Raw genomic sequence first — 60948 nt, forward strand, 5'->3', positions numbered from 1 at the left:
TTCATCAAGGACTTTTCAAAGATATCTAAGCCATTGTGCAATTTGCTTGAGAAAGATGTGCCTTTCAAATTTGATGATGAATGTTTGGCAGCATTCGAGACTCTCAAGAAGAGTTTGATCACTGCACCAGTTATTACAGCACCAGATTGGACAGAATCGTTTGAGATGATGTGTGATGCGAGTGATTATGCGGTAGGTGCAGTTCTGGGACAGCGCAAGAAAAATCTCTTCCATGTGGTCTACTATGCGAGTAAGACTTTAAATGGTGCCCAATTGAACTATACCACTACTGAGAAGGAGCTTTTGGCTATAGTCTTTGGCTTTGAGAAATTTCGATCTTATCTGCTTGGTACGAAAGTAACAGTATTCACTGATCATGCAGCTATTCGCTATCTGGTTTCTAAGAAGGATTCGAAGCCGAGACTCATTCGTTGGGTGCTTTTACTTCAGGAATTTGAGTTAGAGATCAAAGATAGAAAAGGTACCGAGAATCAAGTAGCTGACCATTTCTCTAGGTTGGAGAATCCCGATTCTACTTCACAAGATAGGACGTTAATCAATGAATCTTTTCCGGATGAGCAGTTGTTTGCAATTCAGGAGGAAGAACCATGGTTTGCAGATATTGTAAACTATCTTGTCAGCAATATAATGCCTCTTAATTTGACATCCGCGCAAAAGAAGAAGTTTCTGCATGAGGTGAAGTGGTATATGTGGGATGAACCATATTTGTTTAGACAGGGAGCTGACCAGATCATCAGGAGATGTATCCCGTTCTGTGAGACGGAGGGGATATTACGAGACTGCCATTCCACGGTTTATGGTGGACACTATGGAGGTGAGAAGACGGCAGCTCGTATTCTGCAAGCAGGTTTTTTCTGGCCTACTTTGTTCAAGGATGCTCATCAGTTTGTTTTAAGGTGTGATCGTTGCCAAAGAGTGGGAAATTTGTCAAGGAAGGATGAGATGCCATTAAATGTGATGCTTGAAGTCGAGGTCTTTGATGTGTGGGGAATCGATTTCATGGGGCCTTTTATCTCATCTTGCAATAATCAGTACATCTTGCTGGCAGTCGATTATGTCTCAAAATGGGTCGAAGTTAAAGCTTTACCGACAAATGATGCAAAGGCAGTACTAAATTTTCTTCATAAGCAAATTTTCACAAGGTTTGGAACGCCTCGGGTAATCATAAGTGATGAAGGATCGCATTTTTGTAACCGTAAGTTCACTTCTATGATGCAGCGTTATAATGTGAATCATCGAGTAGCTACTGCCTATCATCCGCAAACAAATGGTCAAGCGGAAGTGTCTAACAGAGAGATAAAGCGCATTCTAGAGAAGGTTATTTGTCCGTTAAGGAAGGATTGGTCTTTAAAGCTCGATGAAGCTGTTTGGGCTTACAGAACAGCATACAAAACTCCACTAGGGATGTCACTGTTTCAGTTGGTGTACGGTAAGGGATGTCATCTACCAGCGGAGCTTGAGCATAAGGCCTACTGGGCATTGAAGAAATTGAACCTGGATTTAGATGCAGCTGGTAAAAAAAGAATGCTTCAGCTTAATGAACTTGATGAATTTCGACTTCAAGCGTACGAGAATAACAAAATGTATAAGGAAAAGGTGAAGAGGTGGCACGATAGGAAGCTACATCCTAAGTTATTTGTGCCAGGGAAACAAGTTCTTTTATTCAACTCTCGGCTCCGACTTTTTCCTGGGAAGTTGAAATCAAGGTGGTCTGGACCTTTTATTGTCAAAACTGTGTTTCCACATGGAGCGGTGGAAATTTTTGAGAATGATTCGGACCAAGCATTCAAGGTTAACGGTCAGCGGTTGAAGCACTACTATGGGGACATGGCAAACCGAGAGGTGGTTAGTGCCATTTTGTTGACTACTTGAGAAAGGTACGGAACGTCAAGCTAATGACGAAAAAGAAGCGCTGCGTGGGAGGCAACCCATGAATTGTTGTTACAGGAACCCTTAGAAGTTAATAACCTATCCAAAAACACAAAAAAATCAGAAAACAGGGGCTGAAAAAAAAAATTCCAGAGACCCTCTGCGCGCCCGCGCAGCTATGCTGAGCGGCCGCGCAGCTTGCTGCGCGCCCGCGCAGAAATGCTGAACGGCCGCACAGGGGTCGAGTTCCAGAAAATTTTTTGCAATTCAGAAAAAAAAAAAAAAAAACATAAAAAACAGTTTTAGCCCATAAACCCACGAATTGTTCCCACTACCCCATCATTTTAACCCTTAATTCCCAAACCCTAATCTAATCCATACCCTATATATACATACACCTATCCTACATATCTCCCACAAAACTTCCTACACTTAAACCCTCTCACAAACATCAAAAATCAGTTCTTACACACTTCTACTCACGAATCAATGGCACCCAAGAGAGCACGCACTATTGACAGCAGCAGCACAGTTCCTACTGCTGATTCTTCGAGGGGCACTGCTGCAAGGCCTCGGTTAACTGACAGAGCTGCGGAGGAGGAGTACACTAGGCTGTTGGGGAAGCCGATTCTGAAGGAGAGGGGGTTTTTACCATCAGGGAGGGATGGTGAGTTGTTGCCCATGATTGCAGAGAAGGGGTGGATAGCTTTTTGTGAGTCACCCGAAGCAGTACCGATGAGCGTTGTTCGCGAGTTCTACGCGAACGCGAAGGCTGAAAAGAATGGGTTTTCTGTAGTCCGTGGGCTGACGGTTGATTATCATCCTGCGGCGATTCGCCGTGTGATTGGACAGCGAGAGAGGAAGCCCGAGGAGGAGAACTGGAATGAAAAGACTGCTGAGGATTTTGACTTGGATTTGATTTGTGCGACTCTCTGTCGACCGGGCACAGTTTGGAACCGTTGTCCAGCCAATAATGAGTATCGTCACTTTCCGGCGATCGCCATGAACAGGTATGCCCGTGAATGGAATGCATTTATATGTGCTAATATTTTGCCTTCTTCACATGCACATGAGGTCACAGTTGAGAGAGCACAGCTGTTGTGGGGAATTCTGAATGAGGAATACTATGTGGACCTTGGTGAGTTTATCTACCAAGGAATTCTGAAGTTTTTGAGGGGAGCAAAGCATATGAACATCCCTTATGCATCCACGGTTATGAAGCTATACCGAGCAGTGGGAGTGAACTGGCCGGCTCATGAGCAGTTGCAGTTGCCAGCAGCTCCGATAGATTCTGGTACTCTGAATGGGATGCAGGAGTGGACCGGTGGTGAGCCTGAGGAGCATGGGTTGGGTTATCGTCTTCCAGGAGGGCGTCCAGCACGAGGTGCTACTATGGCGAGGCCAGGGCATGGTGAGGCTGGTTCGTCGAGAGCTCAGGAGGGTGCTGGGATGGGTGATGCCCAATATAGGAGGCTTTCACGGCGGATGGATGCCATGTATGAGATGCAGAGTAGGTTTGCTCAGGAGCTCACCCTTGCGTTAGGGACTGCTTTTCGAGGCCTTGGAGCTGATATCCAGTGGCCAGTTTTTGGTGAGGACTCTGCATACCCGCCGCCTGATACTCCACCCGCTGAGGGTGAGGATGATGATGACTCCGAGTAGGTATACCCTGTGTTCCTTTCTACTACTTTCACTGAGGACAGTGAAGATTTTTAGTTTGGGGGTGGTAGTTAAAGGAATATTGTGTGTGTGTCATTTAGTTGCATATTCATGATAGTTAGTTCATATAGTTGCATAATTTATGCCATATAATTTTTTTTTTTTATGAATGTCATGTAGCTCATGCATTTACTATGATCCCTTTTGCAATGATTTATCGACTGAATTGTGATATTGATGCGAGTGTAGTGATAGCATTAAAGTGATATTAAGTTGTGTAGGTTGATATGCATGCTAGAAACAATTGTAAGTCCACTGAGTCTTAAAGAATGCGTAAGGGCTAGATTGTTGTTATGATTTGGTTGTTTTCAAGGTCAATCTATTTATTATGCTTAGAATTCGATTATAGGTTCTTAGTGATAAAAACATGAAAAAGAAAAAATTTTTGGAGAAAAACAAATATGGAAGTTGTTGCTAGTTGTGGCTAGGCGTCAAATGGCTAGTAGCCGGCTCGCTTATGTTGCGAGTAGTCTAGGGTTGAGTAAGATGGAGCGAAACGCACTTGCTCAGAAGTTTAAAAAAAAAAAATTGCATAATTGATCAAGAGTGGGCTCTTTGGTATTCGAGTTATTAAGTTCTTAGGGGACTTTGTGCCTAGTGACCTAAGGCTTTTAGAGTCTGGGATCCACTAACCTAACGCTCGTTACATGGATACCATTGTATAAGTCTTTTGTGGACCTCACTCATTGCACGGTCAAATAAGCATTTGAGTTGTAAATAAAAAGCACAATTCCGTAGTAAGCTCCAGAGTTCTTGTAGTGTTGTATATCACTTTGTGCCTAGAATTTTTATTCTTTGTATAATCGTAGGATTTCCTTGAGGATAGTATAGTCATAGTAATTGGTCTAGTTCCGAAGCATATCTGTTAAGCATTCGCACACACCACGTTTCTGGCTGTTTGTCCGGTTGCATGAGTTTATTGATCTTTAGATGTCTAACTGCATTCGTTGAGATGTGACAATTTGGTTGGTTAATTGTAGTAAGGGGGATCATTGCATTTTCATATAGATTGCATTCATGCATATTTTTATTTGTTTTGAGTCTGTGACGCTTGAGGACAAGCATCGATTTAAGTTTGGGGGTGTGATAAGTGGCATTTTATACCACTTAGAACGTCTTAAAATGGCTTAAATTGGTGTCTTGAAATCAGGTATTTTGTGTATTTAATGCATTTTTCTAGTGTTTATGCATTTCAGGGTATTAGTTGCATTTCGGGGGAGGAATCATCAAGAATAAGCCTTGGCATGTGTTCACCATTGCGAGAGGAAAGGAATGGGCAGATTACGGCGAAGAAACGGAGCAAGCTTGGAATTTTTCCAGTAGGGTCCTGCGCACTCGCGCAGCAATGCTGAGCGGCCGCGCAAGGTCGGGGAAAAAGCTGAATTATTTCAGACTTCTACTTCTGTTTGGCTTCCAACTTCTATGTAATCTGAGTTTTATGGGACTATTATATAGGTAGATTTGAGACGTTTTCATAGAGAGTATTAAGGAGATTATGTTTTAGATTGTGTTTTACGCAAGAAGCGAAGGAGATAAGGAAGAAGACCGATTTAGCACACCGCAACGAAGAGGAAGCATATATTCTCGTGATTCTTGTTTCGTTGTAACGTTGGATGCTAGTTTTCTTGCTTTGACTTATTTACTCTTGTGACGTACTCTGTTTTAATATAATTAGTTTAGTTATTATTTTCTTGTGTTTGTTTATCATGATTTCATATGAACCCATGAAGGCGATGAGTTCTATTATGGGCTAATCGTGATCATGGGGTTACAACGGATTTATTATGGAATTCTTTAGTTAATTGTTTAATACTTTAGTGTGTGATGATTGCATGATATCTAGTATTGGCTGCGCGTATTCGTCTTATGTGCGTCGCGAACATATAAGATAGGGTGTTAATCTCTTGTGAAGCGACGGCGGATCTTGAGATTTAGAACTTGCCATGCTAGCATAGGTTCATGTACGTTGTGCATGATTAGTGGGTAACTCTAACAGTTTTATTTGCCCTATATAATCAAACAGAATAACTTGTGCTTAAATCGTTGTGTTGTCAATTTCTGTAGACATATAGGAACTCAACATAATTGATGACTATTCAACTTCTATCTTAATTGTGGATGCTTGGTAGAATGGTATTAGTACAATGAAAGTTGGCTTTTATCAGTTTCGTGTTATTTGATTAATATCATCACTGTCACATGCTAAAGGTAATAACAATGGCTATAGAAGGAAGTAATAATGAAGTTGTGATCTCATGAGTGTTTTATTATTGATAATTTGAAGTGTTAGTTAAGTGGTTAATTAAGAAGTTAATTATAGTTAATATTTAATCAACAATTTTAAGTGTTATCTTAAGATTGAGAAGTAATCATACATTGGTGAGTGAGTTTAATTAGACAATAACTTAGTCTGAGTCTCTGAGGAAACCACCTAGAAAGTATTCTATATTACTTGTGAACGCGTATACTTGCGTGAATATTAGTGCGTATTTTCGCCCTAACAATTAACCTCTAAAGACTGAGGCAATAACTTATGGAAAAATGGTGATATTTTTTTTTTACTCATCAGATTTTAAGGAAAACATCTTCACAAAAGTAGTGATTGAAATAAGGTAGAAAATTTATTTGGAGGTGGTTAAAATGACATTGACTGTAAGGAAATTTTACTATCAGGAAAGGCCAAAGAGGTGGTCGACACTTTAAATGTAAGAGGATAATTATAGGCGCTCGTGTGAGAGGAATACAGTGATGATGGTTGAAGCCGGGAAGGTTGTATTACGGTTCGGAAGATTGACATTCCTTCTGATGACTGTGCAATACTCAACCGTAATAGTAGTTGGGTAAAGGTTAATTCGTGTAATCGCCATTAGCGGGCTATCTATCTTAGAAGGTCCTATCTAGAGAATAAGCCAGGACCATATTTTAAAAAGGACCAAACAAACCTTTGAGTTAAGTCTTCTATTGAAGGAATATGATTAAGAATGGTATTAACCTGCTATCGTTGCTTTGATTGAAACTCTTCTGCAATTTTATCTGCTTCATGTCATGAAAGTACGTCAGAATTTGGAGTGTTCTTCATGAATTATGAATGATGATTATGTTAACTCCTTAGAAGAATTCTATACGACATGTATGGCCTCCGTATGGTTAGATATTAAGATTTCATGGAAAGTGAATGAAGACAGTAGGTCAATGGTGGACCATAGTAATGCAGGAATGATTCTACGAGTAATGAGCCGATTACTTGCAACCGTGAGAGTTGTATTGTAATGGATGTTGAGATTGGGTACCACTAATCGGGTTGTGGTGATGTATAAGTTATTATTGGTAGACCTTTTTAAGTCGATTATCTACCTATTGAATATTTATTCCTTCTTATCAATAGAGAGTCGTATTACTATACGAGGAAGGTTGCAGTGCAAGCATAGTATTCTGGTAACGATGATGTCTAGAATGTGATCCCAGATTTGATTTCGATGTTGAGGGAGTTTCAAAGGTGATTGTGTATAAGCTCGAGGAAGAGCATGGGTCCATAGAATGATGGACGGAATAGCAAAAATATTTAGGCATGTGAAATACGATGCTATAATACTTGATGTTGATATAAATACGTATATGTTTTGCTCTCCTATGACAAACCTCTATAGTTCAGAGGTAGATTCCAAGCCAGATATTTTGTGGCAGTATATTTTATATATATACAATTCTCTTCAATACGTTCTTTTCTCTCCTTTTCATTTCATATAAGCTGAGAAGAACAACCCTTCCAGAAGGGGAGGTATTGCCGAATGACTATCTATCTGTGTGATAGAAGCCTAGTAGGATACCACATGTTGTTTAATTGCTTGTCAAGTACTAAAGGTTGGCCACCTTCTGTACTAACTATGCGATGTAACAAGTGTTCATGATCATAGTGATCTCTCAATAAATTCTTTTACTTCTATATGATTGATCAAACTTTGGAAAATAGAAACAGCTAAAAAAGGAGTAGTATGAATATGGTGGTATTCGGAATGAAAACACATTCGTGATACTAAGGTTAACGCGTGTATTAAAAGGTTATAGAATGCTAACGAGCAAAGGTGTAACCAGTATAATATTAGGAACGGAAGATAGTAGCGATTACGAACTGGAAAAGAATGGGTATTGAGAAGCAAAAGCTCTAATGCTAAAAGCTATAATGAGAGTCTGTGCAATAGACTTGAAAGAAATTGGAATGATCACTTAACACGGATTGAGTTTTCTTACGACAATAGATCATATGTCATTATCGAGATGTCGCCTTATGAGATCCTTGAGGGAAGAAAATGTCGATCTCCCGTATGTTAGGATGAAGTTGTAGAGCGCAAGATGCTCGGACCCGCAGTAGTCCAAAGGACCAGGGATATAATAGATCTAATCAGAGGACGGCTGGTAGTAACCCAAGATGGACATAAGAGGTATGCTGATTTGACTCGAAAGGACAAAGAGTATGAAATAGGGGACCTAGTAATGTTATAGGTATCCCTTGGAAAGGATTGATGAGGTTTGGAAAGAAAAGAAAGCTAAGTCTACGATTTGTTGGACCCTTGGAGATATTAAGACGTATTGGGAAGTTAGCATATGAGCTAGCCCTACCCCCGAACCTGTAGCAAGTTCATAACATGTTTCACATATCAATGTTAAGGAAGTATAATCCGGATGCCAGTCAAATAAGGGCATATGAGCGCATAGACATGCAACATGACATAACCTATATGGAGCAACCAGGAAGGGTTATAGATTGAAAAAGGAACAAGTGCTTAGGAGAAGGGTTATCAAACTATTCAGAGTTTGATGGAAGAACCACAATGTGGGAAAATTTACTTGAGAATTAGAATGTGCAATACTAAGAAAGTATCCCTATTCATTTTCTATCTGATTCCGGGACGGAATCCTTCTAAGGAGGGGAGACTGTAATAACCCCAATTTTTGGAATTTTTGAAACCCTTATGAATAGTGTTTTGCTGATTATGCTGAATAAGAAAACTTTTCATGCCACACTATGTAGGGGCTTTTTTATTGATCTTTTGGGATATTATTAGTACTCTATATGATAAATAAGTGTATGTAAAGATCGTCAGAATCCAATTCCGAACACTTTGATTTTTCCCGAAAATCCACCAGATACAGAAAAAAGTGAGTATAAGGTAACAGGATAAATAGGATTTAAATTCAAGGATTTTAAGAGGGGATCATAAAAAGGAATATAAAATATTGAGGAAGGTTTAGGGGAACCCAAGTGATAAGATCCCGGATATGATCCCTCAAACGATAAACGAGAACGAAAGTTAAGCGAACCGTATAACAGATAAGCGGTCATTAGCCAAGTAATTAGGGGTTAATCAAAGAGGTTAGTGGATGATGATGTCATCACACCAACAAGAAGAAGACAAGTGTAACAAGATGACCTAAGCTTGATGACCTAAGCATGACAAGTGGGAAGGATTGGTTGGTTGATTGTGAGCCACACATTTTTCACCATGGTAAAAATTTAATTTATTTTCAAGACAAAAGGAAGCAACCAACCAACAAATATCATAACACAAATACAAATTGAAAGTTGACTTTCCCATTTCAAGAAGAAAGCTCTCGGCTAAAACAAACCCAGCAACTTCAAACTGTCATATCTCCTTCAATACTCACTCAAATGTTGTGTTCTATAGCTCGTTGGAAAGGTACTGAGATGGTCTACAACTCTTGTTCACAAGTCTCGTCCAAATAGTCATGGTAAGACCCTAATTTTTACAGTTCTTTCAATCGGACTTTTAGAAACTTTAAAGCCTAACTTTGTGTTTTTGATTTCTTTGGAAAGATCAAGCCTGTAGGAGGCTCCATAAGTCTTCCTATTAACTTTCCACCCTCCAAGAAAGGTATAAATCTTCACACCCTTTAGTAATAAGTTTTAATGTTGAAGTTTGGAGATGGTTTGGATGGATGAGTAGTAATTTGAATGATAAGCATGATTCGAGCTTAATTGTTAAGTAGTTTAGTTGAATTTGGAGATGTTATAATATATGACTGGATTGAGATCCTTGAGATTATTATGACTGAAATCAGTAGCATTGATGTGTATCTTGAGTTGTTATTGATTGGTATTTGGATTGATATGATTTGGAATGGTAAACATTTGGGAAATCGCGTAAACATAGCCGTCGTAATGTCCGATTTACTTTAGACTGTTTTTGCTCTTAACATCAGGACCCGAGAACTCCCTGTTAGATTTTTACCATTGCCATGATTAGATATTTCATGTTACGAGCTTCGTTTTGATATGTGGTTCGTTTGAATCCGATGTACGGTTTAGGAGAAACGACCGTTTTAAGTAACGGCGTTTCGCGACCGAACCATTACCCCTCGCTTTACTTTAAAACCTTGGTTAAGGACTTTAAATGACTAATTGGGGTATGAAACATTTATGTCAAGTGGATTAGGAAGTTGGTAAGGTACTCACAAAAGAATCGCCTTAAAACCCTTAATGGTTAATTTATTAAAAATGGTGGAGCCGAGGGTACTCGAGCGACTTAAGTGAATCGTTAAGCGCGAAAGCGAGCGTTAGGACTCTAAATGGTTAAAGTCTAGTTTCTTAAGCGATCGGGGTTTAATTCCGACTTATGTTGTTGTTCATAGGTTATGGGACCCACTCTAAGCTTAAGTCTATCCGGGAGCACTCAGGCAAGTTTTCTACCCGTTATACTGTTGTTGTGATGCATAAATGTATATGCATTATCTTGTGATAGATGCATGTTGGTTGATTAGCAAATTTTGCGATATATTGAAGCATGCTGATATGGTATATATATGCATGTCTGTTTCATAATCTGGTTATCTATCTGTTGATTTCAATGCTTATAGTTGCATAATACCTATGCTAGAGATAAGCAGTAGTTGCGTATACCCTTAGTATAGGGGACCCAAAGGTGAACATTTTCTAAAACCGGGAGTCGATATGTTCCCGAGTATATTATATATATATATTTATATATATATATTGATATAGTTTTCAAAACTATTAATCGAATAAGGTTTATTCGATAACTTTATTTTTATTAATGAATATTATTTTGAATATTCATTCGAGGACTTATGACTCCGTTTATTCTATTTAATGAATATTATTTTGAATATTCATTCGAGGATTTATGACTCCGTTATTTTATTTAATGGATATAATTTTTGAATATTTATTTGAGAACTTATGGCTCCGCTTATTTACTAAAAATTATTCTTTATTTTATTAAAGAATAATGTTTCGATAATCAAACTTATTTTCGATTATTCAAATAAAGATAGTACTTTCGTATAAGTATATCTTTGGTTATTTAATATTCATTTCAAGTATGAGTTTTAAAACTTCTACTTCAAATTGTTTATATAGAGATTATCCTTTTGGGAATATTATTTAAATAATAATATTCAGATATTTTCTAATATATTGGGACTGATTTACTTTATTAAATCAGCATTACTCCAAACACTCTTTAAAGTGTTTTCGAGTCTTTAAAATGATTTTTAGAAGTTAGAGCGGATCCCAAAACTCATTTTTTATATATTTAAGATCTTCCTTTTAAAGGGGATTTAAATACTCGCTCAAAACCAGAGGGATCCGGCTCTGTGGTGTATTTTATATTCGCAACAAGGTTGTGGTTTTGGTAAATGAATTGATTACTTACCCAACGTTCGGGAAGTAAGTCCATCTATTTGAGTCGGCATAAGCAACATGGGCTCAGTGGGCGTCCATGAAAGTGTAAGTGGCTCAGTGGGAGTCCATCAAATGCGTAAGTGGCTGAGTGGCAGTCCAGCATAAGGTCCTATTGCGACCAGGGTGATGACCAGTGGGGAATTCGTCCATCTACTAGTAGAAAAGGTTACTTATTGGTATCTTTGCCTGATCAGCAAGATATCAGGTTTATGCCAAGGCTTTCTCCTTTCCAAAATTCATTGGATATTGCAACTCTGTTTATAATTTTCATAACAGAGGTTTTCAAGGAGTGTATGAAATGTATATATATATAGGTGTATATATATATATCGTGACTTAATGAAGTATCTCGTAACTTCATTATTTATAATGATATTTCAAGGATTGAATCTATTCAAGTCTTATCCTGTAGTCTCATCTGGGTGATGAACTTTTGAAACTGATTATAACTTAAACGGTGGTAGTTCAAGCAGTATTCGGATATAAGTATATTGGAGTATCTTGTAACTTCATCTTTTAAACTTATATCTAATAAATGATTATCTTGTGCATGTCAAAGATTTTCGGAAAAACGTTGAGACAAGGTTAGATATAGGAAATCACCTTGCAACGATATTTTATACAGTTATAAACTGGAACTCTGTGTATATTATATATGTCAGAGGATTTCAAAGATTGTGAAAAGTATATATGTATATATATACTGAATATTTTGCGACTTGGTCGCGTTAAGATATCAGCTTGGTTCATTTCTTCTTGACCAAGACTTTCATGAGTGCTATTAGAATGCTCATATATTGTTAATTATTATACATATTATTTCGGTGGGCTTGTTGCTCACCCTTGCTTTCTTCTTTCATCACACAACATCAGATAGACAAGATGAACAAGACCAAGCTCCCAATTCGCGAGCGGATAGGAAACGTTCCGCAGTTTCCTATAGGTGTTGATGTCGCTGTAGCTGAGGTAGGAACTACCAATAGGCTAGGCTTTCAACTTTTGATGTACCAGATTATGTATATTTATGAATTGTAATAATGGCAAAGAAATGTAAATTTATTCAGAAACCCTTTTTAGGTGTAATGGCTTATAATTGTGGAATAAAATGACTTGTGTTATTTTTTTTTGGTATTCATCTCTGAGACTATAACTTGCGGTGTGTGTGTTTATTGTGGGGTCACAGTACAGAGTAGTTGATTATTTATTAAGATTGAGTGTTATTAAGGGAAATGGAACTCGTGACAACCCGGATCCCCGACCCCGGATTTGGGGGTGTTACAGGCGGTGTCCGTGGTCAGAGACCTCTAGAGGTATGCCTGGATGGAAGGCCTCCTCCCGTAGTCAATGATTATCCTCATTGAGGATATGGGGTAAATTCTGGTGTGTGCTTTTGGAGCTCTGTCTCTGTAGTCAACGGGTGTCCTTGTTGGGAGACTTCGGAGTATCCTGCACTTTGCACCCAAAATTTTAGGATCACTTGTCCTGCAATCTGGTAGGGGCTCCTTATCCGGGAGATAAGGATGCGTCCAACATTTGGGGTGAACCATTGCTATACTTGCATCCATGGATTAGAGTTATCTTTAGCCAGGGAGATGCCTTATTCGTGAAGTCTCGAAGCCGCGGATGAGCCTTAAGCCTTTGTGGCGATTGTGCCTCATCGGTGGACATTCCTAAAGCTAGTAGAAAATGGTTTCCAGTAGGTTTCCTACTGGGCCTCTAGACAAGAGATCTAAGCCCATTAGGTTTCTTGTTCCCCAAGAACTATGTTGGCTTGATTCCCTATAAACAGGAATACGTAGGCAAATTGTAATGGGTCAGAAGCGAGAGCGCAAAGGAGCCACCACTAACTCTAAGCAATCTCAGCCACCAATAATCACAAACACCAAACACTATTCATAAAATATGACGATTACTATTCACGTTTTCCGACGAATAACCACCGTCACATATCTTGTTTCCGGCTACGAAACTCAAATTTTGTTGCTATCAAATTTCTCCGTCAACAAACAGGATGCATTGAGGGCTAAAGAAGAAGACCCAGTAAGCGACCCTAACATATAAAGTTTAAGAGGCCCAAAAGTTTAATGTTATATTAAGTAAATATAGAGGAAAGTTCTACGAAGACTTCGGAACCTTGTCAAATAAAATATATTGTATAACATGTTATTTTATAAAATGTGTTTTATAAATATCATTATTTCAATAAAATTATGCAAATCTCATACAATATATTTGTATGCAATTAAATATTTGTGTTCTGTAATATGAATATTTATATTTTGCAAACCAAACATGTTATGTACAATAATATATTTTGTAATATTTTACTTGTAAAATATATGCAATCAGTAAGATTTTCAATAAAATAGTGATTTTTATAAAATATCATTCAAAAAATAATATGTTTTGTGATAGTTTAAGCTATATTTTACGTGCAGAATATATATGGACTCCAGCGAAACGGTAGACTCCATAGAATTTAACTCAGTAAATGTAATAACCCCAATTTTTGGAAATTTTTGAAACCCTGATGAATAGTAACTTTTGCTGATATTACTGATTAATAAAAATTGTCAGACCACCCTATGAAGGGGTTCTTTAATGGATACTCTGAGATCATATTAGCACTCCATAATGTATATGAGGGTATGTAAAGATCGTCAGAATTTAAATTCGGACACTTTGATTTTTCCCGAAAATCCACCAGATACCGACAGAATTAAGTATAAGGTAACATGATGAAAAAAAAATCAATTCAAGAATTATAAAAGAGGATAATAAAAGGAATATAAAATATTGAGAAAGGTTAGGGGAACCCAAGTAATAAGATCTCAGATATGATCCCTCAAACAACGAACGAGAACGAGAGTTAAGCGAACCGTAAAACAAATAAATGACCAAGGGGCAAGCACATGCAAGTAGCATGAGAAGGAAGCTTCCAAGAGAAGCTAAAACATGTGATTGTAAGTAAAGACACCCTCACACCATGAGATTGTGACATGTGACAAAGGAATGATGCAAGCAATGACATAAGCAAGTGATGTCATCACTTTATCAAGATATTTTAGAAAAATTGAATAATAACAACCAAGGAAAATCATTCACAAACACCAAACCACTTCATCTTATTCTCTCCCCATTGTTTAGGCTCGAATTTTTGATGAAAATACAAGGATTTGATTTTCAAAGTCCAAGCTCCACACCTTCAAAAATTAAGAGGTTTGTTTTCATGGATTCTATATTTCTAAACTTAGTTATGGTATGATTTTGAGATCTAGATTCCAAGATTTACTAAGCTAATCAATTCATCAAAGTTCTTGATGAATAGTGTTTTCAAGAACTAACATTTTGTTTTCTTATGTTTTCATTAAGATCCAAGCTTGGTAGAGATAGTTAGAGGTTCCTGGAGGCTTGTTAGTAATTCTTCGCTCTCCATGGAAGGTATAAACTCTTGAAGCCTTAGTTTTAAACTTGTTTTATTTGGATGCTAATGGTGATTAGGATTTTGGGCTGTTTGTGGTTGATGTTTGGATTGTTAATAATGTGTTGATGATTTTTAATGGATGAGAGATTAAGCATGATTTTGAACCTTGATTGATTAAGTAGTTTAGCTAATTTTGAAGATAGTATCATATTGGATTGGATTGAGATACTTGGGCTCATTATGACTGAAATCAGTAGCATAGATGTGTATCTTGAGTTGTTGATTGTGAGTTGGATTGTGGTTATTTGGAATGGTTTAAAACTTTGGTAATCGCGTAAACATAGCCGTCGTAATGCCCGATTTATCTTAGACTGTTTTTGTTCTTAACTTCAGGACCCATGAACTCACTGTAATATTATGACCATTGCCATTTTTAGATAGTTCATGTTACGAGCTTCATTTTGATATGTGGTTCGCTTGAATCTGATGTACGGTTTAGGAGAAACGACCGTTTTAAGTAACGGCGTTTCGCGAACGAACCATTACCCCTTGCCTTACTTTGAAACCTTGGTTAAGGCCCTTAAATGACTAATTGGAGTATGAAACAATTATGTAAAGTGGATTAGGCAGTTGGTAGAGCACTCGCGAAAAAATCGCTTTAAAATTCTTAATGGTTAATTTATTAAAAATGGTGGAGTCGAGGGTACTCGAACAACTTATGTGATTCGTTAAGCATAGAAGTGACCATACGCGAACGTTAGGGTTCAATTGGTTGAAGTCTATTTTATTAAGCGACCGGGGTTTAATTCCGATTTATGTTGTTTTTCATAGGTTATCGGACACACTCTAAGCTTAAGTCTATCCGGGAACACTCAGGCAAGTTTTCTACCCGTTATACTGTTGTTGTGATGTATATATGTATATGCATTATCTTGTGATAAGTGCATGATTATTATTAGCAAAGTCTTGCGATATATTGGAGCATGTGATATGATATTTATATGCATGCTTGTTTCGTAATTTTGATATCTAATTGTTGATTCAAATGCTTATAAGTTGCATAATACCTATACTAGAGATAAGCAGTAGTTGCGTATACCCTTAATATAGGGGACCCAAAGGTGAACATTTTCTAAACCGGGAGTCGATGTTCCCGAGTATAATATATATATATATATATATATATATATATATATATATTTATATATATATATATAGATATAGTTTTCAAAACTATTAATCGAATAAGGTTTATTCGATGACTTTATTTTATTTAATGAATATTATTTTGAATATTCATTTGAGGACTTATGACTCCGCTTATTTTATTTAATGAATATTTTTGACTCTGCTTATTTTATTAAATAATATTCTTTAATTTTATTAAAGAATAATGTTTCGATAATCAAACTTATTTTCGATTATTCAAATAAAGATCGTACTTTCGTATAAGTATATCTTTGGTTATTTATTATTCATTTCAAGTATGAGTTGTAAAACTTCTACTTCAATTATTTTTATAAAGATTATCCTTATGGGAATATTATTTAAATAATAATATTCAGATATCCTCCAACATATCGGGACTGATTTACTTTATTAAATCAGCATTACTCCAAACATTCTCAAAAATGTTTTTGAGTCTTCAAAATGATTCTAAAAGTTAGAGCGGATCTTAAAACTCGTTTTCAAATTTAAGATCTTCCTTTCGAAGGGGACTTGAATACTCGCTCAAAAATCTAAGGGATCCGGCTCTGTGGTATATTTATATCCGCAACGTGGTTGCTGTTTTGAGAAAACAATTTGATTACTTGCCCAATGTTCGGGAAGTAAGTCCATCTAATTGAGTCGGCATAAGCGACAGGCCGGGGTACGGTCTATGAAGGTGTAAGAGGCTGGGTGACAGTCCATCCACGCGTGAGTGGTCGGGTAACGGTCTAGCGCGAGGTCCTAATGCGGCCAGGGTGATGACCGGCGAGGAATTCATCCATCTACAGTAGAAAAGGTTACTTAATGGGTATCTTTGCCTGATCAGCAAGATATCGGATTTATGCCAAAATTCTTTTCTTTTCAAATTCATTGGATATTACAACTCTGTTCATACTTTACATGACATAGGTTTTCAGGAAATGTATGAGAGATATATATATGGGTATATATATCGGGACTTAATGAAGTATCTCGTAACTTCATTTTTTCAAATGATATTTCAAAGATTGAATCTATTCAAGTCTTATCTTGTAGTCTCATCTATGTGATGAACTTTTGAAACTGATTATAACTTGAACGGTGGTAGTTCAAGTAGTATTTGGAAAAGATATAAGTATATTGGAGTATCTTGTAACTTCATCTTTTCAACTTATATCTAGTTAATGATTATCTTATGCATGACAAAGATTTTCAGAAAAATGTTGAGACAAGGTTAGATATATGAGATCACCTTGCAACAATATTTTTATACAATTTGTTAGATATATTTGATAATGTCATGGCTAATATGATTTATGTTTAGTTTTCAGATCTTACTTAAACAGGATAAATCAGTGCTTACTGGAAGTCAGGACTTAAGGATATCAGTACTTATAATTATCAGGAGATAATCATCAAAAGATGGATATCAGAACTTAAGTACTGAAGGACATTCAGATAAGGACAGCAGCTGATTAAAGGAAAGAAGGTCGAGACAAACATAAGAAGAGATATGCATGATGAAGGAATTCTATGAAGAATAGAATACTTGGAAGAAAAGATATCTGATTGATATATTTTAGGAAGCAGAATTATATTCCATATCAATTAGCGATTATCTTGTAACTGTGTAGTATATAAACACAGACATAGGGTTTACACTATAAGTGTTATCATATTCGAGAAGATTATTCATTGTAACCCTAGCAGCTCTCGTGATATTTGTTCATCACTGAGAGGTAACAGTTCCATACTGTAACAGAGTTTATTGTTTCAATAAAGTTTGTTTTCTGTTACTTGAGTTATTAAAGTTCGATTTGATTGTACTTTACACTGTATTCACCCCCTCTACATTGTGTGTGTGACCCAACAAGTGGTATCAGAGCCTATTTGTTAACGCACAAACAGTTTAAGATCCAAACACAATCATGTCTGACACAGAAACTCCAATTAAGCCCACCAAAACTGAAGAACCTCCAAAGACACAAATTCAAAGTCGGTATGAGACCATCAGAGTTCCCATACTGAGACCATTTGAATATGCCATATGGAAGGTGAGGATGACCATGTTTCTGGAAGCTACAGATCCAGAATATCTTGATAGAATCAAGGAAGGACCTCACAAACCAACCAAGCTCGCTGTTGCAGTTGCAGGTGAAGCAGTAAAGACTATACCAAAAGAGAAGAGTGATTATACTACTGAAGATATCGCATCAATTGCTAAGGATGCTAAGGTACGACACTTACTGCATAGTGCCATTGATAATGTCATGTCAAACAGGGTAATTAACTGCAAGACTGTAAAGGAGATATGGGATGCTCTGGAAACAAGGTGTCAGGGAACTGATACAATTAAGAAGAACAGGAAGACAATACTCACTCAAGAGTATGAACACTTTGACTCAAAGGCTAATGAGTCATTGACTGATTTATATGATAGATTTGTCAAACTCTTGAATAATTTGTCACTGGTTAATAAGGAGTTTGATCTTGAAGATTCAAACCTTAAATTCCTGTTAGCTCTTCCTGAATGCTGGGATTTGAAGGCAACAACAATAAGAGACAACTACAATCTTGATGAAACAACTCTTGATGAAATTTATGAAATGCTCAAGACTCATGAACTTGAGATGGAACAAAGAAGCAAGAGGAAAGGAGGAAATTCAAGGACAGTTGCTCTTAAGGCTGAAGAAGAATCCCCCAAGGCAGCTACCTCAAGGAAAGACAAGGGTAAAGCTCTTTTCATAAAGTCTGATACTGAGTCATCAAGTTCTGAAAGTGATGATGACTCAGAATCTGAAAGCTTGCCTGAGACTGATGCTGATGAGGAGATGATGAAGCTGTGTGCTCTTATGGTGAAAGGGATCACAAATATTGCATACAAGAAGTTCAGGAAGGGAAAGAAGTTTTCCAGGAAAGGCACAAGTTCTGATAAGAAGAATTTCAGAAGATCTGAGGGCAGAGGAGGAAAGTCTGACAGAGGAGATTATACCAGTGTCAAATACTATAACTGTGGTGAGAAAGGCCACATATCTCCTGATTGCAAGAAAGTGAAGAGTGACAAAGGCAAGGCTCTTGTCACAAAGAAGAAAAGCTGGACAGACACCTCAGACTCTGAAAGTGAGGAGAATTATGCTTTGATGGCAAATGCTGATAAAGCAAGTGCTGAAAGCAGTTCTGAAGCTGCTGAATCAAAGGTACCTCAGATTACTTATGTTTTTCATACTGATGATATTAATGAGTTGAGAAGATATCTTAAAACCATGTTTGTTAGTTATAGAGATCAAACTTTAACATGTGAAAGATTAACTTCTAAAAATCTTGCTTTTAAGAAAAGAAATGATTTCTTAGAAAAAGAGTTAGTTATGTTCCATCAAACTCAGAAAGATAGAGATGATGCTTTTTATGTTAGGGATGAAGTGCTAAAAATGAATGAATCTCTATAAACTGAGTTAGAAAAGAAAAGAGAGGTTATCAGGACTTGGACTAACTCTGGCAGAACAACTCAAAATTTGCTAAGTAGTGAAAACTGGAAAGAGGGCTTAGGTTATGGAGAGGATAAGAATGATAAAGGAACTGTAGAAATTAAGCATGTTGTTGTTAAGCAAAAGCCAAAGTTAAAACCTGTTAAGTTTGTAACTGTAAAGTCTGATAATGAGAAATCAGAAGTTAAAAAGGGATTAACTTCTGACAAACTAAAACAGGAAAAGACGGCTGAAGTAAACATAGGCTTAATGACTAAGAAGCAGCTTAAGCATAAGCTGAAAGATGTTAAGAACGCAAACAAGGTAAAATCACCTAGGAAAAATAGGAATGGAAAGGAAGGTGTGAATAAAAGCAATGATTATAAATATGTTCCTAAAGCTCCTAGGAAAACGTGTCATAACTGTGAAAGTTCTAACCATCTGGGTTCTTTTTGTAGGAAGAATAAGAACATAAACTCCTTACCTTCAAAGTCAGGAGTTAAGAGTCAGTCTGTTAGATATAAGCCACAAAATCCTTGTTTTCATTGTGGTAGTTTATGGCATTCCATTTATACTTGTAAGGAATATCATAGTTTGTACTATGATTATTATCAAATAAAACCTTATTTAAAGAAAGTTTCCATTGTTCCTTCTAGTGTAAATTCTGATTCAAAGTCTGATAGTGTAAATTCTGATAAGAAAAATGTTAACATAAACTCTGATGCTAAATCCGCTGCAAATGTTAACAAACTTGATAAGGCCAAAGGATCCAAGCAAGTATGGGTCCTTAAAACTAATCATTAGTGGTCTTTGTGATTGCAGGGCAACAGGAAAAACATCCTAGTTCTGGACAGTGGATGTTCAGGACATATGACTGTGAAGTTGTGAGTAAATCTACAGGCAAAGTTGTTCTGAAAGGATACAGGCGTGGTAATATTTATGAAGCTAAGCTTTCAACATGTACTGATGGTTCTGCAATCTATCTGATGAGTAGAGTATCAATTGAAGAAAGCTGGAATTGGCACAAGAAACTCTCTCATTTAAATTTCAACAATATAAATGAGTTGGTCAAGAAAGATCTTGTTAGAGGACTGCCAAAGTCAGTATTTGCTCCTGATGGCCTTTGTGATTCTTGTCAGAAGGCCAAACAAAGAAAATCCTCATTCAAGAGCAAAACTGAATCATCAATTCTTGATCCTTATCACCTACTACATGTTGATCTATTTGGTCCAGTGAATGTCATGTCTATTGCAAAGAAGAAATATGCCTTGGTCATAGTAGATGAGTTCACCAGATACACATGGGTGTATTTCTTGCACACAAAAAGTGAAACTGCATCTATCTTGATTGATCATGTCAAACAACTGGATAAATTGGTCAAAGATTCTGTGAAGACAATAAGGAGTGATAATGGCACTGAGTTCAAGAATTTGATAATGGAAGAGTTCTACAAAAACCATGGAATCAAGCAGGAATTCTCTACTCCTGGAACTCCACAGTAAAATGGAGTTGTTGAAAGGAAGAATAGAACTCTCATTGAAGCTGCACGTACAATGCTTGAAGAAGCAAAGCTTCCAACCTATTTCTGGGCTGAAGCTGTGCAGACTGCTTGTTTTACTCAGAATGCAACACTCATTAACAAGCAAGGAAAGACACCATATGAGATGGTGAAGAAAAAGAAGCCAAATCTGAAGTATTTTCATGTATTTAGATGCAAGTGTTTTATTCTTAAGACTCATCCTGAACAGCTATCCAAATTTGATCTAAAAGCTGATGAAGGAATCTTTGTTGGATATCCACTTTCCACAAAAGCCTTCAGAGTCTATAACTTGAGAACAAGAGTGGTCATGGAGTCTATCAATGTCTTTTTTGATGACAAGAAGATTACTGGACTTGAAGATTTTATTGATCATGATCAGCTGAGATTTGAAAATGAAGACTCAAATTCTGATACTGATAATCCCGACAATCTAAGTCCTGATACTATAAACTTTGATGGATTAAACTCTGACGTTATTGAAACTGTGGTGACTACGCCAAAGGAAGATGCACCTATGCAGGGGGAGCATACTCAAGATCTTACCACATCTCAAGAAGCATCAAAACATACATCTGGCTCTTCAAGTTCTGATTCATCAAGTTCTGATAAGCCAAGTTTTGATAGTTCTGAAAATCTAAATTCTGAAGAATCCAACTCAGAGAGCATAGTTTCAGGGGGAGCATCAGAAAATGAAAATGAAGACAGCATGGATCATGGGGGAGCATCCAGTTCTAGAGAAAACCTTCCATCTGCAAGGAAGTGGACTAAATCATATACACCTGATTTGATAATTGGAAATCCTGATGCAGGTGTCAGAACTAGAACAGGTACTTCAAATGAATGTCTTTACTATTCTTTTCTTTCTCAGACTGAGCCAAAGAAAGTGGAAGAAGCTCTTCGAGATGCTGATTGGGTGCAAGCAGTGCAAGAAGAGTTAAATGAATTTGAAAGAAACAAAGTTTGGACCTTAGTGCCAAGACCAAAGAATAGATCTGTTGTTGGTACAAAGTGGGTATTCAGAAACAAAACTGACAGTGATGTCATAATTACAAGGAATAAGGCAAGGCTGGTTGCAAAAGGATATTCTCAACAGGAGGGAATTGATTATGATGAAACATTTGCACCAGTTGCTAGGTTAGAAACCATAAGGATATTTTTGGCTTATGCTGCTCACAAAAATTTACTGTCTTTCAAATGGATGTGAAAAGTGCTTTTCTCAATGGAGAATTAGAGGAAGAAGTATATGTTGAACAACCTCCAGGCTTTGTAGATTCCAAATATCCAGATTATGTCTACAGGCTTGATAAAGCACTTTATGGACTTAAGCAAGCTCCTAGAGCATGGTATGAGACTTTAGCTCAGTTTCTTCTGGAAAATGGATTTAACAGAGGAACTATAGACAAAACACTGTTCTACCTCAACCATGGAAAGGACTTACTTCTGGTCCAGATTTATGTTGATGATATCATTTTTGGGTCTACAAATGACAGACTTTGCAAAAAGTTTGCCAAACTGATGCAGTCAAGGTATCAGATGAGTATGATGGGGGAACTTAGCTATTTTCTGGGCCTTCAAGTCAAGCAGAATGAAGAAGGCACTTTTATTTGTCAAACTAAGTACACCAGAAACTTGCTGAAGAAATTTGGAATGCAAGATTGTTCAAGTGCATCCACTCCCATGGCCACAGCAACAAAATTAGACAAGGATACTGGTAAATCAGTAGATATTATTGATTACAGAGGTATGATTAGCTCTCTACTCTATCTAACTGCAAGTAGACCTAATATCATGTATGCTACCTGTCTTTGTGCAAGATTTCAAGCAGATCCAAGAAAACCTCACTTAACAGCTGTGAAAAGAATTTTTAAGTATCTTAAGGGAACAGCTGATCTGGGATTGTGGTATCCCAGAGAATCAGATTTTAAACTAATAGGTTACTCAGATGTAGATTTTGCAGGTTACAAAATTGACAGGAAAAGCACAAGTGGAAGCTGCCAATTTCTTGGAGGCAGATTGGTTTCTTGGTTTAGCAAGAAACAAAAGTCAATTTCCACATCAACTGCAGAAGCAGAGTACATTGCTACAGGAAGCTGTTGTGCACAGATTCTTTGGATGAAGAATCAGTTACTGGATTATGGGTTAACATATTTCAAAATCCCTATTTACTGTGATAATCAAAGTGCTATTGCTATGACAGGTAATCCAGTTCAACACTCTATGACAAAGCACATCAGCATCAGGTACCACTTCATAAGGGAACATGTGGATGAAGGTACAGTGGAATTGCACTTTGTTCCAACAGATCAACAACTAGCAGATATCTTCACAAAACCACTGTGTGAAGCTACTTTTACAAGATTGGTAATGAACTTGGAATGGTTTCAGGTTCTTTCTCTAAATCTGCTTAGTTTTGTTCTGATGCATCAGACTTTATGATCAGTATTTACGAAAATTACTCTATTTGTGTATTATGTGCTTAATTGAAAATTTGCTTAAGTACTGACTGTTGTCTGATGTAAGTTTCTAAACTCTGATAGTGATATGTCTGTTAATGTAACTATTCAATCCTATGAGGATACCTGTGCTAGATGCTGACCTAGTAGTCTTCAATAAACTAGGGATCCCATGTTAGAAGTAATTATTTCTGTGGAAATCTATTGACACAAGCAAATTCTGATATTGAGCTTAGTTGAGTTTACTTTGTCTATCTTATTACTAAGTCACAAACTAGAATAATACTTCTCATCTGTTAAGTTCTGATGCTAGTAAATCTGTTAAATGTACTAAGTGCTGATAAACCTCTCTTATCAAAAGAAAAAGAAAAGAATCAAGGATTAAAATTCAGGTACTCCTTTGAGATCTAGAGTACAAATGTGGAAGGGACGACCCAAGTGCATTGCTGGTATTAAGTAAATATGCATCAGAAAAGCAAAATATTTTCTTGGTGACTTTTCACACTCTATGATTACTGGAGAAATACTCTGATAATAGCATAAATTCTGATAAGCACTCGTGACTCACTTACACTAAGAAGCCACTGTAAAATGGAATTTAAAAAGATGCACAAAATTAGCACAAAATAGTTGAGGTAGACTCAAGCATGAACTCATTCAATAGTAGGTTTCAGAATAAAGACAGGTTTTTAGTAAAGTTTTAGTTATGCCTTATTTCTAAGATATACTGAAGTGAATCAGACTTTACTCTTTGTCTGATATTTAGCTTAATGCACACACTAAACACTCCATATGAATGATGAAAATAACTGTGGTGATCTATGTTATTTTAGATGAACAGTTTCTGTGTCACATTGCACAAATTCTGAGGACAAGTTCTGATTGCACGTTCTGATGATTAAGTTCTGAAGAATCTATATCAGAATTTGTGTGAGGACTTACTAAGATAGGCATTCATTTTTCGAGTTAAGAAATTATGTTCTGATAACTGTTAAGTTCTGATATAAGTCTAAGTTCTGATATTAAATTCTGATTCTTTACTTGACTTATTTGTGGATAAAATCTAAAAACAGTTTTATTTTAAATCAGACTATGTTTGGGTAGAATATTAACAGTCAATATCATTAGGGATAGTGGTTCACGACAGGTACAGTAATTTTTACTTGTTACTTGTGCGCATTAACCCTGACTTACACTTCCAGTGACTGTTTTTCGTCTTCCCAGTCTAGGGAGATGAGGTAGAATTAATTCTATCTGCCAACATTAAATTTTTTTACGTACCCTGGCCTTCTTTTGCCTATATAAACAACCACTTCACATTAGCCTTCACATCAACTCTTTTATCATAAAACTCATCTCCATTTTCTTAATATCAAAAACACCATGGTCAATTACAATATGTTTTTGAACTATGAAACATTCAACATGGAGCTGAGCTGTGAAGCCTGGCAGCAGGAATGGCACGTCACTGCCATTCCTGATGAGATATGGGACTCAGTTCCCCAGGAGGTACTCATCCACCTCCTGTTCTTCAACATGGATTACCATCGCCATCTGGAGCGATTGGAGGAGGAAAGGCTGGAAGCTCTCCGCCAGCAAGAGCGAATCATCCGACTCGCTATTCAGTTTGTCGAGAGTAGGAAGAAGAAATGATTTATTTTCTTCTTCATGTTTTTCTTCATCGTCAGCCTTGCCCTGCTTCTTGAGATAGGACAAAGGTTGTTGATGTTAGGTTTAGCAGCTTAGGACAATCTTGTAAAAGTTCTGATGTAATTTAAATTTCATGAATGTATTCTCTTAATATATTAATGAAATTTCTTTTTTGCAAGTTCTTGTCTCTGAGATGTTTTGTAATGCATTGATAAATCCTGATAAATATTCATATTCTGATGACCATTTCAATTTAAATTTAAATTAAGTTCTGATTTTACATTATCAGTACTTGTTCCCTTGATTTATTTTGGTCATTCTCACTCGAATTTTTTTTCAGAATATTAGTGTTGCAGTGAAAAATAATTGAATAAGTGGAAACAGTTTCAATTTTGAATTAAAACTGATTTACCTTTATTAATGGAATTACTGGGTAAGTGGAACGGTTTTTCCTTGAAAAACTGCAAGTGGGTAAGTAATGATTACTGTTTTCCCGTGCCCATTAACTATTCATTATTACTGCATGTCTGACAGGTTTCCAGCGGTTACATTTTTTTTTTCAAAGTATAAGTAAGACAGAGAGAGGATTTTTTAATCTTTTATTCACTTTTATACTTTATCTCTCTATTTGCTTTTACTTTCTTTCTTCTCCTAACGTTGGTTTTTCATATAGACATTCTATCAAACACCTAACAGGCACTCTTAAATCTCGATTATTTTCATGGCACCTAAGGATTTAATCATTGATGGAGCTAAATTTGTTCCAAATAACTATGCTGCAATTCTTGATCGTGCTGAAGCTCCGTCTGAGTTGCATTTTGTGCAAGATCTTCTTGCACACAGTGAAATTGGGTATGCATTGACCCAGCCTTCAGTCTTTTCGAGCCAACAAGTTCTGACATTTTGGCGGACTGGGCACTTTGATAATGGTGGTACACATGGTACTCCCGGTATTGTTTTCGAAATGGATGATTCTACACATGTGGTAACTCCTGGTACAATTCGAAAGGCTCTCCATTTACCAGAAGGATGCATTTTTTCAACCCTAGAGGAATCAGCTCTTCAGGAGTTAATGGCCAGTTTGGGGTATGAGCAGAGTTTGGCTAAGCTTGGGCAGTTGAAACGGGCTCATATCAGAAAGAAATGGAGCTTCTTCTTCGACTGCATCACTAAAGATTTTGGGAATAAGTGTTCCAACTTTGATGCAATCCCTATAATGAGTCAGCACATCGGGTGCAATCATTAACCAAACTCATTTTGATTTTGCAAATGCTGTGATAGGTTTCATAGGGTATAGGATGACAGAAGATAGAACTGTAGTTTATTTTGCTAGATTCTGTCAGCTTATATATAACTTTTTCTATACTAATCCCCCTTAATTAGCCAGTACCTTAATTTCACCATTCAAAATTGCAAAACGAGCTTTTAATGACCTGGTAAATGCTGATCTTAAGAAAAGGGTGGTTAGACCCTTACGGATTCCTGAATCTGTAAAACAGATCTTAGTAAATGCTGATCCTGATACCTACAGATCTGTTTATCCTGATGTCCAACCAACCCCACCTCCCAAACACCACAGCAACCATCAGAACATACCACCCATACTACTCAACCTACCCTCAGACAATATCTCAAATCATATCTCTCCACTTCATAGACAGTTCAACCTTCATCCTCAGCACCTACTGTGAAGCCTTCATCTTCCAAGGCTAAGAGGACAAAGACTGTTTCTCAAACACCTCGGAAGAGAAGGAGGATTATTTTGAGAGATGAATCTGATAGTGAGGAACAGGTTTCTACTTCAGAACCTGTTAATAAAGAAGCTGAGAAAGTTCCTTCTCAGAAGGATTCTGCAATTGGGGGATCTAGGCTTCTCAAAAGGCTTAGAAGAATGACTGTTAATGAAACTCCCAAGGAATCCATATCTTCAAAGAGATACAAGAAACAGAGGGCAAAAAGGCCAGTTTCAGATGATGAGGAAGCAGCAGCTAAGGAAGGAGATCAGGAATCTCTGATCTCACAAGAACCAGTTTCTGCTAAGGCCCTTGTTTCTCCATTAACTTCAACTAAGGAAGCTTTTACTGAAAAGGCCAACACACCTTCTGTGTCTCCTAAGACTGTATCTCCTGTTAATTCAGTCACAAGTGCTGATATTGATATCCAGAACTTGGTTGTGCCTGAAGTACTTTACTTAGAAGCTCCAACAGCAACTAATCCATCAACAACACATGTTACTGATGCAGCTCAAACTCCAGAATTATCTACAACACCTTCTCTGCATCTAGATGCTGATGATCAGAATATAGGTGAGCATCAGGATATGGCTGTTGATCAGAACTTGGAACCAGATCAGCAATTAGAGGATGATCCTGAAGCCTCCATTGCTACTCATACTGTTGTTTTATCAAAAGATACTGATTCTGTAAGTTCTGATGCTGCAAATGCTGGAGATACTGGTGATGCTGCTCTAAATGAAGATGCTGATGAAGCAGGTCCTTCAGGACATGCTCCTCAACAAACTGTTCTTAAATCTGAACTTGTTAAGAAGTTTGTTACAAGAGAAGCACCAGTGCCTTGGAGTGAAACTCCTGCAGGACAGGAGTGGACCAAGGAATGGAACTCAGTTACCTGTGCTCCATCTGCACAGCATCTTGCTGAGCACTTGACTAAAGCTGATGAGATGTTAATTACTGATGATTTTAAACACAGCTTAGAGTCACTGCATTGAGTACTAAACATCTACAAGGTCTTCATTCAACTACTCATGCAGAGTTACATAAGATTCAGGAAGAATTCATTAAGCAAGAACAAGTTCAGAAGATTGACAAGAAAAAATTCTTCCAACCTACCTTTGACAGAGTTGCTTATATTGAGAAGACTCAAGAGAAACAACAAGCTCAAATTGATGATATTCTGAAAAATCAAGCTTCTCAGCAATCTCAACTTAATGAAATCCAAGCCTTGGTGGAACTGTTTGTCTCTCTTCTCTTACCTGCTGATGCCAAAAAGGGGGAGAAAGTAATTAAGTCCAAATGCAAAACTGATAAGACACTGAAGGGGAAGGATGATGAAAAGGATGATCATGGAAACCCTGGAATGGGTAGAGGTCATAGTCAAGGTAAAGGTTTCTCATCAAGAAAAGCTGAAATCACAAGTCACAGGACAAGTTCTGATACTGGAAAAAGAATTAGTTCTGCTACTGGTAAAAGGATAAGTTCTGATGAACTTTTAGATCTTGATGAAGAAATGTCAAGACAGTTATTTCTTCAGGAAAATCTAGGAATGGACTTGGAGAGTTTAATGGAAGAAGAAGCCAGACTTAAATCAGAAAAAGTCTCTGAAGCTTCTGGTAAAAAGACACTTCCAAAACTCAAAGGCATTGTGATAAAAGAAAGGACAAATACTGAAGCAACATTGGTTAAATCACAACCGCATATAGATCCAAGATCCAAGGGTAAAGAAAAAGTTGGTGAACCTATCAAGGTTTATGTGCCTCCTGAGAATGAAGAAATCACTGATGAAAAGGATGATCTTGCTCTGACTTCAAGAAAAGTTTTTAAGACAACCTCTGACATGGCTCAAGTTGTTCAGAGTCAAGAGACAGTAAGTTCTGATATTCCGAAGAAGCAAGTAACCTCTGACATAGCTCAAGTTAACTTGATATCAGAAGATAAATCAAAGACACTCCTACCAGGATTCACTAAAGCAAAACAGACTCAACCTTTGAAGACTGCTGCAAGTGGTTTTGAAGCAAGAGTAGTTACTGGAAAGGAAGCAAGAGATAAAACTGGATTGGGAAGTGCTGATGAAAGAAGAATACAGAACACTATCAATGATCCAACTTCCTTAAGTGAACCAGATATTGGAGCAACTCCTGAGAGATTGAATCAACTGAAATCTCTACAAATGGTTTACCATACCTACTTGAAAGAACACATCTTGTTGTACTTCATGACAGATGGTAGGGTTTATCATATAAGGCAAAATGCCATTCCATTGAAGTATTTTGAAGAACTGGAGCATGTACTATTCTTACTTCAAGTGAATGACAGATTAACAGAAAGTGCTGCAAACTATTTGAAGGATCAGATTCAGAGACAGAAAAGGCTTTATTCTGTTAAGTCTGACAGCACATATCTTCCAAAGTACAGAGATCACAAGGGTGATATAGTTGAAATGAAGCCCAACACTGCTAAGATTATAACTACCTTTCTGGGTTACAGGGCTGTGGAATTCAATCTTGAGTCTGATAAAGCATATTTGATCAGACTGGATCAGGATATAAGAAAAGCTAAGATTAATGATCTCAGGGATGCAATCTTTCAAATTGGTGAAGATACTGCAGAGCTTAAAGATGCTAAAAGGAGGATGATTGATGAACTTAGATATGCTGAGAAATGTTTGTTGAAGAACTATCTCAGAACAACTCCTGACATCAGAGAGATCAGAAGATGAAGCCAAGTCAAGATCTACAACTGCTTAGATTCCGATATTTGTACAGACTGAAGTTGTTATCAGAAGTTAAAGATTGGTAAAGTTTTAAGGACTATAAGTTGTAGTTATCTAGTCTAATTCTCATGCATTTGTACTTAATGTTTTTGACATCATCAAATATCTGTTAAACTTGTATATTTATGCTAATTTACAAGTTGGGGGAGATTGTTATATTTGATAATGTCATGGCTAATATGATTTATGTTTAGTTTTCAGATCTTACTTAAACAGGATAAATCAGTGCTTACTGGAAGTCAGGACTTAAGGATATCAGTACTTATAATTATCAGGAGATAATCATCAGAAGATGGATATCAGAACTTAAGTACTGAAGGACGTTCAGATAAGGACAGCAGCTGATTAAAGGAAAGAAGATCGAGACAAACATAAGAAGAGATATGCATGAAGAAGGAATTCTATGAAGAATAGAATACTTGGAAGAAAAGATATCTGATTGATATATTTTAGGAAGCAGAATTATATTCCATATCAATTAGCGATTATCTTGTAATTGTGTAGTATATAAACACAGACATAGGGTTTACACTATAAGTGTTATCATATTCGAGAAGATTATTCATTGTAACCCTAGCAGCTCTCATGATATTTGTTCATCACTGAGAGGTAACAGTTCCATACTGTAATAGAGTTTATTGTTTCAATAAAGTTTGTTTTCTGTAACTTGAGTTATTAAAGTTCGATTTGATTGTACTTTACACTGTATTCACCCCCTCTACAGTGTGTGTGTGACCTAACACAGTTATAAACTGGAACCCTATGCATATTATGCATGGAAGAGGATTTCCAAGATTTTAAAAAGTATATATACATATATACTGATTATTTTGCGACTTGGTCGCGTTAAGATATCAAATTTGGTTCATTTCTTCTTGACCAAGACTTTCATGAGTATTATGAGAATACTCATATATTGTAAATTATTATACATATTATTTCGGTGGGCTTGTTGTTCACCCTTACTTTCTTCTTTCATCACACAACAACAGATAGACAAGATGAACATGACCAAGCTCCCAATTCGTGAGCGGATAGGAAACGTTCCGCAGTTTCCTGTAGGCGTTGATGCCGTTGTGGCTGAGGTAGGAAATACCAATAGGCTAGACTTTCAACTTTTGATGTATCAGACTTATGTATATTTATGAATTGTAACAATGGCAAAGAATACGTAAATTTATTCAGAACCCCTTTTGAGGTGTAATGGCTCATAATTGTGGAATAAAATGACTTGTGTTATTTTTGGATACTCATCTCTGAGACTATAACTTGTGGTGTGTGTGTATATTATGGGGTCACGGTACGCAGTAGTTGGTTGATTATTAAGATTAAGTATTATTAAGGGAAATAGAACTCGTGACAATTTGGATCCTCGACCCCGGATTTGGGGTGTTACAATAAATATATATTATAATTTTATTTTAATATCATTTAATGTTTATATATTTGAATTAAAAATAAAGTTGGTGAATAATATATTGGTATCATTTACAAATCAATTAAGTTCTATTTTTTCGAAACTTAACAAAAATCTAGATATGTTTGTACTTTATATATAGGCATGGATCATAGTACTTTATAGCCATAAAGTTTATTGACAAAAAAAAGAGTATATGAAGTATATGTTTGGGAGATAAAAATGATGCCACGTTCTGTTGCTGTGGACCGGAGCTGGAAGCAGATTACAGATTGGAGGGAGGTGTGGAAGAAACAAAGGAATCAAATTAACACAGGTTTTAATACACCCCTAAAAATTAATCATCAACCAAACACCCCCTATATAAATGTTGATGCATCTGTTTTCAATGGGGCAACTTCATTTACAGTTGGAATGTTACTCAGGACTGCAAAGGTGAGTTTATTAGAGGGAAGAAGAACTTGAGGGTTGAAGGTGTTGTATCTGTGTCTGAGGCGGAGGCGGAGGTGTTTGGTGTTCAGGAAGCTCTGTCTTGGTTAATGTCTTTAACAGCCCAACCGGTGCTCATTGAAAGTGAGTCACTCCTTACGGTGAAGGCTTTAAACAGCGTTGAGGCAAATCAGCTTCAAGCTGGCAATATAATCCACAGTTATCTTGCTACACTCCGATCTAGAGATAATGTTTCGGTAACTATTGTTAGAAAGCAAGCGAATAAGGCAAGTTACTCGTTGGCTAAAATTTCCTTGTTCATTATTTGTTGGAGACACTTGTATATGATTCTTCTTCTACGTAATGAAATTTCCTTTGTTTTTAAAAACAAATCAACCTAACATAACCATTCCAAAACAGAACTTTTTTATATAAAAGTCTTATATATAATATTAAAAAGCCCAGCAGAGCGGACCAGTTAAGTACTAAATTATGATCAGTTGTTGCCCATAACACAACAAGAAGCACATTCATTCAAGTTTAAGCTGCTGCATCTGCACATGAAGCAAATAGATTGTGGACATTAAGAGAATCTCCTACTTTAACGGACATTCTCTTGCCTTCAGTAATGGACTCTTTACAAACCAGGTTTTGTCCAAAGTAAACCTGCAGGGTTTCGAGGATAATAGCATTTATCGTGCATGTTACAACTTACAAGCCAATTTTCAGTGTGCATTGATGAAATGAATACAATGGAAAATTTAGGTTTTAAAATCTACCTTCCCTTGTGATTTCTGAGTTGGGCGCAAGACTTTGTCTGAGCGGTAATTCAGTAGAGTTTCAGTAGGCTCACGGCCTGCAGTCGCATCATCCTGGTTAATTGTAGGCACCTGCAGTTACGAAACGAGAGAGTTTTTCTGATTTATTAATCAAATTCTCAAATATCTTTATAAAGGTTAATACAACAAACAAAAATAATAAATACATGCTATGAATGTGCTTGCACTGAAAATTTGTGATTCCGTAGTATGCCAAAAAAATAAAAGCATTAATGTCTCTTACCTTACAGCGAGAGCATAGCTTTACACCATGGAATGTTAACTTGTTTATTGTCATCTCCTTCCATAGGTCCTCAGAATATGGTTCACAACCATCAACAAGAATACTACAAAACAATGAAAATTTTTAAAGATGTCTTTGCTTTGACACTGAAGTACAAATAATACAAAATCGGAACCACCATGCTGAAATACGAGGTTTAGAACATAAAAAATCACAATCCAATTGCCCAAGTAATAGTATTTACGTCCACGTATCACAACCTCCTAAATAAAATTATGACTAGTAGTTGCACCTAACAGGTATTAGACTTGAGTCTTATGTGCACAAAATAACAGAGATTATAAGGTGTAATAAGATGCTAATTACTACATTAACTATGGAGAAGAGAGACATAAGATTGATGCAGTCTGCCACCAAGCCTGCTATACCCCTTTGGGCAAGGGTGGTCTATGGTGAATATAATTAGAGGGGGCTTAACTGATTACACTAAAATCTAAGGTTTAACATGACTATGATTAAATTTTAACTTTGATAATAAGTACTGAGTTTAAAAGGGCAAAAGAAAGACACAACATAAATTTGGATGTCCTATAATGTCCTCAAAGCTTTTTCAGAAACTTACCCCACCCCTAAATCTTGGACATAATGACAGACTCCTTAACAAACTCTATTAAAGAATAAAAGAAGTTAAATTTAAAGATTAAATAATATCAATAATTACAGGTGCAGTATCCATTAAAGTCAGCACAATAAGCAACTTGTACAAAGCAGTTAAGAGACAATCAGTAGACCAAATTTATTTGTTTCAATATCATTATCAAAGTCAGTCGATCTGGCATACTTCTGGTCCAAAAGCAAACTACAGGTTCATAAAAATTGGCAAGAATAACAATTGTTTAGGTTTGGGTACAGAGTAACAAGATACATATTAAACTCATATTAGCTTCTACACATTTTTCTATTTACCAGATAAAATTTCAAGGACTCGCCAAGTCAAATTAAGTCGTATTAATAAGTCTGCAAAGTTTTTATTTTTGAATCAATAAGTCTGTAAAGTTTGTCGTGAAGATAACATCCACAACCTTTATGGTGCAGCTCTGGCTTAACTAGAGTAGTGCACATAAGTGAACACGGACATTCTTGATGGAACTCAGCCACAGAGAGCTCATAGGCAAAACTAAGAACCAAACAAATATCAAATCAACTCAAAGTTAGCCGAAGCCATATAAACTTGGAAAAAAAAAGATTCCAAGAAGCAAAGACTAATCAGTAAACTCACACTTGGACTGATGATGTGTCGGTGTGTGTGCATGACAAGCATGCGGGCATATAAAAAGCTTCTGCCCACAGGTTTCAGGTCCACAAAAATAAATTAAATATTCACACAAAGCTCTTAGTCACGGACCCATAAAAAACATATAATTTTTTCTCAATTTAGCAGAAATGTAGCTGCGTCTAGTGTTGTTTCACCAAAAAATATAAAAATCCAAGTTATTGTCTTAACATTTTTCATTTTTGCAATGAGTAAACACAAATATATGTGGGTATTTATAATATCTCAAAAATGTAGGTCAATTTACAGACTCACTTAACTTGCTCATTGAATACATTTAACTATTTAAGTAAGCAGTAGGCTAACTATAGCACTCACAATGAAATGCTAAATGTTCTTATGAAAGAAACAAAGATAGGAGTTCAAAGAGATACTTGGGTCTAAAACGATTGACCGGAACAGGTTGCTTTAGAAGGTTATTTAATGCATCCAGTGATCCCTGGAAAGATGTAACAAAGTTGAGGTAAGGATTCTAACACAAATACGCCAAGAAGTCATAAGTGACACATGAGTTTGAATAACCTGGGATAGTAACAGGAAAGGGTACCCGTCAGAGAACATAATCTTGTGTCCACATGCATAATCAGGGTCTACCATTCTAGTTTCTGATTCTGTATCAGGATACAAATTAAATAACTTTGACAGAATTCAAGTAAAGAACATCGTCATGAAATTACACAAAAGTAAGATATTTCGTGATCTATTGTACATACACAGTAAGTTTATGTAACATCTTCATGACCATACACAAGCATTCTTAGAAATGGGACATTACATGCAAAGATATGTGCTAATCTTAAACTTTACCAAATCTCATAAATGCAACCTAACCATGATACTTTGTAGATACTAGATAGATAAAAAAATATTAGATTTAGAACAGGGAAAAAGACCGACATCTTTAAACATGTGAGAGTAAAAATAGAAAGTTGTAGGGGTTAATGCAATTTTCAAGGAGTGGATAATTTGGAAAAGAAGCAGATACCGTAAGTCATGATTCATACATAAAATTGTATATATGCTTTGATAATAAGATGCATATTTCTTTTCTTTTTTTGCGACATCCCGTAAAGGGAGTGAGGGAGATACCGCTACATCAAGAGATATTGTTTTTTTTCTTTTTTCTACTTTAAGAAGATGCATATTTCACTTTCTCAACAATAGAGGTTTCTCTGTGGTGATTTTGACAATAAACATGAGTACTGATGAAGCCTATATAATTTCAAATTTTAATGTGAAGACCGGAGAGAACAATTATTTCAGTTATATAAATATAATGTGAAGACTGAAGACCGAAGAGAAGAATTATTTCAGTGAACTGTATATATCCCATACAGGTATCTAGTTTGAAGTAATCAAGGGCTACCTTCATTAAAGCGCACCAACCGACTGGCTTTGCCGAGATAATCAGAGAACCATTTTGATGGTTGAGCTCCTTCATCTAAGGCAGAACCAGACCATTCCCACACAGAGACGCCATCAGCTGTTCCATTTGGTTTTGTCAATGAAATATTCAGTTGGGCCATCCCAGGGGCCTTGATCACTAAGGAGAAATTGAAATACATCCATACCGTTACATTGTTATTCATATCTAACTTGAAACTTCCATTTGAGAGCAGAATCTCGTGACAATCATTCATCATAAGTTCATAACTTACACATAAAGGAGTTATTGGTAGGTTTCCAGCCGTCAGTAAAGGCATCAGTAGGAAGCTCAACATCTACAAGAGCTAGCTTTGGTGCAGTCCTTTGGGTATATGCCCTGCCATTGGAATTCACAACCAGCCATTGTCGATCCCAGCGAAAACCTGTACCAAGACTATATAATTGCATAGATTTTCCACTAAAATCGAATTTCGTAAATATCCAAGTAAATTAAACCTCATAGAAACACCTAATAGCACACCATCATCATACATAAAAAATGGTTGGGCGAAATTTTGCAGTGTAGGTAAATAATAAATTGAGTAATTTACAGCATCAAAATTAAGTATTCGGTTTGAAGCAATGACCTCTCCGTCCAACCATATCTCCCTGCCTTTCTTTAACCGGGAGCAATTTAAACATAAACAAGATGGAGTTAAGAGGTGATACATACATACATACATACATACCTGTAGGAGTGAGGGGTGCTTGAGGAACACAAATACCACGGCATGATTTAATTGGGTACACATATATCGATTTCACTCTCGCTGCTCCTTCCATTTTTTTTACTCTATAATTTTGCTCCCCTTTTTCTTCATTTTTTATGCTCCTCGCTAGTATAATATTGTTGCGATAAAGCTTTAATACTTACATTATTGTATTGTAAAGAGGAGGAATCCAACCAAACATACTCTAAAACCACCAAAACTTGAAAAACTATAAATTCTTTTTAACAAACTTTGCAAGATATCTTACGAACTTCTTCTTTTTTTCATTTCTTCTCAAAATAAATAATATTGGTAATTATATAACTTCTGATATTCTTTCTTTCTTCCAGTTTTATATATCTTTGTAATAAGAAAATAATACTCTTCGTTAGGTATCTTCTGATATTCTTGGAGCATTTCCACCATAAATTAAAAAATAATGGGCAACAAACTGTTTTTTTTTTTTTAAAAAAAAATCTTGACAACTTGAATTAAAATGTAGATTAACTCGTGTTTATGAACCATGTTTTGGAATAGAATGCACTATGTGTAAACTTACAAGAATATATTATATTTTGGATCGATCATAATTATCAAGGAATAAGGAAGCCCGTGAAATTGTAGTGAAGGATATATTTAAACTTTATTAAAGAAATAAACAAAAGAATAACTCTGAAATATTTGATGATACTTCAACCAATGATTTCACAAATTCAATCTCACTTTGTGAGTACAAGCATTGTTGAGCATGAAAAACATACACGTTTAGGAAGAGAGATATCATTTCGGCAGACTGACCCTGCTGATTCAAGTAAATTAACATTAAATGTTTGATAAACAACATCTCAGTTGACATCTACTGCTGCTACATGGGCTCATTTAGAGTCTCAATGAAAGGACATATTTTCCATGGTGAATAGACAAAGGAGGAAACAAATTTAACTGCCACACATTTCAATCTTAAATTATTAGGCGAATTCTGTCACATTGGCCAACTACTCTTTGCCCTACTTGGCCACCGCGGGCTTACGTTTTGCAGCACGCTTACCTTGGCCCTTCTTAGGTTGTCCCTTGCCACGACGCTTCAACATTTCAAGCTTAGACAGACGCCTGCAACCACAAAGTATAGCTTAATTTTTAAAGCATCAAAACTGCATTATACATAGACACAGAGACACATTTTGTAGCCATCAATATGACCAAATGACATTAACATATCCTCGTAGTATAGAATACAAAGCACTGTACACACATGAAAAGTTATGACAACGCCTACAATATGATAAAGAGCATTCTGGATACATCATTTCAGTGTAAAAATCCAATATAAATGACTAACTGTGACAGATTCATAAAAGTGTGCATCTGTCAAACACTGCATCGGAGTTTTAAATCATAAACATAGATACTTCATAAATTTAATCTCCCAACAATAATAACAGAGTAAGTTTTAAATCTCATTTACGTCCTCCGATAAATGTAATTCTTTCGAGGATAAAATTATTACAGTGAAGGATTAAAGTCAGATCAACCGCTTCATTATGTGGTATTAACTAACTTATTCTATTTTGCATACTAATAACTATTCACTAGTCTTTTTAATTAGCAAATCCTTTGATCCTTCTCCAAATGATGCCTTAAAGAGCAAAAGGATGCAGCTTTCAATCGTAAATCCGTGCTTAAAAATGTTATGAATCAAAAAGATTAATGTTATACACGAGCAGTCCCTATAAACTCAAAATTACACAGTAAATGCACACATAAAGCACAGAATGGGTGATGCAAGCCACTCAGAACTTTAGTTTACTATACTTCTTTCTTTGTTGACGAAACGATGAAAATATGATTTACATTGATAAAAGTTTTTGTATAAGCATGAAAGATGAACCAAAAAAAAATCTGTACCATCCAAGCATTGGCACCCAACAAGATATGGAATTGTAGGGGGGGGTAATATTCTATCCAGTGTTCTTGATACTGCAATTACTTATTTGCTCAAATGAAATAGAAATACTATACATGTTTTTTTCCGTACATATTTTCTAGAGGTGAAGCTTGTTTGGTTCTGCAAACTAAGCCAACAAAATTCAAAACTATACTTAACTGGTTCAGGAAAAAAGGAAATTATTTGAAACTGGCTGGTTGCTTGACAAACAGATTAAAGAAGCTACATCAACAAATAAGAGAATTCAACAGATGAGGCTGATCTGACGGCATGTAATATGCAAGAGAAAGAAAGAGAAAGAGGATCTTACTCTTGCTGTTCTCGAGCCACGACAAGAGGGTCATCTTGTTTGATGTCATACGGGTACCAGGATGCAATTTTATCACCAATTAGTTTCTTACGTAAAAGCTTGTGGGGAGATCTCTGCCCTGTAGGGTTTAGCACATGACCAAATATCCTTGCCCTTGCCTCAGTCAGTCCCGCAAGAGCTGATTGAGCTACCGCCTTTTTCAAGATCCCACTCATTTGTCCGCTGAATATGACAACAATATAACTGAAGTACCGTATTACAACAACTAACACGAAGAAGCTAAACAAAAAAAAGAGCACAACCAAAATCAAAATAATAGGAAGGTCAACCAAGTTAATTTGGCATTCCTGCTACCATATTAAAGTTATAAAAACAGAAAAGAAATAAAATAAACACTACAAGTATCATTCAAAACAGTAAACAGCAATCACACACAAAATTTAGAAAAAAATGGGAAATTAACAGCAATATGCCCATTAAATAGAATCAAACTAAAATGCCAAAGAGACGAAAAGTCTATAAATTGGTTCGACATGGTGGGGGGGGGGGGGGGAATAAACGGGTCACGCACTTCATCAAACATGTTCGGGGCAAGATCAACAGAACCCCCAAAACAACTTAACCTAAAAACACTACACTGAAATGATATAGTCAGAGAAACTTGCAACACTATCAGCATTGTATTTAAGCAAATCGTGGGCGGGGGGTTGTATATATTTGGACCAAAATAGATAAAAATGTGATTAACTATATAAAAAAAATTGTAAGAAAGCAAATAATTTAACATACTGAATAAAAGGTAAAAAAAAAATCGATTATATAGAGTATTGAGGATGTACTCTGATGCTAATACGAAGAATGAGAAGAGTAGTCTACTTACTGGACCTGCTTCAAATCCTCAAAAGAAGAAGAAGAAGAAGAAAGATACCAACTAAATGGTCGGCGTTTAAGAATTTAAGAATAAGTCAAGTATTGCAGATTTGTTTTCTGTTTTTAAATTTCTTTTGCATTTTTTATTTTTTAAAATTAAGTTTAACTAATTTAATGAGAAATGCAAACCGTTTTAATGAAATTTCAACTGTTTTGCGGTAATGATTTCTTTTTGTTTCATTAAATTTTTATGAGTAGTATATGTGATTCATAAAATTTGGATAAACAAAAATCAAATTTGAAAATTAGTTAATAATCGTAATCCTAGACTAGAGGCTTATTGAGATTTTTCTTTGACAAACAACAAACTTCATCATTGACGGTCTTAAAATCCATTCACAAACCGGAGTGTTTTAAATTTTACACACTTTTTAAATCCATGAACTTGGTATGTTGGTCAGAGAAATGTTTCTTCACATAGAATTAACTTGTTAAATATAATTAGTTTGGAGAAAAAAGTGTTCATGCGAGTTTAAATATTCTTCATAATTATACGTAGTTAAGGGGCTTTTTACTTATATGAAATTTTTCTAGTTTTTTTGAAAATTTCCTAAAATTTCTCAATTCTATATTTCTAAGAATACTGTTCAAAAATGAGAAAACATGTTCCAAATTAATTTAAACAAAAAAAATAAAAAATAAATATGAATATTTCTTAATTTAGAATATTTATTTTTTTATGTAATCAATAAACATTTGTCAATAATGATATTGTCAATAAAAATTATATTATGAAAACTTACTTTAAATTAAATAATTACTTTTATATAATTTTCAATATTTGTATAATATATCATTATGTTAACAATTTATTTTTTACGACTTCATTAATATAATTTTTTTAAAAAAAATTTGTGTTGTTTTACCTTTTTTATACAAATTTATTAAGATTAAAAAAATTACTAGTATTATCATTAATAATATTAATATATTCATGTATGTTATATTAAAAAGCAATATATTGATAAATTTATGTAAGTCTTACATAAAGGGTATGTTTGGTATTGCTGTTGCAGACAGCAACAGCAGCTTTTTGCTGAAAAGCAGTTAAAAAACTGTTTGGTAAAATTTAAAAGCTGCTTTTCGAAAAAGTGATTTTGGCCTAAAAGCTGCTGTTAGAGAAAGCAAGTCCCCCCATACTTTTAGAAAAAGCTGCTTTTCAGCTGTTGCGGGAAGCAGATGCTGATTTCACCATCAAACCTTACCAAAAGCATCATTATTTTTAATTTTTTGCATCAACACATACATATCAAAAAAATTACCAAACAGTCATCTGATTTTTACAACAGCACTTTTTTCAGCAGCACTTTTTCTAACAGTACAGCAATTTTTAACAGCAATCCCAAACAGAGCCAAAAAAGCACTAAACGAGTGTGTATATTTGAGTTATAAAGTGGGTGGATATGGTGAATTTAAGGTATTTTCTGTTGGACAAACTTAGTATTTTAGACTAAGTTGTGAATCATTTTGAGACTCTATATGAGTGAGACACATTATGTGTTAGTGGTGTGTATTTATTGGAACGTATTCTCCTCTTCGAGGGGATTCCAACGTATATTTACACGCTCAAAATGAGTAAAAGGTGAATGAGAACTGATATTCCAAAGTTTTACCTTTTAATATGAAAAGTGGTTTTGTACCACATCGAGAGTAGCACAAACCTATTCCTTAGTTTTTCTTATAAATACCATGTACCACATCGAAAAGAAAAACAAGTCCTTTCAAGCCTCTCTTTATAAATAGAGTCTTAGGGCATCAGTTTTATTAGTCTTAAATTTTTCCAATATTCCGGTGATAGTTCTCGGGCTTAGTTCAAGTTCGCTGAGAGTATATTCGATCTATCGATTATACTGGTATCTCGTTTTATCCTGGGAGGCTATCGACTCGCACATACGGTGAGAGGCGAAATAGCTTTAAGGAGACAGTTTCAACTGGACTCGAGGATCTCCATTTGGTTATATCCTTTCTTTCTCTGTTTGATTTCGTTTACTCACGCACACACTTATTTGATTTATATGTATTAATCGTAGATTGTATTCACAATCTTAAAGCTATTTTATTTTATACATCTGTGACTGATACATCTGTATCTGCTTGTTTTGTTGAGTAACAGATCGATGGAGAACCAAACTGTGAACGATCCGATGAACATGACGGTTGATCCCAACACACAGATCACTGGATCTGATGGGGTTCACCAGCAGCCGATTAACCCTAACGCACGGATCGTACGATCTGATGGGGGTCAAACGCTTGTTGGACATGTGCCTTCGGGACATGTGCCTGTGGGACACACTGTCATTGGACAATTTAGTGTTCCTCTTGGACAGATATCGGCATGATTCGCTCCTCCGATCATACCTGTGGTGCCTACTGGTGTGCATACACCTGTAGTACAGACGCACGTACCATCTGTTCCACCTGTGGTGCCTGTTGCACCTGTTATGCCAACTGTGCATGCTGCACATGCTGAAAAACCTGAGAAGTTCAACGGAACGAACTTCAAACGTTGGCAATAAAAGATGCACTTTTATCTGACCACGTTGCATATGGATCGCTTCCTTAAGGAAGAACCACCGTTGCTCACTGCTGAGAGTAACATGCAGACTGTGTATGCTGCTGATGCTTGGAAGCACTCCGACTACATCTGTCAGAACTATGTGTTAAATTGTTTATCTGACTCGTTGTATAACGTATACAACGCGAAACCAACAGCTAAGGTCTTATGGGAGTCACTTGACCATATGTATAAAACCGAAGACGCTGGGGCAAAGAAGTGGATTGTTGGCCGCTTTCTTGATTATAAGATGACAGACTCTAAGACCGTGGTCAGTCAGGTGCAGGAACTGCGGGTGATCATTCATGACATTCATGCTGAGGGAATGGTCATAAGTGAGTCTTTCCAAGTTGCTGCTGTTATTGAAAAGCTTCCACCTGGATGGAAAAATTTCAAGAACTACCTTAAGCACAAGCGAAAGGAGAAATCTATGGAGGATCTTATTGTTAGACTTCGTATTGAAGAAGACAACTGAGGGTCCGAGAAGAAAGTTAATGTTGCCACTGAGAAGGCAAACATGGTGGAGCATGCTCAAAGCTCCAAGCCCAAGAAGACTAATTATAGTAAAGGGGCAAAGTTGGCACCCAAAGGAGGGATTTCGAAGTCGAAATTTTAGGGGAAGTGCTACAACTGTGATAAAGTTGGTCATAGGTCTTCTGACTACAAGAAGCCCAAGAAGCCCAACAAGAAGAAAGAAGCAAACATGGTAGAGAATATCTCCAAGGAGATGGGTGATATAGACCTTTGTGCTACGGTCTCTGAAGTGAACCTGGTCGGTTCTAATCCACGTGAATGGTGGATTGATACTGGTGCTACTAGGCATGTTTGCTCAGACAAGGCGATTTTCTCTAGCCTCAAAGCTTCCGATACTGGTGAGAAGCTCTACATGGGGAATTCAGCAACTTCTACCATTGAGGGTGAAGGCACGGTGATCCTGAAGATGACCTCTGGGAAGAATCTGACTTTGAAGAATGTACTTTATGTGCCTGATATTCGCAAGAACCTTGTGTCTGGTTCTCTGTTGAGTAAGCATGGCTTTCGCATTGTAATAGAGTCAGATAAAGTTATTTTATCTAAGAGTGGTATGTTTGTAGGCAAGGGTTATTTAACTGATGGGCTTTTTAAGCTCAATATAATGTTCGTTAAGGACGATAATAAAATGAAGAATTCTTCTGCTTACTTGCTTGAGTCTCCTAATTTAGGGCATGCTAGATTAGGACATGTAAATTATGACACTTTACGACGTTTAAGTGCAAAAGAATACATACCTAAACTTACTATCGATTCAAAACATAAGTGTGAGACTTGTGTTGAGGCAAAATTAACGAGATCATCATTTAAACGTGTGGAAAGGAATACCAAAGTGCTAGACCTAATACATAGCGACATATGTGATTTAAAAATCGCTCCAACAAGGGGAGGAAACAAGTATTTTATTACATTCATTGATGATTGTACAAAATACTGCTATGTATATTTGTTGAAAAGCAAAGACGAAGCTATAGATAAATTTAAAATCTATAAGGAAGAAGTTGAGACACAACAGACTGAGAAAATCAAAACGATACGAAGTGATCGGGGAGGTGAATATGTTGAACCATTTGGAGAATTCTGTTCACAACATGGTATAATCCATGAGGTCACTGCACCATACTCCCCTCAGTCAAATGGTGTGGCTGAAAGGAAGAATCGCACTCTGAAAGAAATGATGAATGCGATGTTGTTAAGCTCTGGGCTTCCACAATCGATGTGGGGAGAAGCCATCTTAAGCGCAAATAATATTTTAAATATTACGATGCGCAAGAATAAGGATGTAAGTCCTTATGAAATGTGGAAGAAAAAGAAACCAAGTTACCAACACCTGAAAGTGTGGGGGTGCCTTGCAAAGGTACTGATCCCCACACCGAAGAAGGTGAAGATAGGTCCTAAGACTGTGGATTGTATCTTCATCGGATATCCTCCACACAGTACTGCATATCGGTTTCTTGTTCATGAATCCAAGATTTCTGATATTCAAAAGAATACCATTATGGAATCAAGGAATGCCTCATTCTTTGAGACGATGTTTCCCTGTAATCCAGGAAACCAACAACCTACGATGTCTAAACGATCTCATGAGTCTGTAGATGACGATAATGAGAGTGACGAAAGTAAAGACGAAAATGTGGGGGCAGTGAGAAGGAGCAAAAGACAACGAACGGAGAAATCCTATGGGTCTGATTTTATGACTTATTTGCTCGAAGAAGGTGACCCAAAAACCTATAAGGAGGCGGTTACCTCACCTGATGGACCTATGTGGAAAGAGGCCATCAAGAATGAAGTTGATTCAATTATGCAGAATCATACTTGGGAACTAGTGGACTTGCCAACTGGTTGCAAACCATTAGGTAACAAGTGGGTTTTCAAGAAGAAGTTGAAAACTGATGGCACTATTGATAAGTATAAGGCCAGACTTGTGGTTAAAGGATACAAGCAACAAAAAGGCCTTGATTATTTTGATACATATTCTCCTGTAACGAGAATAACGTCCATAAGGATGATGTTTGCTATTGCTGCAATGCGTAATCTAACTGTACATCAAATGGATGTGAAAATAGCCTTCCTAAATGGGGACATAGATGAGGAAATCTATATGGAACAACCTGAAGGGTTTGTTATCCCAGGACAAGAAAGGAAAGTTTGTAGATTGGTGAAATCATTGTATGATTTGAAGCAAGCGCCTATGAAATGGCATAAAAAATTTGACGAGGTCGTGCTGGCTAATGGCTTCAAAATCAATGAATGTGATAGTTGTGCCTATTACAAGGATAACGAGAGTGGCTATGTCATGATGACGCTATATGTAGATGATCTACTTATTGCCGGAAGCAATAATAAAGTGATCAAATCTACCAAGGACATGTTGAAATCAAGATTCGACATGAAAGACATGTGACTAGCAAATGTAATTCCGAGAATTCAAATTTCTAGAACATCAGAGGGTCTCGCATTAAGTCAACCACATTATGTTGACAAGATCCTTGAGAAGTTTCTTAAGGTTGACTTTGAGAAAGTTAGGACACCTATGGATATGACTTTGCACCTATCCAAGAACAAAGGTGTAGCTGTTTCCCAATTGGAATACTCGAGGATAATTGGTAGTCTGATGTACCTCATGAGTTATACAAGACCAGACATTGTATACTCAATTAGCAAGTTGAGTAGGTTTACGAGTAATCCGGGAGCTGATCACTGGAAAGCGATCATAAGGGTACTAAGGTACTTGAGGGGAACTCGAGACTATGGACTGCACTATGGCAGATACCCAGCAGTATTAGAAGGATATACTGACGCAAATTGGATATCTAGCAAGAAAGCACTTAAGTCTACGAGCGGCTATGTGTTTATATTAGCTGGAGCGGCAATATCATGGAAATCCTCAAAACAAACGGTGATAACTCATTCCACGATGGAAGCTGAGTTTGTGGCACTAGATAAATGCGCCGAAGAGGCTGAATATCTACGTCAGTTTCTGGAGGATATTCCAAGATGGCCAAAGCCTGTAACTGCAATAGGGATTCATTGTGATAGTCAATCCGCTATTGGCAGAGCACAGAGCACGATGTATAATGGAAAGTCTCGTCATATACGATGACGACACAGTTCCATTAGACAATTGATCTCAACTGAAATTATCACTATTGACTATATACCGTCAAAAGATAATATCGCGGATCCACTAACCAAAGGGTTATCAAAAGAAGTGGTTGAGAAATCATCGAGAGGGATGGGCCTTAAGCCTATTGCTTAACGGCATCATGGTGGACACCCAACCATTGCTGACTGGAAATCCCAAGAACTTGGTTCAATGGGACAACTAAATCATGATGACCAAATCACTGTGGGGGTAACCCCTGGCCTGTTCCTATGATGAGAAAACAGTGAGACCCGTAAGGTACGAGGTTAAGCTTTGAGGTTTTAATGATCTTTGATAAATACATAAAGTTCAGGAGTGAACGCATGGAATTCAGTTGAGTAAACGCGGGTTACTCTATAAGATAAAGATCACCTATGTGGGAGAGAAGTGGGGCCGCTTCAAAGGAGAATTGCGAGGCACAATTCTTTAAAACTCCTACAGAACCAGGACGATGTTCCATGGCCAAAATGGACATAATCATGAGAACTGAATGAGTCAGGAAAGATATAGTGATGAGTATGTCATCGTTTACACAAACGGTCGAACAATTCAAGGACATCGCGTCATACTGTCTACCAGTAAAGTCGATATACTTATTCGAGCGCAGGTTCAAGGAGCATTCTCTACCTATCGTATGCTATATCTGACCGCCGAAACTATCACCAAGTCAAGCTCCGCGTCTGTCTGTCTATGTGGTGCGTGGTACTGGACCATCAATCTCATTTGTGGGGGATTGTTGGACAAACTTAGTATTTTAGACTAAGTTGTGAATCATTTTGAGACTCTATATGAGTGAGACATATTATGTGTTAGTGGTGTGTATTTATTGGAACGTATTCTCCTCTTCGAGGGGATTCCAACGCATATTTACACGCTCAAAATGAGTAAAAGGTGAATGAGAACTGATGTTCCAAAGTTTTACTTTTTAATATAAAAAGTGGTTTTGTACCACATCGAGAGTAGTACAAACATATTCCTTAGTTTTTCTTATAAATACCATGTACCACATCGAAAAGAAAAACAAGTCATTTCAAGCCTCTCTTTATAAATAGAGTCTTAGAGCATCAGTTTTATTAAGTCAGGGAATAAGAGTCATCTCTTTCATTCTCGGTCTCTTTAGTCTTAAATTTTTCCAATATTCCGGTGATAGTTCTCGGGCTTAGTTCAAGTTCGCTGAGAGTATATTCGATCTATCGATTATACTGGTATCTCGTTTTATCCTGGAAGGCTATCAAGGAGACAGTTTCAACTGGACTCGAGGATCTCCATTTGGTTATATCCTTTCTTTCTCTGTTTGATTTCGTTTACTCACGCACACACTTATTTGATTTATATGTATTAATCGCAGATTGTATTCACATTTTCTATTTTTTTACTTTTGAAAATAATCAAAAGTTGTTTTATATAGTTTTCTAGTTCCTAATTATAAATTAAAAAGCCGCATTTTACGTTTTTCTAGTTTTCATTTTAGAAAATATCCGAGATGTTAAATTAATAATTTCTTGTAACCCGAACCGGACCCTTTATGCTAAATTAATAATTCCTTAAATTTCCAAATGTGTTCACATGTTAGCTAAAATGTTAATGTGTCACCCTAATATCTAGGTGTCACCCTAATATGTAGGTGTTACCCTAATATACATATTAGGTAAAATAATGTCACTGCTACCATGAGACCTGTTAGCAATAATTATAGATATCATCTATCACATCTTCTAGTCAGCTTTATGACATATTTAAACATATAACTATACATACATACATATTTATATTTATATTACATTTAATATATATGGATAAAAATTCTTATTTCATATTTAATATTTTTAGCTTATATAATATTAAGTATAAAAATATTATTTTCTTATTAACCAAATTTATTAATTATTTTGACATACAATTGCATATTTATAATAATAGTAATAAATCCAATATGATAAAATATAATAGAACTATACATTTTATAATATATAATAGATTTTATTCATTATTATTTTTTCATATTTAAATGTGTTATATATTTTGAGTTTTAATATTTATTAAATTGCAATTATATTCAACATTTTTCATTACATTTATATTTTATTTTCACTTTTATTAGATTAAGTATTAAATAAATTTGTTTTATCATTTAAAATATGTATTTGAGTATCTGAAAAATAGGTAAAAATAATATTTTTGAATATAACTAATCATTATAGCTGATACCATTAAAGAACATAGAACATGTGCTTGCAAGTCAACAAAATTATTGATGATGATAATTTGGCTAATCATTTTAGCTAAGGTGGTTGGAGATGCTCTAAGTTGCCTGTATAATAGTACAGTTAAATCTCGATAAATTAATAATCTCGTTAAATTAATAATTTCTTGTAACCCCGAATCAGACCCTTGCTAAATTAATAATTCGTTAAATTTATAAGATAATATTTTCTTTACTGATACATATAAGTCCCATATAATATATAAATTAATAATTACATATTACATCAAAATTATAAATTTCTAATATACAGCTTTATAGTAAGTCTCAATTGTAACCTGTATCTTTTTAAAATTGATGTCGCCTTTCTTCATCTTGAATCTTTATTAATGCATTATGGAACTCTGGTACTATGTTCATGGACTAAGGATGGTCTACAAAAGATAGGTTGAACCATTTTGAGAACTTTAGGACATTAAGTAATCTAAATAAGTGAATTATTTCAATTTACTTAAATTCATAAATATTTCTTAATATTATTTTAAGCATTCAATAGATGAAAATAAATTATTATTCTGAGAATTGTATACGTTATAAAATTTTAAATAATATATCTCGATATATTATAAATATTAATATATCGATAAATTAATAAATTATTAATTTATCGATATATTAATATTTCGATTAATTAATAATTTTTCATAATCCCAAAAGTATTAATTTATCGAAGTTTTACTGTATTTATGTTTGCATAGAGTAACAAAATTCATTATGTAAACCAACTAATTAATAAAAATAACATTTTATGCAATAAAATGTGGTTCAGTAAAAAAAAGGATTACTACTTTTCTTAAATTTAATCCCAACCCACAACCAAAGAATGAAGTCAAGTACCTGGAGACCACAACTCTCTCCATAAACAAAAAGGACTTGAAATGTTATCCTAGCATCGCCTTACTGGTAAACAAAGCTCAAAATTGACTACAGGGAAGGAAGTTTTTACACAACAGATCATTTAGCACAAAACTTCCCATAGAACCCTATCAACTTTGTAAGTTAGGGGGTATACAAAATTTCTAAAACCCATTTCTGAACATCTCTTAGCCTTTACAAACTGCATCAAGCTGTGGATGGATCTACTCGGACCTGTATATTATTACCAGGACCCCCAATCATTGCAACCGGCAACGAGCTTGTACACAATAAGATGTTACCAGTAGCTGTAAGGGATGAAAAGCGCTGATTTGTACATTTGAACGTGCTTCAAATCTCTGTTCAAATATATTATTGCGAACTGTACGCAAACTTGGATGACAAACAAAAGTTTATCCGCTCTAAAACAATATCCGTTCTTGATAAATATCTAGTGCCTGGATGACCTTTTCTATAAGTAATTTCTTGTGCAATCTATACCTGAAATATGCACAACTTTTAATACGTAAATAGGTTGTTGACAGTGAAACAGGCACAAAAATATAGTGTGAGAATAACATACTTGACAGCGACTTCAAGCGTTTTTCTAGTTTCCAGCATTGAGTCTGTTAGCAGTCATATTACAGACAAATAGAGTATCAGCAGAATGAAGATCCTCGTTATCTTTAAATGATCATATTAGGCCAGTTATTTCGTTTATTTTGTATGTTGAAAGTATAAAATATAATTACTGCCAACCTGGAGCAGGAGCGATTTATAAGAATATACCCAAGCCCTTAAGACGAGAATAATAATGAAAAATAGAATCCACAGACCACAAATAGAAGAATATGCCAGAGCCTTTAACACGAGAATAATGGGTAGGGAATGGTAAAGAAGGATACAATCCAGTAATATGTAAACTGATATTTAGTTTTTTTATCACAATGGTCATGTTTTGAAGAATTAATAAACAGTTCTTTAATTCTTCTCGCTTGTCAAACTGCAAAAGCAGTCATTTATGTTGTTGAATTTTATTTTTGGTGAGTGCAACAAGAAAATGATGAGCCAGTGATATGGCATACCTACTAATGCATTTTTAGAAAAAATTATTATGCAATTATGCAAGGAGTTTGTATTGCCAAGTTACCTATAATTTCCTGGTCTTGCACAGAAGTTGTGGGAAACTCCGCAAGCATCTGTTGACATTCGTCTTGTAGCTCCTTCACAGCATTTCTTTCAGCACTTGGAAGAGGAGGAATATCACCATCTGACCAAGTAGGCAATGTCCTTGCAGCTGCTATGACTGCCCCGTCAACAAAACTATCTCCATCTTTTGATAGCCGACCTGCTGAAAGCAATTTTAAATGTCTTACTACCCGAGTTACTGATGAAAGTTATGATAAACAATGCTTTCAAAAATAATGTAAGCCATACGGTTATGATAATATTCTTGAGGAAGACCGGATATGTTGAAGACTGACAAAAAGGAATCTAAATGGATTCGTGCATTGCCTGAAAATGGAATGACATCCCAAGGATTCTGCAATGTCCAGGAAACTCGTTGTAAAAACATTAACTAAAAATTCCTTTATAGTACAAAGGAGTTTTCAAGCTGGAAAGTTCAATATAAACAGGGGTGGCTAATATGTGCATTGTGCAGAACTGAAGATATAGATAACAGGATAGATAAAATCGAAGTAACAGCTAAACATTAGGAAACCAGGTGCCTAATAAGTGTAATGTTTGTAATTTTACATTTGATTGGTACATGAAATATCATAAGGATTGGTTACATTTGCAAATATTTCACGATCCTTATTATTTTACCTTCCGGCTTATAGAACAAATTGGCTTCTGTTCAACATTATCTACCTTGCATCAGAACCAATATTTCACATTTTTATCTTTAATCTATAATACAGACTCCAAAATAAATACCATGTTTACTGCCTTTTGTGTTTACTGCCTTAAGTACCACAAAATGGTAAAATCAACAATTAATATATAAAAGCAACTCATTCACTCTGACCTAAAAATAATGTTGTATTTAGTCAGTGACTACATCACAATGTACAATATGATAGCAGAAGCAGATGTGTTGGAATTTACCACAGGTGATGAAAATCCATATCTTTGCATAAGAGTATCATTCTGTCTGCTCATGTAATTAATTGTCATCTGTACAAAAAATATGAACCCATCAGTAACACAATTCAACACATGCCAAGCCATTCTAATGTAGATAACCAGATTCAATTAGATATTAGCGTGTAGAGAATGGGAAAGAAAACATAAACCAATTTAGAAATCCTCTTTTGCCTTCTCTTTCCCTTCTGTGGATTGAGAACCGTTTTGCTCTCTCAGTACTCAAAACATGTCTTTCAATTATCATTATGCTTTATAAGAATATACTAGAAACTAGCAATATCTCTTGCAGTTTTTCACTTTGGTTTCTGCATGTCTGCATATATATAGTCATTCATAAACATGGGAATTCATTTACAGTCTTACACTTGTTTAGGAATAGAGGCCATCGCTGTTGGTGGTTATTTTAACATAGAATAGTTTAGACAATAACTAATCTGTGATTTTCCAAATAGAACAATAAATTTAGTGCTCCTACAGTTTTACCTCAATTTCTGGCACGTACATATTGTTGTAATTATATCTCAGGTACATGGTAAAATAGGCCTCGAAAACTTTGCAATTACATTTAACTAATAAAGCATTAGTAAAAAGTCTCCAGAGGGCAATGGTGGCACTAGATGAAAGAAAAGAGAGCTCATTAAGGATAGTCATTCCTTTTTGACATATTTAACAGATTGAGTTGTCTAATAATAATTGAAAGGCTCTCGCCTCTAGATCTGCGCCAGCATTTACTGTACCGTTTCAGCACAAAATTGCCTAAACACAAGACCTAAAATCTCTTTCACAACTCAACTATGTGCTTCACTGCTTCCTGACTAAAATTGTAAGTATCTTCACTTGAGATGGCCTACATAACTTAACCACCAAATCAACATTTTACTTTGATATAATTTTTAAACAAACCTTTAAAATGCTTCTTTCCACATAAAATCTCCACTTATTGGTTCAAATTCATATGGACAAAACCATCAAAAGCTTGATGTTTCAGATAAACTCTAATAAAAACCCTTGCACGAATTCTTAATCCATTACCTTGTAAAATGCATCTATATTTGTTAGTATACTTCTGATTAAACAGAGTCGAGAGCTTAGTTGATAAAAATGTAAATATCAAGGATCTTCTTGTCAAAAAGTCAACCAACAGTTTATAGTTGTAGAACCAACTTACACTCCTCTCGGCAAGTAAAGTATATCCACCTCAACCATTTATGTGATGAGTAAATAATGAAGAAGTCTCATTTACTTGCTGGGTTCATAGCATAGTAATTACTTAAAAGTTTTTTAACTTGATGTAAAGTGGGACTTTACTACGCGGGAGCATGCAATAAAAAAAATCATACTATGAAGAGCACATTAAGTGTACCTCATCTCCTTTTCTAATCCGTTGTCCTGCATTTATCATCACCTCAAGCATGCGGTCCTTGAAACGCCAATGGAAAAAGCAATTTGGCTGGAAGGAGTGGTTCAGCATGTCTACAAAAAAGTTGGTCTCATAAAATATTAAAATTGTAAAGGAACTAGGGTTAGAAACTGATAAGTACATGATAGAAAATATACAAAATAATCTACACAAGTAAGAACGGGATAACTTAACTGAGTCTGCACCAAAAATAAAATCTTTAAATTTCATACTACAATTAGCACTAAATTATATATACTTTTAATTTTTTATTGTTAAATTTGCATGCGGCTCACCAGGATATAAGGCCTTATTTCATTATACCTAGGCCAACCAATTAGTCAAATTTCAAAGTATGTTATTCATTTATTCAAATTTTAAAGAATGTTATTTAGCTCCAGGACTTACCTGACATACGTATTTGATAAATAAAGACTAATATATACTCTCATACGTCCTTCGTCAAAATCCTACAAAATATATTATTTATTCCCAAATGCTACTTAATCGAGGATAAGGAGAACCAGTCACCTCTAAAACTTTCTCCTGCACTGTTGCCAGGTTTCCTTAATAATTTCACGTGAACAGTTTGTAAATTAAATGTTAAACACGTACTACCAGCCAGCATGATCTTCGGAAATCAGACTTGGACAAGACTTAACTCTTTAAAATCTCTAAGAACATGCGGAGAAACTCTTTTACATAGCTCCAGTTATGAATAGGGACAATCTTCAAGACTTCAACCTATCAGAAATTAGCCGCATGACAGAACCATATGTCGTATATTATAGAAGTTTCCCTACACTAAATGCATGGTGGAGGTCCATGAAGCCAAATGACTATTATATAGAGGTTCACCTATTTCATAGAATGTGCATATAAGATTTGACATGGACGGAAATTTGACTTTGTACAAGGATAAAGATCAACTTATCCAAATTACAGCATTTTTATTTATCTTTCCTCAGTAAGAGTTGAATGTTATAGTTGTTCACAACATACATGAATAATCTTAATTTCATACGAAAGACATTCAAGAATTTTAATTTTAAAAGAGAAAAGTGCAAGGGCAAAAATCGATAGTTACACTGAAAGAACCTCACCGGCATAAGGAATGAACATATTTGCATGTTGAACTAGTGCGCCTATTCTTACTTGAAGGTTAATGCATCGAGACTGGGCCATACTCACTGCCCAGATAAATCTCTCAGAATCAGGTGCCAGGCGCCTGATCTTAAGGGGCACACCAGAATGCTGAAAATGTATATATGTTATAAATTATAAATGTTTTTTCTGTAATTAAATAAAACAAGAACTAAAAGTGCAAGGACATAAAAATATATGGCTAGCTGCTAAAAGAATATACAGGTCAATGATAGCTCGATACCCAATTCTTTTCCCAAAATTCTAATGCTCTCTTTTGCTGCTCTCTCATAGCTGAAGCAAGATTGTGATCTTGAAGCTCTGATAGGTCCTCCTATCACATATGCAAAAAAAGGCAGAATGTTCTCAGCAACTTGTGGGTTAAATATATAACTATGTATCATAAATAACTTTTAAAATCACGTGCACTTAAGTTAATATAGAAAGGCCAGGTCATTAGATCAGGAACTTTCTTCTTTGCATGAACAGGCAGATCAGCACATATTACCTAGAGAGTTTTGAAGATACTAAAACCAAACATATGCAACTCTTTAGAATACAATTCTAATTAATTCTTTAGGGTTTCAAGTAATGAGAATATATGATTCTTTCAGATAACCTACACGTCTCTACATTTGCTGTAATTGTTTGACATCAAATCTTTTTTAGCAGGTATTACTGATAATCAGTTACTAATTACCTCCCTAGAAAGAAATATACTACATTTATAATATTCACGTGAGGACCCTGAAAACCAGAAATTCTCACTTTTATTATAAATGGTTTTGCAAATTTTATTCTGCGAAACCTTTGGTTCTCACCAGAGTGTTTGCCGTTTCATATCAAGGTATTAAAATTACATATAATATCTTGGTCTAACAACAGCAATTGAATGCATCATATGTTCTTGAGAAGGTTTATATTGTTAACTATATAAGAATCGTTTACAGTGATGTAATTGACTAGATATATTAATTAACGATTTAAACAGGGATCAACTAATGCACTCAACGATTGCATATTTGACACTCACAAACCTCTTTCGCAAGAAGCAAGCTAGTAGTCTCCTCGACGCTAGGAAGAAAGTCACCATAAAGCTGCCAAAAGTTATCATCTCGATCAAATGCATACAGAAGAAGACATGCTAACCTCAGGTCCCATTCTGTCTGCATTTTTTCAAAGAAAGAAAGATTAGGCAGCAAATGGGAACAACAAGCATAATGAAAACAACATTGATGGAGCACACACTAAATTAATTTAAACTAGTCATATTCAATGAAAAAAGGATAGCAAAACTACCTCTGGATTGGTAGAGTTGATAATGTCAAATATTGGATGACCCACGGGTATGATATCGGGGAAAAACATCCATGGGAGCTTTTGGCTAATGGTTAACATCACTTCCAAGGGAATTTCCATAATCACCTACACTTCTAACAATGTTAAAAAGTAATAATGTAGTCAAACTGTCTAAGTAGCTATGAGAACTAATGTAATAACCATTAGGTCATTTGTATTAGTTAATATATAAAAATCATACACTAATAATGATAATGCGTAGCAGATCGGTCTAAAATAAGAAAGAAACTCACTCTAGCTCGGCGAAGAGGCTCAACATCTTTAGAAGCATAGACTCCAAATCCATCAGGGCCCTCCCTAAATTCGACTCCATATGCTCTAACATTTCGAACATATCCTATCCTATAGAAGTCGGGATCTGCCAATTCCAACTGTTCAGAAATTAAATTTCTCAATATTAAGCGGGATAAAATTTAAAGCAAGGACAAGAATTATAGAATGAGCTGGAGACTACTAACATAGGCGAGAAAACAGATTATACCTAATTCACCATATATAGATCCAATTCCATGTTAAAAAAAAAAACAAATAACTTCACATAATCTAGTTAACTTAAATCAAGAAATTCTAAAAATGCAATCATTTTGGTTGGCATTTTCCGAACTTCCTTAGCTGGACTGAGAACTGTGCTAATTAGCTCACCCTTATTGTCAAATATCTTAACTTTTGTTGCAGCATACAAATCATAATGGCGTGTTTGGATTGTTAATCAGATTGAGATGGAAAAAGAAGAATTTTACGGATGTGCGTGTGCTGGGGGGAGATAGAAAATTAGAATGATTTGGAATCCCACAGGATAATGAATGTGTATATCACCAGCAGAGTTAATGCATTCTACATCCCTGAATTTTTGTTACAATTTATTAATTTGTTTTTCACCTTTTGATAGTTTTGAAATTGTAACAAGTAAAATAATGCCCAGGGACATGAAAACCTTCGCATATAATAGTTACCACAAATCAAGCAATTAGTATACTTAAAATCCTTCGACTTTAATAATGTAAAATCCAGGTTCAAGGCCAAGCAAGGTACAAGTAAAGCTAAAACAATAAAGAGAAGCTTCAAATTACCAAAGTTCCAAAATTTAGTTCATCTCCAGTTATAATTCTTAATACCATATCATCTTCATTACCAACATTTATTTACTCACTATACCTTCAACACTATAAAGTGGCAAACAAACAAACTAACAATTTGTAAACCAAAACAAAAAACTTAAATCATTAATCAAAAGGGTATTCAATTTCAACCACAACCCACCAAACTAAACAAAAAAACCCCCAAAATGACAAAAACACACACTAATCAATCAAAAAACAACCCAAGACACAATTTTATTGATTATAAAGTTACCTGAGAAGCAGGAGAATCTTGGGGTTCATCAGAGGGTTTAAGCAGAGGAAATGAAGCAGAAGAATAAGAAGAAGATGGGATTGTAGTTTCAAGTGAAGATGAAGAAGAAGAAGAAGAAGAAGAAGAAGAAGAAGCTCTAGTAACTCCATTTTTATGCTTGTTTTCATGGGTCCGTACAGTTCTTGATGGTGGGTAATTTTGTTTAGTGAATTTGTGATGATAAAGATTGAGTTGGAGGCTTGAAATTAAACATTGTTGAACAAGAACTGAAGAACCCATGTTTGTGTGTATAGATATGAATGTGTGTGTAATTTGTGTAGGGGGTTTAGCAAGAATTATGGAGAACGTTGGGTTTTCATTTTCAAGAATGGGAGAGTGATAATAGTGTTACTTTTAGCTCAACAAGGTGAGAAACGTTATCCACTTTAACCAAATTCAAATACATTAACCGGTGCTATTTTTGTTTTTTTTATTTCTGCCTCGTTAACTCGGTATAATTATTTTATCGGAATTTTTGAAAAATGCTTGTTCAAAAAGATTTTTGCAAAAAATACGGTTATATTTTTAAAAAATACATAAATTTATTATCTTTTCAAAAATACAATTTATTTGAAAAAACTCGAAATCGACTCGTTTGAGTTGAACTTGTTTTGATTTGTTTACTTACCCGAGCTGATCTTGAATATAAAAATTAGTTCGAATGAGTAAACGAGCCGAGCCGAGGTTTTTTCTGTTCGGCTCGAACTCGTCTTGTTGAGTTTGAAAATAGTTTGAATTCAACTCAAACTCGGTTAACTCGACTCGTCTCGGAAAAAGTGTGTATGTATGTGTATATATATATTACAAATAATCAATTAAAATCTTTATCATTACATTTTTCTCGTTATTTATTAATAATCTAATTAATTTAGAAATTTTGTTCATATTTCTAAATTAAATGCTTAATTTCTTTGTAAGAAAACTATAAAATATTGTTATTATTCATATTTTCACAAATAACATTAAATAACTTGTAATTTTAAACAATGAAATTTAAGTATAACATCAAGACATAATAAAATTTCGACATCGACAATTTAAAAAGTAATCTACAAGTTTTAAGTTTTGAATTTCTCAATAATTTAATAATAAATTGAATATATTTTTAAAATTTGACTTGAAAAACAAAATGATACAAATTAAAAAAAATGGTGCAGAGTGATAGTGTGTATACCATTATAAAGTAAAGACCGGTACTTGACAATCGAGGTAACTTAGAAAACTATAAATTATATTAAAGTTGGTCGATTAAAATAATATATGCAAATTATTAGTGGATAGCTCAATTTTGTTGAAACTCAGTTCTAATTCGGCTCAGTTTCGATTGTTTGGGATAATCGGCTCTATTCGCTTGCGATTCTACCAGTAGCGAAGAAAGAAAAAAAGAATTCTGAAATCTCTTCTGTATATAATAGGAGAATAAGGAGATAATATTAGTGTTATTTTTTATTCTGAGTAAAATGACTAACTTACCAATGTACTTAATATTTATATAAAAAAAATTGTTGTTAGAGAGGAATTGAACCCAAGTATTTACATTGACATATACATCTTATTACCACTGCACCACATAATATGCAAGTGTCATAAATAACGACAATTTATTTAACTTTACAATAATTACCAAAATATTTGTAAAGTTAGTTTCAAACAATTGAATTTGAAATATAAAATTAAGCATAGTACAGAAACGGATCATTGCCTGATTTATTAAACAATTTTTATTTTGAAAAGTATGTCTCAAACATTTTTAATTTTTTAATAAAAAGGTTAAATTGTACGTATAATTTTTTTAATATGTTTAAAATGAATACACTGATATAAATAATATATGTGTACTACATTAGATAGCTTAGAGTCATAAATAGTAAGTATATTTCGGTTTATTTCAAATTCGAAATAAGAACTTGATTCACTTTTCAAAAAATACTCGAAATATGTCTACATGATCTCACCGCTAATACAAAGTCACTATCTAGATTTAAATTAAATTACGAGTTCGATGAGAAAATTTTACCAATAAGGAGAAGTTTTGTAATATCTTATATTAATAAAAATTAATGTTTTGAAGTCTTTATATGATCAAGTCATTTGAATATTATGTATCAAAATTATTAACCGACTAGTTGTGCATTATTGTTTATGTGACTTAACTCAATATTTAAATATATTCGGAATTTGACATGAGATGTCACCAGATCCATTAAAACTATGAAAATATACTAAATCGATTTCTTTATTAATGTTTCACTCAAAAAAAAGATTTGATTTGTTATATTATTCAATGATGGTGAATTTATAAAGAGGTGATTTAAAAGTCCTACTTTTTTCATTATCTTTAGAAAAAATTAAACTACAACTATAAATTAAAATTTAGAATTTTCATCAATATGTTATTTGAAAAATGGCAAGACATGCGATGCTTCTTCATAAAAAATATAGTTTATTTATTGCATTATTTAATTAAAAATATATTTGTATTCAAATATTTGTGAAACAAATCTTAAAATTTTAAATTGTTCAGTTTGATATGGTTATTATAAGTAATCATATACATGGAACCTCTGTTGTTTTTTGAAGTCCTAACGTCTAAATTCCTAACTTTTTATTACAATCTAATTGTTAAGTGGCATTTATGTCCACTTAGAATGCATCATAAAGACTTGAATTGGTGACTTGAATTGGTATTTTGTACTCGAGTTGTTTGTGTTTTTGATACGTTTTTATAGTGTTTTACATTTCAGGCATAGATGAAGGAAGGATGAGATTAAACATTCTTTTGGTGTTAAATTGGTGTTGGGAAGGTGCTTCGGATGTTCGTTTGTTGATCGCCATCAAAAACCAGCAAATAAAACAGAAAAATAAATTTTCTCCAGAAGCTTAACGCACCCGCGTTGTGTTAGCGCGCGCCCGCGCCGGTTTGTCAGTAGTACAACACGCCCATGCTGGGATAGCGCACGGCCGCGCCAGGCCGGATTTCAGAATCCTGTTGCTACTATAATTTGATCTACTGGACTTTTGGATTGTTTTGGGTTGCTATATAAAGACTCCAAAAATACGTTTTTCACAACAAAGACTAAGGAGAAGACGTCGAGAAGACCTAGGAGCACAAATACAACGAAGGCGAAGAGGATCTAGTTTATTCTTGTGATTCTTCATTTAAGTTGTAATCTTGGATGCTAGTTTTCTTGTTTGTTGAACCTATTACTCTTAATTACGTACTTTGATTATTTATTCAGTTTATAAAGATTTAGTTTATTATACCATACTTTCACCGGAACCCACGGTGATGATGAGTTCGGTTATGAACTAATCGTTATCGTGGGATTCAAACGGATTTACTTATGGATGTCAATAGTTAATTTGTTTTGATATAGTGTGTGGTGATTGTATGATTTCCTAGTATTGGTTGTGCTTATTCGTCTTATGAGCTTCGCGAACTTGTAAGATAACGTGTTAATATCTATTGAAGTGAAAGTGAATTTAGAGGTTTAGAACTTGTCATGCTAGCATAGGTTTATGTAATTGTTATGCATGATTCGTAGGTAATTTTAACCATCTTACTTGCCCTACGTAATCACGATAGATAACTTGCGCATTAAACCTTTATGTTGTCAAATTCTATAGACATATATGGTCTCAACATAATTAGTTTATATTCAGCTTCTATCTCTTTTATGGATGTCTGGTAGTAGGGTATTCGTACAACGAAAGTTAGCATTTACTAGTTTCGTGTTATCTGATTAGTTGTCATCACCATTGCATGCTAAGGTTAAAAATAATGACTTTAAATGAAGTAGTAATGAAGTTAGAAACTCATTTTTATCTCATATAAGTAATGCAACCCTCAATTTTCTTAGTTAATTGCATGTTAGTTATTATCTTAGTTATAAACAATCTCAACTTGTTAATCGTCTTAGCACTGGATAATAACCATACCATCGTTGCATAAGTACATTAATTGAAATTAACCTAAACCAGTCTATGTGGGAACGAACTAGAAAGAATTCTATATTACTTGCGATCGCGTATACTTGCGTGAATATTAGCGTGTGTTTTCGTCCTAACAAGTTTTTGGCGCCGCTGCTGGGGACTTGATGTTAATTATTAGTTTATGTGCTTGTCATCAGTGGTCGCTAAAGTTCACAGACTCGGATATTTTACTTGTTTGATTATCGTTTTTTTAGGTACTCTAGAGAGCGTGTATGCTAAGGCGTTCTCGATCTCGCAAGAGAACACTGGATAAAGCGGAGGAAGTAGTTGAAGAAGTTTTTGTTGAGGAGAAATTTGAAGAAGAAGAAGTTCTATTCATAATGGGTGATCAACCAGTTGCAAATTTGAAGGCTTTGATGGACTATTCTAAGGCGAAAATCAATAATATTCAGTCTAGCATTATCAGGCCAGCCATTGCTGCTAACACCTTTGAGATCAAATCGAACACGATTCAGATGATACAGAATTCATTTCAGTTTGGGGGTTCTCCCTATAGAAGATCCCAACATGCACATCAAAGATTTTATCGAGTTCTGCGACACTTTCAAGTTCAATGAAGTTACTGAAGATGCTATAAAGCTGAGGTTTTTCCCATTCTTTCTGAGGGATAAGGCTAAGTGTTGGTTGCATTCTCTACCACCAGGCTCTATTACAACTTGGGAAGATCTTGCTCTGAAGTTTCTCACTAAATTCTTCCCTATGTCAAAGAATGCTGCAATCAGGAATGCTCTTACTCAATTTGCGCAGCAATCGGGAGAATCTTGGTGTGAAGCTTGGGATCGCTACAAGGAGATGCTTAGGAAGTGTTCTCATCATGGGATGCCTGACTGGATGATCATTAACTGCTTTTACAATGGGTTGGGTGCAACTTCTAGACCCATGCTTGATGCAGCATCAGGTGGAACCTTATGGGCTAAAATCTACAATGAAGCTTATGAGTTGATTGAGCTGATGGCTGCTAATGAATACCAAAACCCAACTTAGAGAATCCCTAAGGGTAGTGTAGCAGGAATTTTGGAAGTGGATACAGCTACTGCTATAG

At 35.3% G+C, this 60948-nt stretch overlaps 3 protein-coding genes and 1 non-coding gene across 10 annotated transcripts; all 4 read right to left on the reverse strand.

The window, feature by feature from the left end:
• Window positions 1–31667: 31667 nt before the first annotated feature.
• LOC141672730 (uncharacterized) lies at window positions 31668–36212 on the reverse strand. 4 transcript variants are annotated; one of them, XM_074479375.1, is made up of 8 exons: window positions 35901–36199; window positions 35457–35606; window positions 35165–35341; window positions 34321–34409; window positions 34173–34237; window positions 32466–32568; window positions 32183–32293; window positions 31668–32069 (listed from the first exon to the last, which is right to left on the reverse strand). In XM_074479375.1, exons 1-8 carry the CDS (start codon window positions 36004–36006, stop codon window positions 31944–31946), a joined length of 927 nt encoding a protein of 308 aa, XP_074335476.1. In that variant the 5' UTR covers window positions 36007–36199; the 3' UTR covers window positions 31668–31943. The 4 variants fall into 4 exon arrangements, 3 of the variants coding, with proteins under 3 accessions (XP_074335476.1, XP_074335477.1, XP_074335478.1); XM_074479376.1 differs by having other exon boundaries at window positions 35913–36191; XM_074479377.1 differs by lacking the exon at window positions 35901–36199 and adding an exon at window positions 35811–35899.
• A 388-nt stretch (window positions 36213–36600) lies between these two features.
• On the reverse strand, window positions 36601–39221 carry LOC141670394 (small ribosomal subunit protein mS33). 3 transcript variants are annotated; one of them, XM_074476209.1, is made up of 3 exons: window positions 39069–39221; window positions 38189–38410; window positions 36601–37043 (listed from the first exon to the last, which is right to left on the reverse strand). In XM_074476209.1, the coding sequence occupies exons 2-3, from the start codon at window positions 38401–38403 to the stop codon at window positions 36941–36943; spliced, it is 318 nt and encodes a 105-aa protein (XP_074332310.1). In that variant the 5' UTR covers window positions 38404–38410; window positions 39069–39221; the 3' UTR covers window positions 36601–36940. The 3 variants fall into 3 exon arrangements, with proteins under 3 accessions (XP_074332310.1, XP_074332313.1, XP_074332312.1); XM_074476212.1 differs by having other exon boundaries at window positions 38189–38431; window positions 39069–39188; XM_074476211.1 differs by having other exon boundaries at window positions 39028–39168.
• Window positions 39222–48360: 9139 nt separating this feature from the next.
• Window positions 48361–56277, reverse strand: LOC141675111 (protein PLASTID TRANSCRIPTIONALLY ACTIVE 14). 2 transcript variants are annotated; one of them, XM_074481832.1, is made up of 12 exons: window positions 55875–56277; window positions 54755–54892; window positions 54462–54587; window positions 54200–54328; window positions 53407–53496; window positions 53123–53273; window positions 51984–52093; window positions 50582–50650; window positions 49907–50012; window positions 49620–49817; window positions 49053–49095; window positions 48361–48970 (listed from the first exon to the last, which is right to left on the reverse strand). In XM_074481832.1, exons 1-12 carry the CDS (start codon window positions 56151–56153, stop codon window positions 48892–48894), a joined length of 1518 nt encoding a protein of 505 aa, XP_074337933.1. In that variant the 5' UTR covers window positions 56154–56277; the 3' UTR covers window positions 48361–48891. The 2 variants fall into 2 exon arrangements, with proteins under 2 accessions (XP_074337933.1, XP_074337932.1); XM_074481831.1 differs by having other exon boundaries at window positions 49620–49820.
• A 4343-nt stretch (window positions 56278–60620) lies between these two features.
• LOC141675449 (small nucleolar RNA R71) lies at window positions 60621–60727 on the reverse strand. Its single transcript, XR_012556102.1, has one exon. It is a non-coding gene; the product is annotated as a small nucleolar RNA R71 (small nucleolar RNA).
• Between the last annotated feature and the right edge of the window lie 221 nt (window positions 60728–60948).

The sequence above is a fragment of the Apium graveolens genome, chromosome 7 (genome assembly GCF_009905375.1).
Source record: "Apium graveolens cultivar Ventura chromosome 7, ASM990537v1, whole genome shotgun sequence".
Classification (NCBI taxonomy): domain Eukaryota; kingdom Viridiplantae; phylum Streptophyta; class Magnoliopsida; order Apiales; family Apiaceae; genus Apium; species Apium graveolens.

Excerpts from the sequence above, each read along its gene's own strand:
- LOC141672730 (XM_074479375.1), bottom strand. The coding sequence starts at position 36,006 with ATGGAAGGAGCAGCGAGAGTGAAATCGATATATGTGTACCCAATTAAA. Across the intron at positions 34,238-34,320 it reads CTTTCCTGTTACTATCCCAG|GGATCACTGGATGCATTAAA; the intron begins GTTATTCAAACT and ends ACATCTTTCCAG. Across the intron at positions 32,294-32,465 it reads AGCTATGCTCTCGCTGTAAG|GTGCCTACAATTAACCAGGA; the intron begins GTAAGAGACATT and ends TCGTAACTGCAG.
- LOC141670394 (XM_074476209.1), bottom strand. The coding sequence starts at position 38,403 with ATGAGTGGGATCTTGAAAAAGGCGGTAGCTCAATCAGCTCTTGCGGGA. Across the intron at positions 37,044-38,188 it reads GTGGCTCGAGAACAGCAAGA|GCGTCTGTCTAAGCTTGAAA; the intron begins GTAAGATCCTCT and ends TTGTGGTTGCAG.
- LOC141675111 (XM_074481831.1), bottom strand. The coding sequence starts at position 56,153 with ATGGGTTCTTCAGTTCTTGTTCAACAATGTTTAATTTCAAGCCTCCAA. Across the intron at positions 50,651-51,983 it reads GGATTAGAAAAGGAGATGAG|ATGACAATTAATTACATGAG; the intron begins GTACACTTAATG and ends TTTTTTGTACAG. Across the intron at positions 49,096-49,619 it reads GCAAGACCAGGAAATTATAG|ACTCAATGCTGGAAACTAGA; the intron begins GTAACTTGGCAA and ends GACTGCTAACAG.